Raw genomic sequence first — 68,087 nt, 5'->3', positions numbered from 1 at the left:
TAAACCCACTTTCGGGATGACTGCCCACAACGCACCTAAAACGTGTATATACACATATATATATATATATATATATATATATATATATATATATATATATATATATATATATATATATATATATATATATATATATTTCCATGGAACTTCAAGTATTTTAGTTTAAAGGTTGTTCGTATATACAAAGCTTCCTATTCTAATGTCTGGTTTTGTCTTATTATTATAACAATTATATTAAGAATATTAGCTACCGTAACTATAATTGGATTGGGAAGACTTTATCATCCCCTAGCATTCGTCCTATCTAATGTTTCCCTGTGCTGATAGTGCATTTAGCTGTTCCATATATAATTTACAATTTGTTTGTTTAATTAATTCAGTTATTTCCTAGTCAACGGATTTTATGATATAATTGATATTGCTATAGGCCGACGTGCATGTCTTAGCCGCATTTGCACAGTGGCGTAAGCATCCAGATATCTATATTCTCTTTTATCTTTGATACTATGTATTTGTTGTTGTCTATTTTTGCTTTATGACCAAGGGTCACTCCTAAGGTCTTGACCTTGTCTTTTTTTAGGTGAGGTGTGAACCCCTGGTGATTCCCACCTCTAGTTTCGATCTTTAAAATTTATGTTTTGTCGTGGTTGATCATGGAGTCTGAGGCTTTTCAAATTCGTTTTGCAGATGCTTAAAGATTTTGCATCCTTGTTAAAATTCTTGCAATAATTTGAGTGTTGGAGCATCTTTAATTCATTAGTTTAATTTGCATATTGGAGCGTTTTTAATTCATGTTTCAAGTTTCGAATGTATATAACTTCTATTTTCGAGTTGTTTCTTATTTTGTGACTCAATATCTCAATTGCTATTACGTATAATAGCATGGACACTGGGCATCCCTGCCTCACCGATGTTTGAATTTTAAATTCTTCCGTGATTGCTATTTACATATACTCTCGATTTCATTCCAGTGTACAAGATTTCGGCCCATTTCTGGCTTTTTCTCGGAAGCCAATTGCTTTAGTAAATGTTATATGTAGTTCTGTTCTAATCTGTCGAACGCTTTTTCTTGGTTGAAGAATATCATATCACCCTTTTGACCAGATTGGTTTGTATAGGCTATCAAGATCTGTATGTTTAAAATATTAGCCTGAATATCACTACCTTTTTCACCACAACTTTAATTTGCATTAATTATTTTCTTCACACAATTCTTTATTCCATTTGATAAAATCCTACTTAATATTTTATAATGACATTTAGAAGAGATATTCCTATAGTTTTAAAGCTCTTCCCGATCTCCCTTCCTCTTGTGTAAAATCGCAATTATTTCATCGCTCATAGATTGAGAAAATTTTCCCTTTCCTAAAAATATGTTAATATATGGTGATTATAAAGTCGGCGTTAATTCTTTTTGGAATTTCTGATAGAATTCCGTGATGAGCCCATCCATCCCTGGTGATTTACCTTTCTCTCAGGGGTGAAATTGTTTTCTTTATTTCCTCATTTGAGATGAAATCATCACACGTCTTTGTGTTATAATGATATCATCTCACCTTCTACCTCTTGCAGGTATTCGCTTTTTATATTGTTTTCTATTTTGTTAAGAAGTATGTACATCTTGATAGTATTGTTATGCACTTTATTATATCATCTTTTTGTGTATAAATATTATTTCCATCCCTTATACTTTGCAGATTCTACTCTCCCTTCTCCCTTTCTCGATTCTTCCCTCTTATATATTCCCGTTGTCTTTTTGTAATGTATTGTAAATTTAACCGCTCTTATTTCCCTCCATCATTTTGCTTTCTCTAAAATTTCATTTAGAAGTTTCTGTGCTATGTTTTCTCCTCATCTATTTACGTCAAGTCTAAAAGTCTTTGAAGTTCTTGTTTCTCATTTTTTTCTTCTCCTTATTTTACAATAATTTAGAGTTTTCTTTTTATTTTCCGTTTTAAGAGATCCCATTTATTTTCAATATCTTGGTTGCCATTCTCTATAAAACTTCTCAATCCTTCTGTTATAATGTCTTCATATTCTTTTTCCACTAATATTTTATTATTTAATTTCCATGGTCCCGCCTCTCCCCAACGTTTTCCGTTTATACATTATTATATATTTATTAACCACTTTATGATCTGATATGTTGCACTCATTTATTCTAAAATCTTGTATTACCCCATGCCTACTGGCTTTGTCTACACCATATTCACACGTAAATTCGTGCTTTAACATGTTTAATATTCTATATGCAAGAAATAGTTATTTTAAATCTTTCATATCAACCCTAAGTAATTTATCGTTTGGTGTTACATATGTTGTCCTATCTACATCGTCTTCCACCCTGTTATAATCCCCTCCCATTATAAACGTATTCATTGTAATGTCCGGTAAATATGTCCTTAGGTTTTCTATAAAAAATCTTTTCTTAATTCTTTGTGCAGGAATGTAAACGTTGATCAAATGCCAGTCTTTAATGTTTATATGGATTAAAGGTACATACAAAAACCCCTATATGTAGTTTATCCCATGATACACCTTTATTGTTTCGAATTATTGTTGCTATTCTACCCCTAATATCTTCTTGATTATCACTAGTGATTAAAATTGCATCCATTTTTCTTCCAATTATGCTTTTATTTCCTTTGTTATATTGTTGTGCGTTTCTTGTAACATTATTATGTGATAGTCCCAAAATTCCTCCATTAATTTCCCTAATTTTCCTCGTTAACCCCTTTTATATTAATGGTCTCTATCCGGAAGTTTGTACCTCCATTTCTACTCCAAATTTAGTTTGTCTGTCTGTTATATCTTGCTTATTTTTTAAAAAAAAAATATTTCTTATTTTATTAATTCAAATTTCAATTTTAGCACATTAGTTATAATGTTTTATATTTGGTTCTTGTTAAGATGCTTGATTTGATTCGTCAGTCTCCATGCTTGTTTTCACCGTTGTCCCCGTCACTAATTTTCTTGATTCTGTTTTATCTTTCTGTTGTATTGTCGCTTGATTCCATGTCCATTTCTGAAACGTCGACTGTTTTTCTCCGTCTATTTTCTTCCTCTCCGTCTGTTTAATCCGTTTGCGTTTGCATTTGTTTTTCGTCAGTCTCCTAACTTTTCTTTTCCTTTTGCTTTTGTCTTATAACTTAGAATGGCGACTTTTTATGGAGAGTCACTGTTGTGGGGTTTTTCTTTTTGGGAATTACTACTGATATGGCGGGTGGGGGCGGGGTGGGGTCACTCACATGCGTGGATCCTCCTGAGTTCAACATTTTTCTGTTTATTCTCTCGTTGGGCGGAAGTGGATGTCAGGCATTTGAGACAAATCTCTATGAAAACTAATTGCTCTGGGATGTCCTCTGTGGACGCCTCTCACCCTTCTTCTCCTTATGAGGAAGAGCCCCCTTCCTCCACCATCAGTTTCTGCAATAAAACATATTTATTTTGGCTACTATGTGTTTGTCGCCTTATTATAATGTGTCATCTTAGGATTTGGTGGCTGTTACATTGGGGTGGGGTGGTGCTTTTTCCTTTAAAATCATCTCACTCCAATCTTCTGCAGGGACTGGAGTCATTCTCCGCCACATCTGAGATTGCGATCTGTATATGCTGGGAACATGGATATTATGTGTCTGCTCACCATGAAGGATAGCTGGGCTAGATACTTCGATTGTAGATGTTTCTATTGTAATTATTGGTGGTGCCTGTGTACTAATTTCCTGACTGCGCTTGATGCTTTTCCCAGTATCTTGTTGTTTGTTTACTTGGGTATGTATGCACTCTGCTATCAATTAGTATATTTCTGCGTTTGTAAGCTCCATTGCCCCGTCTATTTGTACTTCTCCTTCAACTCCTTCTGCCATATTGATGTATTTATTACATATTTGATTATTGTAAGTGCCTGTTCATTCAACAGCTGTTTCAGATGAATTATCGGTTTAAAGATTAACTTGGTAAATGACTAATACTTATTGACGACAGCTGAAGATTAAAACAAGCTGCATAAGTTTAAGCATCGTTTTATGTATATTTCCACCTCTTGTATTGATATGTGTATCGGTACAGCAAAAGTATAGGTGCATCGATTATATATGTAAATCAAGCCACATCAAGTTACAAGCATAATTAAACTAGCCAGTGACCAGAGGGGACTAGTCAACGTGAGTAGATGGGATGAAATGCCTCTCCATCAGGTAGTGTTTTCCTCGATAACTGCACATAGAGCGTAGCAAAGAGAAATTATCCTGATCTTATAATATAAGGGTGACTTAGTCTATTTATATTATATTAATATTCAGTTTCTATTCACAATGATCCGTTTATATAAAATATTCGAACTCACTAATTAACTGTCATAAATATATACCATAAACAATCATATATTCATGGTATACAATTAGAAATCAATTGTCGAGGTCACTACATTGTAATAAAAATGTTATCCATTGAAGCGAATTTATATTGCTATGATAACTTACGGTAAACCTTCTTCAAATGAGCTATTTATATTTATTCTCATATATGTTGATATAAATCATTGGCAAGGCTCAACCTTAATTCAGCAAATCACCTGTCTTAAAAAAAGTGTTAACAATAAAACAAAAACGCCCATCATTTGATTCACCTGGAGCTCTGACTGGTATTGACTGTCCCTATTATGCGCGAGCATATCCTATAACTGATGTTGTTTATCTTTATCCACTAAACAAATCTGATATTAATGATCTTCAGCCGATGTGAACTGGCATTAAATTGCGTGGCTCAGCGGGACACAAAACATTTTATGAACGCCCGACGAGGAAATGGATTAACGATCACGAATAAAAAAATAAACGAATGGGCAGAAAGTTTTAGAGCGAATGGAGCTAAACTAGTAGACGTCGCCGCGTTGTGAAAGCGATTAAAGTTTCCGATACTAGTAGAAATAATAATTGTCGAGGTTTCGCAAAATTATGTCAACTATAAAACAAGAGGCAGCCCTGTAGAGAAAGTCGACCAAAAATTCCTGCGTAGACGGCAAGCGTAACAAAATTCCCACCGAGAGAAACTGCCAGATTTTACCACGGTAATATTTTAGAGGAAATTGATAGTATTAGTAAGCACTATTCTGTATCAGCCTGACTCTTTCAGAGTGATCCTGGATCCGTTGTAGATTATCAGACGGATTCACCATCGGTAATTTGATCCAATTATCGGTTTGATCAGTTCGTGCTACCGCGAGGTAAACGTTATCGCAAAGAATCCCTCCATGATAAGATGAAACTTGTATCCCTAAAATACACTATCGTAGATTCACAAATCGACATAGGGGGGCCCCGAGTTGCCGAGTGGTCCAAAGAGCTATCCGTTACGGATCACTACCATCTCACCTCTGTCTGCGTGGGTTTGAGTCTAGGACTCGGCCAATGTGGGTATGTGAGAAAGCTTGCCAGTAGCTTCTCGTGGGTCGGTGGTTCTTCCCGGCGTTTTCCAGGATTCTTCCTCCACCATTAATACTGGTCGCCACGCATAGCCTATCGTGTGCTGAAAAATGGCATTAAACCGGACAACAACAACAACAACAACAACAAATCGACATAGATAAATTGCTGAATAATTGTTTTAAAATATTGTCTATGGTTGCTCGTATCGCCCAGCAAAACAATTCATGGCGTCCAACACCAAAAGGAATTATCGATCATATATCACGTTCATGTGTTGAATTTGGATATAGTGGTCCTCGGAACACAAAATATAATCTCATTCATGTAATTTCAGTTGATTACTCTGTTAGTTGTCTTGGAGTAGATTAATGTGAGCCATATTTCTCACGATTTGGTCATCCAGTACACAAAACGATGAGAGCTGCAATAAACGGTCCTCTGCGAGAGGATTTCCATGGAAACCACAATGATCTAACTGGATTTGCCGAGACTGTATTATTGCAGCAAACATTCATCTGGTTAATATTGCTTGGTTTAGTCATTATTTTAATAAAACAAATACTTAGATAAATGACTGTTGTGCCAAAACTTAACGTGGCATACATGCCTGATGCGGGGATATTGACATCTTTGACAGTGAATATGGTGATAAGTTCATACAGGACACAAACGTAAGGCTGCCAGAGGATGACGATACATCGTTTGCAAAAGATATGACGACCACGATGTTTTTTTCAGATGACGATTCGTCGTATATGGCGGATGCATCAGTCTACATGGCGGAGAACATTAGCAGAAACATTTATAGTGCAGATGTATTGCTTTATGGGTTCTCCAACAGGGTTAGTGGGTCATTCAGTGGTTCTCTTTGACTGGCACTTGGGGCAGACAATCAATGGCTTTAGCATTGACCGATGTTGGACTGTTCAGAACGCATTTGAAGTGTTCACCTCATCTTTCTAGAATCTTCTCTTTGTCAGTGATCAGCGTGTTCCCATCTGCACTGAGCAGAGGTCATGATTCTGATCATGGTGGCACTAGACAAGTATAGGTTTATATGACTCCACGTAATGATGGGGAGAAAAATTCGATTTAGATTAAGTAGCAATTAACCAATTCTCGTGTATCGGACATTTTAATTTTACAATGGAATTAACATTAGAAACTTGGTAGTAGTATACCATGTCTGTAAATGTACTAATAACTGATATTTTTGATTGTCAGTGGCGCAGGTAATCATCTACTTTGATGTCATAACAACTATTTTGAGTTTTCAACAAACATTTGGAAGATAAGAAGGAGATTGATCATCGGAAACTGAGCGGATGAGAATATGTTACCTGATTTAAATTGAGTAAGACATATTACGTGGCCCAGGGCCTATGTTTTCTATATTTCTTAGGTTTGTAATGTCCATACAGTTTGTATTAGGTATCCGGAAGCAGCAACGGTTGGTTGATATTACCATGCAGGATTTATTAGGTTCTACGTGAGGGCAATGTGTCACATTTTGAACAAGCTGCATTAAGTGTAGCGTAGCAGCAAGGTTTGACTTGTCAGTCAGCAGTTCAGGAAAATATGAAAATATATATCTGTGAAACTATGAATTTAAAGACTATTCGTTGCATTCTTTCGTGAAACTTTGTTGTGAAGATTTTGTTCATGATTAGTTGCAAAAATAATAATATTAATAATAATAATAATGGACACACACACACACACACACACACACACACACACACTTAGGATTGTAATCAATGTATGGTTTTCGCTCGCTGTTCTGCCTAACACCGTCCTGTACTTACATACAACCGCCACCAAGCCCAAAGTCCTGGTGATAGATGTTACCCGATCGATAGTAATTGTAATGCAATAGCTTGAAGAAAGTTTTGCAAATCTTACAGTAATTATCAAATGAGCAAAATAGTTAAGAAAACAAAAACCATATGTTGGTCAAATCGACAGAGATTTAGCAGGTAAGTAGATGTGTAGGCAGCAGAAACATTAAATGCGAAATAGTTGTATTTTGAAAAAAATGAACATTTTTTTCTTTGTTCAAATATCCGATTGACATTTTAGTATCAAGTGCTGATCTTTTTCTTCTTTCATTAGCAACTGCTTTTCGAAAGGTTTTACAACCACTACATAAATGAATTATACATTTCCTTTTTCTTCACATAAGAGTAAATTCAACTTAATCTTATACAGAGTAATAAAGCACTTAAAATGTGGCTGTCATAGGACGAGTAAACATTACGAGTACGCAGCATCGTTTTGAAAAATGACCGTTTGACTTGAATCGCAAAGTGTCGATAATTTGTGTACGTCTGTTAGCCATAAATAACATCGTAAAATGTTTAACATGCTCTTACCTTAAGAGTCGGTCTCGATCGATAGTAAATTACTGCTTTACAACTGTTCAGATAATTTGGACCTCTAACAGAATAGGACATTGCTTAAAACATGATTTAATGTGTGTTTGGATTTAATGTGTGTTTTGGTCGGATGGTATATGCAACTTTGTATCAGTTTAATCTCATACGATCGAATGCAAATATTGGACAAAGTTTGCACAGTCTTGAGAGACCTTAAATTTTCTAACTCAAATATGTCGCTGGAGAAACATGGATATAAAATTCCAGTTATAAATACGCCTTTTTGATAATGTGATATATATATATATATATATATATATATATATATATATATATATATATATATATATATATATATATATATATATATATATATATATATATGTATATATATATACCTCATAGAGAGGAGTGAGAGAGATTATTTCAGCCTTCAAAAGTAGCGTGACAATATATTGTCAACATACAAAATCAAGTAACTCATATTGATAACATATCTTTTCGTCCTCCACTTTACATCTTTATTAGGTACATTTTACAAGCTGATCTTGATTCTGTTAAACATTATACATGATACCACTCACAAAATACAACATAACACAATGTTTGCAAATATTTTCAGTGTTTCTTGTTGTTCACTGATCAAGCATGTCACATTAATTGTATTTTGCTTTCTTTGTTTCTTTCTTTCTTTCTTTCTTTCTTTCTTTCTTTCTTTTCTTTTCAGTTCTCCTTCTTCGTAATTCCGTTTTGTCGGTAAGTATTACTTTCTCTACATTTTCCTTAATTCATTCATTCTCTTGTTCGTTTCTAGCTTACTTATTTATATTTTTACAAGCACTACAGAAAACACTATCACACCTCTTTGAAAGACAAATATAATCCCTATGATTGTATTAATAATGTAACATATAGTATTAATACATCACATTTAATTCTACTTTATAAATGTATTCTTTCTCTTATTATTTAATGTCTGAAACGTTTTATCAAGGACTGGCTTTCTATCCTCGTATGTGCGAGTCTATGATTACAATACTGATGGAGAAACATGCTTATATTAGCATCCGTCTATAATTCATTGTCATGGCAATACTTACAGAACAAGAAGCGTGCTTAGATTGAGTTGGCTGAATTACCTTTGTCATAGGACTAGACAAGTATTTTCTTCGTCAATCGAGACAACGAGGACCACTTGTGTTATACAATGTTTGAGGGAGAACGATAGGCCAGTGTGTGCGTATGTAGCTTAAGAGGTGTATCCTGAATGTTCTATTGCAGTGTGGACAAAACATGGCATCAAGGAAGATCGTGGGGTCCCTGGTTAGGGCTGTACTGGTCTGTTCCCGTTGTTTTGCTGTGGCTGTCATGTTGGCCTCGCAAGCTACAGCGCCTTTTCCGATAGAGGATTGCCACAAGCCCTTTTCCTGAACAGTTGGCTCCCACTTGTCAGTATTTGTCAAAATCCTTCAATAACGTCTTCAAGGTGACCTTGTAGAGTTTTCTCTGGCCTCCTTTGGGATGTTTTTCTTGTTCTAGCTGCCATATAAAATATCTTCTCGGAAGCTTTCGGTCTGACATGTTGGGTGCGTGGTCTGCTCATCGTAGCTGTTACTCCATGATGAAGGGCTGCATTCAGGGCAGGCCTGTTTCGGTAACGACACATTACCATCAATAATTGCAGAAGTTCCTAACTTGGTATCTCACAAGCAGGAGCTTTCCAAAATCACATTCTAATCAACTAGTCAGCTACCGATAAGACCCAATGATTCTCAGGGCTATGCCGGTTGAGGTTCCTTATCTCATCGCCGCTACGGTAGCTGGATTGGTCTGAATATGAAGGAACGAAAACGTACACTGACTCTTTTACTCATTTATGCATTTCCTATCATTACTCTTCTGAGAGTTATATCACTTCCGTCTTTACTTTATCTTTGACCACGCACATCCGTTGCCTAATAGTCAAGTGTGACTGCGTCAGCGTATTTATATATATAGATAGTGATGTGGTTCCATGCTGCTGGAGTGACTATGACTCAGTTTATCCTTTTTCTTTCATTGTTTTAGACCTAGCTTTTATGCCTAATCTTCTTTTTCTGCTTCTTTAAGTTTAAAATCCCTCAGTTAGTTCAATAACAGCATAGCTGGAATTTTTTAATGCTTCATCAGCAAAGCAGGCCCATGAATAACATTATAATTGATTATATTATTTTTTGCATTCCACATACAGCACTAAGAAGCCTACGTTTAAACTGGCTGACTACCAGTTATACTTGCCCTGTTAAGCAGACATGTACACATGACACAACATATGTGATTCGTGTTTTACATCCTTGGATATTGATAGTACAACACGGTGAACAATTATAAATTATCTATCTGTTTATTTAGTCTTGCATTGATTGCACAAGACTGTGAGGAATTACACATTTCGGTCAGTCTGTCACTTTAGTATTACACTAATAGTATATTAATGTGCGCGATCATAAATTCACAGTCTGTCTCTTTAGTCTTACGTAAGTATGTTGATATTTAAACACTGTGAAAAATTATAAATCCTCTATATGTCTGACTAAATGGTTAATGATATTGATTTGTTGTAAACAGCACCACTGGTATTCTGTATTTATTTATTCCAAATAATGTATTATTCCATGATGTGATACTGATGTTAAGACGGATGACACTCTTCGTTCCATGGCCGCCTTATGAAACTTCGTTCGGGTTCGAAATCACGGGACGGAGAATATTTGTCAGCGTTTGTACAAAAACATTATTATAATGCAATCGGCTGAGATTCTGAAATAGGAATCAACAGGTAAATGTTACTAATATAATTTGACCCAGGTGAACTTGCCGCCTGCCCCAACCAACCCACTAAGGGTGTTTATTTTGCACCCATGTGTTCACCTTGGTGCGTGTGCCTGATTACAAATTAACAATTATAATAATAAATAAAGATTAATAAATAATTATCGGTGAATAAGTATATGAAAAATTCAGCTGGTCGTTGTCAGCTCCTTTTGCTAATTAATTAAATATAATTTTCTGCTCCATGAGACCACATCTGGGCCTTAATTCTTGTCATGCTTCAGTGAAATAGTTGGCCCGTGTTGGTTTCAAAACCCAATTAGGCTTACACACATGGCCCGGATAAGCTTTCTGTAATTAAGAAATCAATCTTTTCTTTAACGCTCTGATATCATTAACGGTCCTTTAAAAACACATAAGTTGGATTGTATTAACCATCATGGAATTTTTTTTATATAAAATAAATCACCAAGAAATGATTATGGGGTCAATACAAGGCTCTGATCAGCATTTCTGACACAAGTATGATCCCCTCCACACCCCATTTCGTAGATTTGAGTTTCGAAATGATGCCCCCCCACCCCCCACCCCCGACAAAAGGTCTGTTTGCCCCCGTGCTGCTACACATGTAGTTAAAATTGAACAAGTGTGTATATTCAAGTTCGTGACTGGCTCATTACATGATTTGTTAATTTAGAATTTTCTCATTTTTCAAAAAATAAATTTTAAGCAAAACTGAGTGTCAACTGAAATTTAATTGTCTAAACATAAGTTTGAATGTTGATTCAGATTTGTTTGAATAAAGTAAAAGTATAAACATATTGCAAATTAAATCAACCAACCTTAGGTTTACATTTCTTTCGGCAAATGATGGGTGATGATAGTGACAATGGCGCCAGTTTTAAAGTTAGACATGTATCATATTATCTGAGCTGAGAAAGTGTTTATAAAGCTACTAGTGATTGAATTTGAACCCAGAATCACGAGCTTTTGAAAATTGTATATCACATCCAAGAAGAACGGTTTCTCAACCTGTATGGTGTGTGATGAAAGTTGGAGAGAACTTAAGTTGTTCTATAGGTGAATTTATTTTTAGTATATATGTGCTGTTGTTTGATTTTGTAACAACTCCGCCAGGCATAGCAGGATACAATTGTTTCTTCTTTCGAGAAGTAGATCCAAGCTCGAGAATATTATGACTGATACGACCTGACTGAGACAACAGACAGAGATAAGAAAAGTAGGGATGGCAAAACAGCTAGGTTTCTCTGTCGAATGGGTGAGACAAAAGAGCCATACTGCTGAGGCTACCAACGGGATGAGGCTTTATAGGGAAATAACTTGTCGACAAGTAGAAAGGACTATATAGGATAATGGTCATTTTCTGCCTCCACCCCCTTCCGAATATCTTCCCATAATGGATGTTAAAAGTATGAGGTGGCTTGATTTAGTATCTGGCATACAGTTTTGTGTTCACTTGCGTGTTGCCATGGAAACGGTGTGTTAAGAAAATATCAAAAAGATATACACATTTTTCATTCTTTCCCATATATTTGTCATTAATATTGTCTCTTCAAAAACTATTCACTAAATTTAAAATACATTATTTATTTTGATTCTTTTTCTGGAATAAAATTTGCACCAAACAAGGCTTCTACCAGTTAAAAAATGACAATAAATAATCAGGGGCCCCGATTGGCACAGTGGTCTAAAGCGCTCTCCGTTACGGATCACTGCCATCTCACCTCTGTCTGCGTGGGTTCGAGTCTCGGATTCGCCCAATGTGGGTATGTGAGAAAGCTTGCCAATAGCTTCTCGAGGGTCGATGGTTCTTTCCGGGAATTTACCGGGTTCTTCTTCCACCATTAATACTGGCCGCCATGTATAACCTGTCGTGTGCTGAAAAATGGCGTTAAACCCTACAACAACAACAAAAACGAAAACAACAATAAATAAACACGAGTAACATATGGTGTATAAATCTAAGAAGTCAATATGCAACTATGTTTACTTTCATTGTAAAAAATTAGGCAGTCTTTAATAAAATCAAAACATGTGTGTTCTTGGAACGTTGTATAGTAATAATGGCTGATATGATTTATTACGATACATAGAGGGTTCTCAAGTCTCTTATTCGCCGAAAATACCGGTGTTCGTCCTTTAAGTGGAAATTAAAAATATTAATTCCTTAATTTCGTGGCAACACACACACACACACACAGAGCCTAAGCCTTTGAACCGGCCAAAATCGGGTATCTACAACTGTATAGGTTTAAACTCGATATCATGAAAATACCAATTTACCGATTTTCTAATTTGCGTGACTTTTTCATAGAGCAGTTTTATCTCTTACTAAATATACGTGTGCAACGCAAATCGTTTCTCGTATATAAAGGTGCTCGCGCAATAAAAATGAATGAAAATGCAGAAGAAATGACTTTACCTTAACTGTTGTTTGTATATTTAATTGAGAATGCATATGGTCACAATAATTTATAATGTTATAAATTGCACCTCAAGAAGCTTCATTTAGTGGAACAGTGCAATATTCCACATACTAATCTTTAGAAAAAGAAGAGAAAATAGTACAGCCTGTATGACTCAGCTGTGCATTAATATGATAAATTCTTTAGTTCGTACTTGTACTTACAACGGCATGTTTGGTGTTACAGGAGGAAAGTATCAAACGTTGTTAAATAATTTGTGTCGGAATAATATGATGAGACTGATCAGCAAACTGTGTCTCAATTTTGTAACCTTTTGAAATTGAAATATTAAAGATTACCCTAATACTACTTTGCTAACGGATGATTGCAGTTATTGCATACCAAAGTTCCTAGCTCAGTGACAACAGCTTTGATCCAGAAAGTTGCCTTTTCGCTGACTGCACTGCTGCCAACAACTGCGGACTCGAGGTTGTTCGGATCTTACCTTTCGGTCAATGGTGAAATCCAAGACTATCCGAATGCAAACGGTACTGCCTGCCATTACTTGTCCAGGCGTCAAAAATTGGCGAACAATTATTGCATTTTCTCCAAAATGTCACAACCTGAACGAAGTGTGTCGATCTGTTTTGAAAATTGAACTATTCTTGATTACGACTGGCTTAAGTTGGAAATTAGCAGACACAAATAGGATACACTAGCAAGGTTGGAACTATCGAAGGGTGCTGATTCGTTTTATCCCTTGCGTTATATTGTTACAGGTTAGAACCCGCATCACTTGTTTCATGGACTGATACTCCTAATTTTCTTCGTAACGAACCCCTGTGACAACTGTACAGTGAAGAAAAATTGAATACATGTTTTAAATGTCTTTTTTATTTACTCGTATTAATTCGTTAATACCTTAACATGTGTTTAGTGTAGGGCATTAGAAAAATGTTTCCCTTTTTCACTTTGGCAAATTCCCTATTGCTAAGGTAAAACTGTTGATCTCCAAATGTCGATAATTGAGACGGCCACTTGTTTTTAGATTTCAATTTTTGAACAGTTCCTTCCGCAATATCTTAGGGTTTATGAGGAAAAAACATAAATATAAATATGTAATAATGAGACCTTGATAAATCTAAATAAGTTAATATGACAACTTGGAAACGCGTTCTTCAAAATATCTTGTGCATATTTAATAACACTGCCAATGATGGCCTAATTTCAAATTGTGCTTAACATTTTTTTTTTTAAACAAAATAAAATGTAATTACCAGCGCTTAAATGAAACGTAAAATTAATTATTAGTAACGATTAAATTATGTACATTACAGGTCAGATAACATAATATTAAATTGCCAGTAACACAAGTCTCAAGGTCAAAATGAACTACGTTATTTTTTAAAACCAAAATGTCCAATGAAAACCGTCGTTTCAAGCTAGATATTTTGCAGATTTGCATACATGAATGTATCCTTTCCGCTATTTGCGTGGTATACCATTGGCTGTATACGTATAATTCATAACTTTGATATATTAATATTAGCTACATGATAGAGGAAATGTATTTTAAATGAGTGAGTAAAATAAACTAAAAAGTGCTGAGAAACTTCAGGGACATAACGCATACTTTATATTGCAATACTTTTAAGTATATTATATTCAATAGTACATTTAATTAATCCAATCCTAACTAATCTCATATGTTTTAATTAATTAATTGATTAATTGATTAATTTATTGATTAATCAAGCAATTAATAAATTAATGAATTAATTATCATGATAATAATAATAATAATAATAATAATAATAACATAAATTCATTGAAAAATACATAATTTATACTGCACAACATAAAGAGTATTTAATTATAACAAGTGAGTTTAATTATTTTATTCCTAATTGACCCTACTTGTCGTGACATCAAAAGCAAATAATTCAAATTAAAGTGACAATAAAGATTGTACAAATGTATTCACTCATCTTAATTAGACATGTTAATTGTTGATATATTATGAAGTTCCCATATTGTTTCTTCATGCAAGCTTTTAATTACAGTTACCTCACCGTGTACACAATAATAATTATTGTGTATGGACTTATTAATGACTAATTTATTGTTTATACTTACTCTGTTGTTATCGTTGAATACTATCTTATGAGACCAATCAAAAACCAGTAAGCCAATTTGTCTTATTTTTAGTCTACAATTTAACATTATTAAAATTGTGCAAGTTTAAATGAATGTAAGCATTTAATTTCAAGTTCATGGTAAATGATTTGAAATTTGATTTTTGAATATAGATTACTTAAAGTCAGCATTCTTGAGATATGTCAGCATATTAATTATATAATGTCATTTAATTATTTTATTTTACTAATTCAATTTAAAGAAAGAACATGATATCACGGTACATACTGATACTGATGTAATGATGCAATAAAAAAGTAATGTTAAATGGTAAATCAATATGTGTTTCTTGTTGTATCATGCTTGGACAGTTGTAAGTTTTGCTCTTGTTTTTGTTCTTCTTCTTCCGTTTCCTTAGTACGTTCAGCAGTGCACTATGAATATTAGTTACCTCAAAAAAAAGCTTCTTATCTACACAGATTACAAAGCTACAGTGGTTGGTCCCCCAGCTAATACGAGGAATCCAGTGACAAATCTAGTTCAAGGCTGATCACCATAAATGAGCTGTTATTAAGCCTCATAAATGGCGTCTGACTTCTCTGAACTGACAACGCAAAAGGTACAACGTGTCGAAGACGAACAACCACCTGAATTGTTCAAGAAGTCTAAAGCAACGGACATCACTCTTTTGATTGATGGGAAAGAGCTGCATTTCGGAAAATATCCACTTACACAGGCATCCAGTGTGTTTTCCCAGATGATCGAGGGTAGCGCAGACCAGACAAGGCTTCAAATTGATGATGTGACCTACAAGGATATGATAATGTTTCTTGAATGTCTACATCCCTCGAAATTACAAGAGATTACAGGTAAATAATGCTATATCTTTATTATGTACTAATTGGCAGAATGATATCTTAACGGTAAGGAAATAAATAGTTCGTTTCATTTTACATATAATTCTCAACCATACTTAAGAACACTTAATCGGACTGAATCCATTTTTTATGTGTCCTCGGCTTTCCAGGTGTGATTTACTATCGTTTAAGATTGAAAGATTGAGCTTTTTGCATAATGTATAATCAATAACGAGATGCAAATTTTGTTAGATGACACACTCACACACACACATACATACATACATACATACACACATACATACATATATATATATATATATATATATATATATATATATATATATATATATATATATATATATATATATATATATATATATACATACATACACACATATATCACGTGTGGGAGAATCATCGATATAACATCCAATTCACTTTAACAAACTTTACAACTTTACTGTTTCATCTCCAAGAATCAGTTTGAATATTAATTGATATTTGTAGTAAACGTTTAAGCGATCATGACAAGTTTTCTAACTCAGGAAAATAACGAATCTCAATGAATATTGACAGAATAGATTAGACATCAAATAATGATGTCAACGTTGTAGATCGGCGTCGACTTGGAGCAAAGTCTCGTCCAGTCTTCGTGATTGTTCAAAATGTATTTGGTAATAGACTAAAGTTCCTTATATTTACAGGTTGGTGTGTTTTAATTCTAAGGAGATTCGAACCTCGGTCCGGGAATGAACGGTTCCCATCGGCTTGCCTACAACTACCGACTTCATATTGCATTTCGATCATGCACACATCACTAGAAAATGACGTTACATGGTCGGTGTTCTAGGCATCAAAGCTTATCAGACACACCAAATTGTCGATCTAATAAGTAGTTCTCATCTGAGCACAGTCATTCTAGATTCATAAGATAGAAATCAAGTGATATAAAAATAAGTATAGGGAATTGCAAATATACACCAAACAGAACAGAAAGTGCTATCCCTGGATTCAAAAAGAAAATGCTTGATATTACTAACATATGTTCATAAATAATATTACACATATCATTTTCATATAGCTTAGAAGCCATATATAAATTGAATTCTTACCCTACAGAGATTCGAACCTGGTATGCAACTCGTTTTAATAAAGATTTTTTAGTATGATATTTATATAATATGGGATTCAGGGATATGCGCTTTCCTGTTTGGTCTATTAGTATTAATTTATCATTATACTATTATATAAACGTTGCATTTCTCAATAGAATGCGAATGGGTCAGTGCATTTAATAGTGTGATATATTATGTTTACCTAGCCTTTGAGCTGTCGTACCACTCGAGTCGTTCCATTCGACACACTCATACATTTTAATTACCTTCTATCATTATGTACACTACCTGATGTGCTTGACATTTGTAAATTTTAAATGATAGTGATCTTTGCCAGCTTACAATAAACGCTGATGCGTCAAACTTGTGTGTATGTCTACTCTGGGCAGTATTCACAGATAGAGATATACGGCATAAAATAAATTTAAACTAGCATGGGAGCGGTATGTGCAACATGTTACATGACCCGAGAGAGTTGGCAACTAAGAAAGTATTAATACAATTTGTTTCAAGGTGTATTTACCTAACGAGCCAGCCAGTTTATACTTCAGTCAATGAGGCTGTATAACTCGTATTGTCTGCTGTAAAGGGCCAGTCTGTATTAAGAGTTTTATTACGCAACACATGCTATGTATTCTTACCTGGTTTACAGAAATAATTAAAATTTTACTTGTGCAGATCATGTAACAACTCTGTTTTTGTAATATGAGTTCATACTAAAATAAGCAGTACAATTAGTTTAAAAAGTGATATGATTCATGAATACAAACAACGAGACAGACAGGTAATCGAAAGGACAGGAGCAAGCATATTGCCACGAACGGAATATCATGTATAGAAAAAAAAAATGCATCTTCGCATGATATGCTATTATACGTAACGATTAAAGTGGAGCTAGTACCACTCATTGGGGAAAAAAATGCGATATATTTAAATATCAGACATGTAATAATTGAATCTTCCTCGCTGATAAACATAATCTATATAAACGGAAATCCACCTCACTCTCAAAATAGGCCATATATAAAGGAGATAAAATATCTACCCTACGATTGAAAACAGTTTATCCTATATTGTAAAACAAGACCTGCCACAATGAATAAATAACTACATACATACAAAGATGCATACATACATACATACATACATACATACATACCGTTATGTATATTTAATTTAATTGATTTGCCTCTTAGTTTTAATATTTTTTATTTCATTATATGCTATTGTAATGTAGCATTGTTTATTTGAACTCATCCAAATGTTGTTCATTTCTGCTTGACCTGATTGAACTTTTTTTTTTTTTTTATTTCATTTATGTAAACAACTAACAGTGTCGTATTCTCCATATGCGTCAGCTTATAATGATGATTATTATTAAGGTAAACAAGAAGTGGTAAATATGTTGATCAGGGTCAGGGTAAGTGTTTTTGGAGATTCCCATCCTATTGTGTTGTAAGTAAATAAGGCTCATTTGATCATTCTAGAAGGTGTGTGTGTCATTTGGATTTTTAACGTAGCTTTAACAACGTTTTATTCATATCGCTACGATGTCTGGAGTGTTGCAGTTTATAGTGATGTATAGCACTGGGGCATCATGCCGCAGACATGTATTTTGATATTCCTGTCAGTCACATTATTCTGACACGAGGTCGATCGGTCCGAACACTAACCTATTAATGCTGAGCGCCAAGCGAGGAACCTGTTACGACTATTTTTATAAGTCTTTGGCATGACTCGGCCGGGGATCGAACACACGACCTCCCTCATCCGAGGCGTACGCTCTAATCACTAGGCCACCAGAGCGGTCTCGTTTTAGAAGGTTATTTTCCTTTAGGTAATGGTCGTTTTTAGAAAATGCTATGGTGACCTGAGGTGAAGCAGAGAAATATATTATCTTGTGACTGTGAGGATTTTACCAGTCGTGCTTTAACATCGGGCACCTTAAGTTGTATTATGTTGGGCTGAATTTTATTTTCTTCAAATTATTGAATTCAAGTAATTCTTATCCCTGAAAATACAAAAGTACTCTGACACAATTTTTTGATAAAGACATTTGTTCAAATTTATACTGAATTCAAACCTGGAATAATATTTACGTGATTCAGTAAGAGACCATTGACACCTCAGTACATCGTAGGCTCTAACAGACACGTCATCGCCTTTAATTTTGGATCTTTTCCGGATTTGAACTGAGTTTTATTCAGGACTTTTTATTATTAGGACTTGTGTCTTTAGTTCTTGGATTATATTTAGGATTTAATTCGCAATACCGAAAGTTTTTTTTTCTTCTCATTTTTCACTTTCTTTTCTATGAAAAAAATTGTTTTAAAATTTCACAAAGCTTGTTGTTTTCACTCTTTTCTGTTACTTGTTTTAAGAGCATAGACTCGTAGCAATACATACATACATACATACATACATACATACATACATACATACATAAACTAATTCACATGCTGCGTTGAACATTCTCTTTTGTAATGTAGAGAAAAAAAACAAGCATGTCTTAAAAGCTTCTTATATGGTCATCTAGTTCGCCTTCAGCAATGAGAACATTTTTAAAGATATCAGGCCACTCGAATCAAAGAGGAGTTCTAAACGCATTTATGCTTTTGTTATGTTATGTTTCAAGGCTAATATTTTGGGAGAAGTTAACTCACATTTTGTACTGCAGTAAAATGCAACTAAAAGTGCATTTTCTCTAAAACACTTGATAACAATCGTTTGAAATGATTGTATATTTACACACTGAAACGTGTTTACAACTGAAAGCTAATTAGGTTAGTTGTTTTCTTTTCTTTTTACCTAGTCGTGATTCTTATAGTCATTAACTTGGACAAAACATCTATTCCTTGGTAGACAGTAATCAATAACTGTCCCACTCATGTAGGTTAACATAATGGACCTATCACGCTAACCGTGTCATATCTAAATAGCTTCTGTCTACTGATCATACAAAATGTACATGATGTTTTAATAACGTAAGCGAAAAAATTGATAAGGTACCCTGTTAGATGTTAGCTAATACTAGATGGCTGTTATCATGTGTACTTCTCAAATCGGGTAAGACGAATTGATTGTAAGTGTACAATTATTAACACGCAAGTTAGCAACTTCTCTATATTTGAATTCTTCTTCAACGATAACCTTATTAGCCTAATTAATCGCTTGCGTTGATTGAAAACCTTGAGAATACAACAAAATTAGAAAGAGACATATACATTAAGAACGTTTTGCATTACTGGTGTGAAAAAAAACTTTGTTTGTTGCATTGTGGTCCGCAAATTATATGAATATTTTCAACCTTCCCAAGAGAGAATCAAGTATGATACTCGCGCAAGTTGTATCAGCTTTTATGTTGATGATTGCCTGCCTCGTGATGGTCCTAGAATAAATCAATTTAATTTCTGATTTTATCACTTATGGATTGCAAAACTCAATAAAAAATAATGTATCTTACTTCAAGCAAATAGGTTGCAGTTCATATTGTATTACTGTTTCTACCATATCAGTTGTTTTTTGCAAATGATTTCCTAATCAGAAATAATATGAACTGCTGCAAAGATACAGAGAACAATGCTATATAAGTACTTGGAGGTGAACAAGTACTTTGAATTTCGTTCGACACTCCACAAACTGCAAGCTTTAGTATCATTATTTTCTGCGTAACCTGCCGGATATAGTAAACAATAAATCTGTGAATTATTGTTTCCTTATTCTGTCCTATTTGGTCTAACCAATACTGGTAAACACAATTATTTGTGTGTCAGGAAAATATCGAAGCCACTGTGCACGGAAACATGATATATGTCCACCATACGTATATTTTGAAATTATGTACGTCTGCAATGTTAATATCACCTTATTTCACAGTCATAACAAACGATCCAAAACGCTTAATCTGTACATTTTATTTAAGTTAGTCATTGTAGTAGCACCTGCAAGGATTGGTTATGTTGGGTATATATGTGATATAATAATGTTTTGTACAAAGGTTCTTAATATATTGCTCCAATTCCTTACCTTATTTTAACTGAACAAAACCAAAAGACTGATTCCACCACAGAGGTGAAGATACTAATAAATAATTTTGACGTAAAAAACCTTAATGTATAGTCATATGACATTAAGAAGACCATTTGTAAACAAGATCTGGTATTTTATCTAACCTTTAGCACGTTTTCGGGCCAAAATAAGGTAGACAATGTTTTTTTTCGAAAGGGAATACCAATGTCCTAACATTAAAGGCATGCAACATGTTTACAAAAGATGACAATATTCAGTTAGGCCAAAAACCCTACCCTCAATTGTGACCAAAGTTCTCTGGCACAAAACAAATAAAATATACATGACAATTGTGCGCCATGTACAAACCGGAATATTTACTCAGAAATAGTTTAACGTTTGAGTTATTTTCAAATAATCAGCATCCATACATCTCTGTTTGCACCATCTGCAGTTTTTAAATTTTGAATTGTAACATATAGACATCAAGGCTGTTTAATCAACAAACAATTAAAACAGTCATATTTCCATACTTGTCACTTATATCGTAGAAAATACTGTTTTTGGGCTGATCATAAATGTTTTTTAATATCCGAAAACAAAGTATATTCTCTGCAAACGTATTGACAAGTTTGCCATTTGTTATAAATTACAGCGGTACTATTTCTCAACTAGGCCTTCCATTGTAACTTAGCTCTCTATCTATCAATCTGTTAGACCTAATCTAAAACGGAGCACACGGTCAAGCATACCTATGTGCATAGTAGACATCACAGAAGATAAAACATAAATCTCCTATATTTACCGGTGTACTTTTCATCATGCCCCGTGCTGTAGACGACTACTTTTTGCACACATATCATATAAGATGTCCACAAGATACTCTTTTTTTACAGCTTCTTCTCTTCCTGGATGTCTTTGGTTTCAATACATATTTTTTATTGCACTTTTTTACAAATGATTAACTAATCTTATGTATTGACACTTAAGTCTTTGATCAGCATGTGTATCTACGTTCTTTACCTTGTTGATAGCTACTGTTACAATTACGTTTTTGCTTTAAATCAATCAGTATACATTATAATAAAAGCTAAGAGAGCAGTTACTATTGTAACTATCCCTCCTAAAAAACACAATCCAGTTGCATAAACAAGGTCCTAACTGAAGATTCTCCAAACTTGAAATATTGTGTGTCATTTTGTATTTCTGCATCACTCATTCATGAACTTTGATCATCCCTACGGAACCATATTTAATATTTTTCGACTCGTCACACGTTCCTACGGAGGCGTAACTGATGAAAATAATTATATAAAATTTGACGCCTCTTCACATATATTTGTGACAAAAAAATATGCAATATTTATTTCTAGATAAAGCTACGCCTTTAAAAATATTTATTGAGTAAAATTTGAGTTAGGTAAAATTCCATGTGTTATCAGGTAATATGTTGTGAAATAAGTAAAATGAACAGGAATCACAACCTTTGCATCAACCGTGTTATTGGGCCAAATGTGTACACCAGTAGGTATTTCAAAGGACAACCCGCACGCTACCACAAGTGCTGGGTTACATTTTGCACGGCATATTGCGCTGATAACGTTTTTCTTTTCTTAATTAGTGTTTCCCTCACTACCCAAGCAAATACACGAGCTAGCAACTGATATTTAATTTTACATTGTAGGTTGCAGAATTAAACGTTTTGTTGGAAAAAATCCCATGTGGTATCAGGTAGTCGATAATGAAATGATTAGCTCAGAATAGAGCGATTTCCATTGATGTTTGCAATGTCAATCTCTCATGAAGGACCAATTGTTACGATGGTACGGTCTTAAGATATGCATTAGAATGAAGTAAAACCTACTAGTACAATCGGCAAATAATTTATATCCCTAAAATACATAGTGCACATTTAAGAGGACCTTAGAGTAGTGTGAATTAGATACCAAATAATCATAAATGTTCCATTCGAGTCCACACGTACGTAATGTTCTGAATGAATTACAATAGTCTTGCTTGTCTCGATGTATCACAATGATATAACCCATAATGCCTTTAAATGAGTTCTTTATAATCCCAAAGTAAGGTTCGGGTCCTAACAAACGAAGAACACTTTGCAATTTTATTTAATAGTTTCAATACATAATTGAGCGCAAGCTATAACTGAACACAACTATAAACTCTGATTATAGATTCGCAAAGACTGATATTGAAAAAGAAATCAATAATTGCTTTCCAAATCCAAACTTAGATCCATATTGCACTTCACCTAAGACATAATATTCTTTCCGATATATTCATATGTGTGCGTTTAAATTCAGATGACAAGAGGTAGGCTATTACAAGTATTAAGAAAAAGCATAAAATCAGACATGATATTATTGATTATGGATGTTTTAACTCCAACTTCTAGCGAATGTGTCTAAATTTTATAAAACCATAATGTGCCATCGAATAAATTTAATATTGTGTATGCCATGACATGTTATTATTTTCACCAATCCTATACAGAGCTACAATGAAACTCTTTCCTCTCATCAAATACTAGATAGATAATACACAGCAAAAACATATCAAAATATTACCCGATTGAAGTGCATAATGACAACATTGAATCATTCAGGATTACTAACTTCATGACTGGGGAGATTTTGATTAGTATTTTCTAATCTTTGTTTTCTTATAAGACTATTGCATGGTATGTAGATGCTGCTGAGTTATTAAATATTGTAACAAACTTTACTATATGCACAAATCACTGAATAACACGGTAAACGGTACATATATAAGTGTTTGTAAAAAGTAGCTTCAAATAGTTGTTTTACTGCTGTTTTTCTGAAATATGTTTGTTTGATGGTTACGATAATAGTAACCTGTGCATGTGCAGGCAAACTATGCTTAAATTCTCAGACTCCAGGGAAGCCGCTTTCTGTCGCATATGATCTAGTTATCTTTCACATCCTTTTCTAAACTGATCAGAAACAATTTCCTAATATTTGATATCACATTTTCGTTTCATTTCTTCAAATTACTTTTTAGTTAAATTTACATGTTGCCTCTTTCTGTGTACAAAATGTTTATGTTCAATTTAGGACGATAATTTCAAATTATAAATAAATAGAGGCATTTCGAGTTATGTTTTAAATAGATTGCAATTATTTCGCGTGTTGAGACTCATCAATTTCTTCGGGGCTTACAAAGGCAGAAGCTTTATTATAATATTCGTCTGCGGTAGGTGAAGTTTTACAAATGAAAGAATTTACAAATCCTGTTTACGATTGTATTGCTATTAATAATCATAATATAAGACCTACATAAGATCAAATTCTTCCCGTAAATGATATTGATAGTCTCGCTAGTTCTTTTACAGAGCAAAGACTTGGTCACTTTAATGCTGGGGAAGAATATAGAACGCAAAATGATATTAAATTGTACTCGCAAAAGAAGCTCAAAAGTGGGTTTGGACTTTTCCGTAAAATATACAGAAGGTATTAAAGATATACTAATAGGGAGTACATATCTAATTAAAAGAAGATTTGTTGATGGGGTTGATTTGAAGATTGACCCAAATCGTCCCACTAAGCTCTCATCACACAATTCAGTTGAACAGAGCTGCATAGAATACAATATTTAATATAAATGCATGATATACTTATATAATGAGGATTTAAGAATCCAATATATATTATACAATATAAAGTGTATGATGCATTAAATGAACCCACAGGCACAGAAGACGACTATGGCTGCAGACGTTGGTTCCTCCTACTCTGAGTCTTTTATAACCGCCTACTTCAAGTGATACATTTTGTTTAGAAATTCAAATGGCCTTAAAAAGCGTCGACAATTTATATCATCTATATAACACGACAGTGTCAGCATTACCTAGAATTGTTGGTATTTCGTTGATAATGTGTGGTGTACAAATTATTTACACACTCGCTGATCATGCTAGGTTATATGTTGTGGCATTAGCAGATTTGTTTTAATTTTGAAAGTTTCATCATATCAACAAACCAAACTTTTAGCACGAATTATGAGGTCTGAAATCTTATATAAAAATACAACAGCTCTTATGCTTATCAGCATTTAAAAATAACTCTATTTATACAACGGTTAGTTTTTTTTTTCAATCATGCGATTTTATGTAATATTGTAAGTATATATTCTTTCATGATCTAATTTTGCGCCCATTAGTCAATGTTGTTTACTCGGATTCCTTACTCGTCTTGTAGACAACCTGTTTCAGAGGGACACTCTCATTGGTTAATGTGACAATGGAAATACAGTCATTGGAAGGATAGAGCTCTCTTGGTTCTTCTCAACATATGTTATATCCAGTGTGTCCTCCTGTTTGACTAATTCAATTTCTTGACGAACTGTCCTAGAAAGCGTATCAAATTTTGAACTACCACCCTGTACTATATTGTCATTATAGTACCGTTTAAACCAACATTCAGCGAGTGACTGGAATTCGTTAAATCTTTGCCTAATCACATGATACTATTAATTGTCTGCGCGATGCCACTAGAAAAGATCAGGAACTATCGTCTATAACAGCAGCGTCATTTTTACTTGAATGATTTTATGAATTATTGAAATTTGGGCTTAATGTCTACGTAAGAATCTTAACAATGCTGGTCAAACCTCGGTAGCTCAGTAAACATTTTATGTGTCTTTACGTCGGTGGAAACGGACAGTATCATAATTATTTGTTCTGCACCTGTACATGTAAAATACAAATTGTCTTTGATCTTGCTCTTTTATTCCATTTAGCTATCTATAAAGTCCTTTTTCATAATGTTCATGCTGGAGGCTCAGGTTTTCTGTCATGTAATTAATTTCGTCATCCGAAAATGTTCTACAACATTCAAAACTTTTCGATGCATAGCTATATTTACGTTACTAAGCAGATACCACAACATAAATGGCATGTCCGCCATAACCTTTGTGAAATGATTTACGTTCTGTGATTGCTATTACCATTCGGTACTGTTCAAACAATACTGGTTCATCAGTAGATTTTGCATCCTACTTTATGCACTTCAGGCCAATTATTGATGAAGTATTTGTTACTCTTTTTCAGTTTTTTCAAGTTATGCTCTAGTCAAATGTTATTGTTGCCGATTAGCTTTAGTTTTATATATCCCACTACCGGCTTAAGTGGTATAAGTGGTTAAAGCGTCCGCATTGAATGCAGGGGGTCGCAGATTCAAATACCAGTCAAGTTAATACAAAAGTCTTTTAAAAATGGTACTAGCAGCTGCCTCGCTTGGCGCTTGACATTAGGAGGTTAGTGTCCGGACTAGTCGACCTGGTGTTAGGATGATGTGACTGGATGGGATATGATGTCACATTTCTGCGGCATGATGTATCAGGGCAAGACATCACTATATACTGCCACACTGAAGACATCGTTGCGATATGAGTGTAACATTGTTAAAGCTACGTAATAAATCCAAATAACACACACAACACTCATTAATTAGTTCATATTCATGTGCAGTAACTTTGAATGCATTGTTATAGGGAAACGTATTTTCCCCTCCAGACAATAGCTTTTCATCTGGTAATAAACACTAATTCTGTATGCTGACTGGACTTGTTATGTTCCATTTAGTCTAGTAAATGCTAGTATGATTTACTGTAACCATATATTGTCATCTGCTATACAACGCTTTCTTGATTCCGCCATCATTTCAGCTCACTTTGAAAAATACCTGTTCAAGTGACCTCATCACCCAATGGGAAATAGCAAAAATTTTCTAAAAGCCGATCTGACTCCACAAGCCCATGATAAATAATCCCAAAGTTCTTAGCAGGTTTTATTATTAGAAACTCTACATATATCTATAGATCTTATACAGTCTATAGGGACTGTACTATGTTAAAATAAAACCTTTACCATGTTACAAAGTTAGCTAAGTAATATCTTCTTTATAGAAATCACTCAAGTTTACGGTCATTAACAAAATTACACCTTTGATAGATACAATCATGTACTAACACTTTTGTGTTGTGGCAGTATTAGTGATGGTATTATTATTATGTAATTAGTATATTTATTACCTTTATTCTTGATGTTGTTCATATTGTTATCGCTGTTGTTCATATTATTTTTCAGACACAAATCTGGAAGGAGTAGTGACTATAGCTCACAGATTTCAACATGACGGAATACTTGCAAAATGCGAGGAATTTATTACCAAACAGTTTAACGAAACGAGACGTACTAGAGATGGAATGTATGACCACTTTTTCTTCCATCTGAACATTGCAGAACAATTTAATCTGAAGAGGGCATTTGAAGTTGGACTCTCATCACAACAATTGAAAAATGCCTTCTATTTCTCTCAAAATGCAGAAGCTGGTTTCTCACGTTATCCTATTAAAGGTTACGAAGAAAACATATACTTTTGCAAACTATCATCAGAAACAAAGTGGCAAATTTTACTAAATAGACTAAAGATAGCAGAGAGTAAGATTAATCCGTGATATGCATATAACCATGATACATTTTAAAGCTAATGATAGTATTCTGGTATCGGCAAACTATAGCATTGCCTCTATGTCAAACGGACAAGACATCTAAGCATACGTCTTAAAATTAAGACTGCTGGTGTTTAATGTTTTAACTTTATTAGTTTAAATCAAAGCAGGGTCATGTTGGTTTATTTCTAAATCAATGAATTACGATAGCAAGCAACTTCTGTTTTCAAGTTTCAGAATTATATCTCAAAACAAATGGATATAATTTCAAATGCAATGATATATACATCATTATTACCTGAAAGTTGTAATTGCGAAAGACATTTGAACTGTTGATGTTATCTAATGGACTAATAATTCTGCCTCTACACCTGCCGTCTACGCGAATTTATGGTTTGCTGCATTCCAATTTACAAATGGGAACATTATTAGATATGTTTAATGTTTTTCTGGCAGAGATCCAATACATATCCATTTTACAATTACTCGTCCTTCCCCAGCGGATCGTTGGGCTAATTAATTCTCATTACGTCTTACATTGTGCTGATCATCATTTTGATTAGTAGAGGTAAGATTGTTATAATTAATTATCAATCATATGATTGGTGTAGACGTATTACTGTATTAATCGTGATTTGAGAAGCGATAAATTTTGTCGCCTCCAATGATTAGAGCAGATATATAGTTGCAACTATATAATTAATCATGCTGCTTTAGCTTAGCTAGGGATTGAGAATGTCTATTATAAAACATGCCCATATTATATTACAAAATAGGATTGAAGGTTTTGATGTATTGTTAAAATTCAGTTCCTTGTTAGTTTGTACTGTATTGTTATCAATGTGACTTCCAAAAGATGAATTTAATACGAAAAAGCAATATAAAAAAAAATCTTAAGGTATAGTTTAGGGTTACGTGTAAGCACAGAAGGCTGGATCCCAACGTATCCTCGACGTCTTAAAAAGTTAACTATTGACAAGGTAACATTTAGTGTTTCCTCATTGGTATATTCCGTTTTATTGAGGATGTGTCAAAGTTAGTTTAATGCAACATAATAACGTGTAGCCGGAAGTCATAGCTATATGAAAGTCTTGGCTCTACCTGTAAATAATTCATATACATATGAAAAGCAGAGCCATTCTAAACATATCTCGTGAATGCACGACAAGATGGTTACTGTAAACCATTTTTCTATATTGTGGTTTCCTATGATCAAATAATGCCTTAACTTGACTATAGTTTCGATACCTTTCTAGAAAAACCGATACCTCTATAAACTTTAATTTTCAAGTTAATGTAAAACGAACTAAAGAGTTCAATAGCGGTCACTGCAACCTGCTTTATATAAAGCGACTTCACAGTTATTGGGGAAGAACATATAACGCCTAAAGCTGGAATGAAGACAGAGGAGACATCGGTTTTCAGGTTTAGGTTAGCAAGAGGGACAAAGTTGTTGTACACGTTAGCTATGGAATTACGTAACATCTAAGGAAATAGGCATCTTAATGTGTCGATTTAAACACAAAAATTAAATCTCCAATTTTCATTTGATGAGGATATTTTCGAGACGACCACAATCATTCGCAATCCAAAGATTATCAAAACAGTGACGTACAAAGTATCAAGATATTCCGTAGTTTTTGTAATTATTATGCAAACATGAGTTGGCTAAATGTTCAGTTAATCTTATAGAGCTTGCAAACAAGATGAATCCACAAAAATTTGAAAAAATCGCAACCAAATAGTCCAGTTTAAAATGGCACATTAAGCTGTTTTAGATTAACAATGCATATTGGAAACTGACGCAGATCTGTAAAAATAAATTTCGGCCAATAACTAGATTCGGAAAAAAAAAACTTCTGTAGACACAATATGCCCCAGAATGATTCTTGAATACCTATAAAAGCGGAAATGAACACTTAAATTGCCTATCATTTTATACCTCGTTGTGGTGCTTATATTCGTAGAGAACAGATATCTAGGGTGAAATGCTCCTATCTCGCACATTTCAAATTTTCCCGCTCTCTCTCTCTCTCTCTCTCTCTCTCTCTCTCTCTCTCTCTCTATATATATATATATATATATATATATATATATATATATATTTATATATAGTGTGTGTGTGTGTGTGTGTGTGCATTTGCACTGAATGTGCGTTAATATCAATAATACAACCCATAAAACATGATTTTAGTTTCGAAACCACGTATCGATGATGTATATATTTCCATTAGTTTATATTCATTACATCTGACACCTGTTTGGTTTTTTATTTAAAACGTTCACTCATATATATATATATATATATTTAGCGCTGAGTTACTGTTGTAATCTTGCAAGAATCGCCACATAAATGTCATTTTATGCATTTATTGCTCATATTTGTGTCACAAAAGTGTAGTTCATACACTTTGTACATGAATTACGTTTCTGAGTACCTAATGTTTGCTGACTTTTCCAACTGCATATATTTAGCAGGAATGATATCGACACTACACGATGAAAAGTATATTAACATATGTGGTCATCTTAGCATGTTATTTAATAGGTTTGACAACATCATCAGTGACGTTTGGTTAGTGCCCAATTTCCATATTCCAATTTGGTTATATTGCAGATTTCTCTGTTTGCACATTATTTTCCTTCAAAACGTGAGCTAGTATACTTACGTTATTGCATCTTTCTTGAATATTCCATTTATTAATTAATTGATATGAATCTTCATTATTCGGCACACCTTGACTGCTTGACGTAATGCTGTATGTATGTATGTATGCTATATATATATATATGTAACTATAGTGGAAATATAGATGTTCAAGCTCTTTGGCATGCCATATTATCTGTACAAGGGGAAGCATATATAATATTAAGTTCGCAATTCGTATCCATGTATATTTGCTATATTCTTGCTCTAAGTTTGAAATCTGTTGAAAGATGTCATTGCTTATAACGTGAATTTTAAACTTGGATTTTTATTCAAGACATAATTTATAACCAATGACTCTTGCTGCCAAGGCCTACAATTAGAGAAGCATACAATACGCTTGTTCCATAGCAAAGTGCCTACACACGGATGACGTCATTCTGCATACCATCTTGCGTGAGAACATATAACCCATTAATCACTCTGCGTACTAAAAGCAATATATATAGCCCATTAACAACACTCGATATATTAGCCCTCATAAAGGCATATAACTCGAAAATCTCACTCGGTATTCCAGCGCACTTGAGTACATGCAGGCAATTACTCACACTTGGCATTTTATCCCACTCGTCTGCATATAACCCATTCACCATACATAACACTCCATCCCTCTTGAGTGCATACTGCCGATTGATCACATTGAATAATAGCTGTAGATAGTGCGTATATTATTTGGACCTATCCTTCTACCCCAGCGATAAATGCCACTTACTTTTCTTTACACATATTACATATGAAATGACATCATAAGCGAACTTAAAGATCAATGTATAGTCCCATGGTAATTACTTTCGAATGTTCGATATCTTATATCATATATGGATATAAGTGTGATCGACATATAGCATAAGTGAATAAGAACATACGTTATTGTACATTCAAAGGGTACCAGTCAAAACATAAGATATTCTCTTATCATATTCCATGACGGCAGTGATACATGTACCATTGTATCACCCCATGCAGGACTAATAGTACTGAAAAAGATACCCTCTTATCACTTTCCTCCCGATTGACGCTAGTAACAAATATATCATATCACAACCCTTTCCGACTGTATGAAAGTTGATGTTTGGATCTAATAACGACGGAAATGGTGTTGTATTGCATTGTAGGCCGATAAAACTAAACAGACGTTTAGAGAAGCATTATTAATTATTACCATCAACATCTAACCATGGGATAATCACTACAATTTACCTTCATGAATAAAAATAGAAACAAATCATGTCTCAGGAGTCACAAGAAATCCATATATACGTTCACACACATATATCTATCTATCTATCTATCTGTCTGTCTGTCTATATATATATATATAATTCTCTCTCTCTATCTATCTATCTATCTATCTATATATATATATATATATATATATATATATATATATATATATATATATATATATATATATATACACATGTATATAGATTATTTTTTATTCTGTATATGATTACACTTTAGGATACGCCGAAAATATAGTTAACGTCGTTGGTTGTAATTGAAACAGCGCTCAGTCGTGGTAAACAGATATAAAAAATTCACTTAAATAATATACTGGTTAATCAAGTAATCTGTCTCAATGTGTGCATCTGTGGGTGTGTTTGTGCAAGTGCGTGTTTTGATGTGTGTCTTAGATTTTAGCGTAGCTTTAACAATGTTTCAGTCATATAGCTACGATGTTTGCAGTGCATATATTTATAGTGTTTTCTAACTCTGGGGCATCATGTCGCATATATTTAACATCATTCCCAACCAGCCATCCTATACTGATACCAGGCAAACAAGTCCGAACGCTAACATCTTAATTATGAAGACCCTGTGAGGTATCTCGAAGTCTTTAAAATGACTCGGCAAGGGGTTGAACATGCAATGACAAGCAATCAGTGTCCACATGTAACAGCATACAGGTTGGTACAAACATATCGTGGCAGCCATTTATATATTTTCGTAATTATCATAAAAGGCAGGCAATTTTACATGCACGATTTTTCAGATACATTCTCTGAAACAGAAAAGCGGAACAATGTTTTATACTTAGGGAATGACAACTGCATATGCGTTCTAACAACATGTGTTTGAAACAAATGCATCAGCAATTTCCATAGTTATAGAGCAAATCAGCATTTGAAGTTGCCAACTGACACCACAAAAGTGGATGACACTTAGGAAAATTACTTTGTGAACACTGTATGATCACTTTTAGATCGAGATAACTGTTATTAAAATGAATAAGTATGACACTGGATAAAATACATTAAGCAGTCTATTTGGTTAAGTAATTTTTGAACTTGAATGATTAAACTTTTGGGGAAGTTAAACGTTTCCAAATATAAGAACAATTGGTGCAAATGGCTACATTTACAACTTTATTGAGGATCGGGATGATTAAAATGTTAAAGACTCGAATGGAGATTAAATTGTATCATATTTATCTAGAAAAGCGTATCTCAGTACAATAAAAATCATGATCTGCAAAAAGGTTGGAAATAAATTCACGACAGGATAATGGCAAGAAATGGTGTATGTCGTGAATTGGAAAGTATATCATTATTGTTTCTCAGTTGAGACTCAGCAGAAAGTATATAGCAGTTACAAAAGTTTGAGAACCTTCAAAGAATCTGTTTCTAGAATTTGGAATTTGGAATATGTGGGGAAACAGGAGAGTGGAAATGGTTATTTAAACATACCCCCATGAACTGATTTCTTATGATCATAAAACAAAAGCTGTAAAATAACATGTACATGTAAGAACACTTGGTTGACGCAAATATCATAATCACACTACAACCGTTTAGGTGCCGTCCTAGGTGTTAATTTAAAGAACACTCTTTGATTTAATTACAAGGCACATTCTCATGTGCGAATACAAGGCACATTCATATGTTTTAATGCAAGATTCATGCTTGATTTCGTTATAACGCACAGTCTTAGCTTTGAATAAAAGATATCAAAAAAAGAAAAAGAGTTTGCAGTCAGAAAAACGAAACATATCCAAACCCAGTTCAAATATTCATACAAGGAAAAGGCAGGAAAAGCCCCAAACTCAATAAAATCGTTCTGTTCATTTTGTACTAAATTTATATACTGAGTTAGTAGAAATGCAAGTAGCGCTGTAAAATAGTCGAATATAAATATTTCTTCCTAGATATTATTGTATAGAACGTTATATTTCCTACAATATCTAAGAGATAATGCATTATACTGTGTTGTGTTCAGTTAGCAACAACATCAAGAAGGTAAACATAATTACAAATTGGACTGACGTATCAAGACGTGTCAATGGGAACAACTATGTTTTAAATATATGCAAGGAGGTAAGGTAAGAATTTTCTACAATCACATTCTTAGACATACAAATTTGTAGAATTTTAAATTGCTAGCAAACTTAAATTTCGAAAACGTCTTTAATCGGTGTTATTTTAAACGACATGAATACTGGGCCACTGCTAGATTATTTAAAGTTACACCTTTTATGTACATACAAAAAGAGGCTTTGATTATTTCTGATCCAAGTAGTTGATCACTATATATTAACAGTATAGAATATAACATTTTTAACATCTGAAATCTATACATGAAACATTAGGAATATTGCTTTATAATCTTGCAAAATATTTACTCTGAAAGCATGGTGAAAAAAATGACTTATTTGTGGCTTATAATGCATCGCTTGCTTGATGTACACACACAATGTTCAGCCATACATTTTGATGGAAAATCATTGATGGAAAATGTTATGAATATTATTTATTTGCATATTCACTCTTAAAATGCAGTGGCTCAATTACCCGTAACTGGACAGCATTGCTAGTTGGTATAATTATGTCTTATATTATCTAGCACAACTTATGTCTTATATTATCTAGAAAAATCAACAACACTTATATCTCTGTGATCCGATCTAAACGTTCAACAAAAATGATGCAGTATTATAAATTAAATGCGAAATAATCCAAAATAACAGTAGTAAAATTTTAGAATTACGCGGATAAATTTAGAAATGGCACAATATAAACTATGTTTGGGTGAGTTTATTATAATTCAAAATAGCTTTTATTGACACAAAGTTCAATGAACATTTTAGCAATTGAAATTCTAGAATATAATCTATTCTTCTCGAGTTATTTCTGAAATACTGATCTAAATCAGACAATAGTCATTTTATATGAAATCTCTAAACATGTGTTTTTTCCACGTGATTAATAAGATAATAGCATGAGCAAACTTCCAACAAAAGCCTTGTCTAATCTTAAACACTACTGACATTTAACGCAAGGTACGCATAGACGATGATTAGATCAAAACATCGTAGCAAAAATGGATCTGTAAATATTATTTTTACATCTTAAAATCTCGAATAAAACGATATTAAATAGGTATATAGCGGCTCTACTAGTACAGGAAAAGATATATTCATAACGTAAAGATAACTTTTGCATATTTCTCAGATAAGTGTATCACAAATAAACACCTAAATAAACGTAGGAAGACATATATCATCTAGCACAAATTATGTCTTATATTATCTAGAAAAATCAACAAATACTTATATCTCTGTGATCCGATCTAAACGTTAAACAAAGATGATGAAGTATTATAAATTAAATGCTAATTAATCCAAAATAACAATAGCAAAACTTTAGAATTACGCGGATAAACTTAGAAATGACAAAATATAAACTATGTAATGATCATTGTAGTGGTGATTACTATTCCTATTTTTGCAGTTACACAAGAATTTGTAGTATAGCTACAATCAATAATATAGGCCTGATTGAAAACTTCAGCTCTATGTGTAATGCAGAAAGGTCACTTTCTTTACCACACATGTATTAATGCAGATCAGGGTCATAATGAAAAATTGCTATACAAGTAAAGTCATGAAACACTTTTTGTCCATCTTCTTCTGTATAAGACCTTGACAGACCCTTTGCATGTGTGCCTGGGCTCAACTGAGCATCTTATTTTGTTTGGTTCATCAGTCAATGACTGGTTGTAAGTCTAATAAAACCACCAATTTACATGGGAAAGCACAGATGTAAAGGAATACAACCTTCCGATATTATTGATGAGAAAGAAAACATAACCAAGACTGAAAGAAAGAAATGTGAAAGAGCCTGCCAATTTGTCTCAAAATAAATAAAAAAGCCTTTTCTTTTTTCAAAAATCACAATATATTTTAATAAAAATAAGCTTCTCTAACACAAAACCATAAAGCACACATGCAATGTTTTCAAACTGAACATGTTTACAAAGTCTGGTTGAAATTAGTGTGTCAAGATTAATATAGCACTTGCCGAGGGACACAAAATGATGCACGATAGCAAAAGCTCACTTGGTTTTACAGCCAAGTTACGTAAAACAAGAGTTCCTTCAAAAAATTATACTCCGCTGACCGAAGTGAATTTCCAGCAACCAACAAATGTTTCTTTCTGTTAACTGATAGTGTGGAAACTATCACTGATATTCTGAAGGAAAAAGACAATTTTTAAAATGGCCACCATGAGGACCATAATGGATGCAAAATTGGGGCCATTATTTTAGGTAAAGTCTTCTGGTTGAAACCCTATGTTGATATGACCATTCATTTAGGAAGAGTAGAGCTACGATGTTTTTCTAGATAGTCATTGTAGCAATCATACAGTCTGTGCAGATTGGCCTCATTGAAGACCAAAGTTAAGTCATAGGCGTGAACTTCGGTAACATGACCAGGTAAAACCAAACAAGCATTCAAGTCTTCCAAAATATAAATCTACTTAAATAAAATATAAAATCAAACAATGTGAGAGAATAAAACATAACTTAAAATTGTATGATGGCTGCTATAGTGGCCATTGTGGATGTCACCTCCACAATTTTTTTTATTAACGACCATTAAAAGCCTTTTGGTGAAAACCAAATGTCTATATAACTATCCATTCAGAAGCATTGTCATTTATTTTCATGTAGGCTGGATAATAAATCATCTGGCGCAAAACCACATGTCAATATGATTTTCCATTCATGAGATGACAGTAACAATATTTATATGATGGCTGCCATAACAGTCACATCTGATGTTAGATGATGTCAGATCAGAACAAACAAAATAAACAAGTTATTTGCTTGCTTTGACCAACTCTTGCTAAATATGACCCATTTTTACCAGTGATGAATGTAAATGTATATGCACGTAATGATGAGTGTCATGAATTTTCTTTATACAGATAAATATACATTAATGTTCACGAATATGTTGCTTTGACCAACTCTTGCTAATAATTGGTTCAGCTAATAAATATAAAATAAATTGGTGCAATGTGAGATTATTGTCCAGAGTAACACCTACGTTTCGTACTGATTGTGTGAATTTAATGTTGGTGTTGCTGATATTTATTGTTTTAGGTAAAGGATGTGAATAAGAAAGTGATGTGATGTGATGTGATTTTGATTTTTAACGTAGCTTTAACAATTTTTCAGTCATATCGCTATGATGTATGCAGTGTAGCAGTTTATAGTGATGTCTAGCACTGAGGCATCATACCGCACACATGTAGCAGGATGTCCCATCCAGTCACATTATCCTGACACCAGGCCGACCAGTCCTAACACTAACCTCTTAATGCTGAGCGCCAAGCTAGACAGCTGTTAATACCATTTTTGTAAGTCTTTTGTATGACTCGGCAATGGATCGAATCCACGACCTCCCGCATCCGAGGAGGACGCTCTAACCACTAGGCCACCGGAGCGGTCGAATGAGAAAGTATTTGTGCTGTAATCAGAATGGCCCCAGTTTTATCATCATTCATCTGCAGCTTGTTACATGTCATCTATGATTTCACATCAGAAATACACCTCTCTACACCTTGGATGGTAGCATCAACTTCAGGTGGGTGGCTAGATTTGTATATTTGGGTGCCCTAAGCGTACAATTATTGAGATAATGGATCATGATATTTGAGAGCGGCTGAGTGCATAGAATGAAGAGAACAGGTCCAAGAACATACCCCTGTGCAACACCACAACATAGATCAACTGGGCACGAGTGTATTCCATTTGCAGACACAATTTGTGTCCTGTTGACAAAGTAGGACGTAACCACAGTAAGGCTGTATCATGAATACAAAATACATGCTGAAGACGGTGAAGTAGTATATCGTGGTCATTGTGTCAATGCTGCAGAGAAATCAAGCAGGCTGAGGACTGTAATCTTTCCGCTGTCCAAAGCAGAGACAATGTCATTAAATACTTTTAGAAGAGTAGTTTCAGTACTGCGGCAAGGGCGATATGCAGATTATACATAGGTAAAAAGACTATTTGAATTCAGATGAGATACAAGCCTGGATAGAACAACCTTTTCTAAGATTTTGTTATGAATGGGAGATTAGAAACTGGGCGGTAGTTCTTTAAATCGTTATGGTAGTATGTTGATTTCTTCAGCATAGACTTTACAATGGCAGTTTTGAAAAATGATGGAAATTCCCTTGATGAGAGAGAGGTATTAATAACATCAGTTAGCGAGGGCAATACTGGATCTATGCACTCAAGCAGCAGTGAATTTGATCAAGTTCACATGACTTTGGTGCACTCTTCATCACGATTGTACGTACGAAATCCATAGAGACAGGTACAAATGCTGCTAATGGTTGCTGCTCAAATTCTGTATCCCAACTGTCTGGTGACGACGAGTCAATTTAAATTGTGGTGTCAAGCTTGTCTGTAATGGTTTGTACTTTGTCACGGAAGAAATTTGCAAACATGTCCGGAAGGTCGACTAGAGAGAACGTAATTGGAAGTGGCGTAAATTTGTTCCTTAACATTAGCTTGTTAGTAATCTCGATGAGCTCTTGCAGCTGGAACTTTCCATGATCTTAGTTGTTGTTTAGTGGGCTGATTTCGCTGCATGGACTATATTTGTGACATTAATGTTAGCGGCTTCATAGATTTTCTTTTGAATAGTGAGTCTGTTGGAAAGCCAAAGCCTTTCAGCTTTACGGCCGTCTCTTTTAGTAGTGCATAGCTGATCCCTAACACTGTTATACCATGAAAAACACATTTGAATTGATACTCTGCACTTGGTAGCTTGGGCATGTTTGTCAAGCAATGAACGCAGGCAGTTATCGAGCTGTTCTGCTGTAGGACGTAAGCAAATTGTTTGCTTGCTTGTATGTCATGCATTAGTTTGCAAGGTTGCTTGCAGAACATTCTTAATTTAAAAAGGAAATAGACCCTTAACTCAACATCTGTAAAGATGTTTATCTCTAAGTAATAGTTATCTTAATATACAAACTAAAATCGCAAACAAAACTTAGCAATGTAAAATGTTGTTTACAACAGCAAAAACACAACAAACATTTCTGGCCAAATTTGAAAACTGTCAATAGTTACTGCATCACCCAAAGTCTGCCAAACCATTTTATTTGCAGCAAGAAGTCTCATTTTCCTGCACTAGACATAACGCTTGGCCTTTATTCCAACATCCTGAGTACTCAAGATAGTTTGCATGCCTTGGTTTCATTTCCATATGATCCTGATATCATGCAAAGTATGTTTCATATATCAATGTGACAGATATTCCATGCTATAGTTTGTAAAAGTTTTCATGGAAACATCTCTAAATATGGCTGAAATTAAACGACACTTTACCTTTTTCATTAGAAATGCAAAACCATTATTAACTCCTTAAAAGTCAATATCTTGCTTCTGACAAACAACAAAGCATGGTGGGTAGGAATAATTCACTTGATCATCTTCAGAGATACATGCTTTAAGTTTTGTTTTGTTATTACCAAATGAGTATGATAAATGGTACACCAAACATCCATTCCCAAAATTATGAGCATCATTCAGTGCATTCCCCAAGAATCAGTAACAGCCTTCGTACCTACATTATGGTGGGTGGCACCTCAAAAGTCGTGACCTACTATATTATCAAATACCTCATCTTTCTCAACTCAAATGCAATCAAAGGACAATTTTGGTCATGGAAATAAATGAAGTTTTCCTTTTTTACACAGTCAACCCAATTGTCTTCATGGAGTAACTGTGCCTACTTGACTCCACTATCAAAACAGTTCTTTGTTTACAGCATGAAATGCAAGCCAACAAAACATTCTGACCAGAGTATGGGATGCAGATCTCAAGTTCAAACGGGTCAAGACGGGTAATATATATTCTTTAAGTCAATGTGACCTTGGAGTTTGAGCTCAAAGCCACGAAATCAATAAATGTATTCCTTGTCTAAAATATGGGTCATCCTCAAAATTTGGTCAAATTAGGTTATAGAGTACTTAAAGTAATTTGTTGAAACTGTATTTGGGGATCTTTGACCCAAATAAATAGGTGTCTTTAGTCTCAAATGCATGACAACCACAATCTCTGGTTCATTGTAGGTTACAAAGAACAGAAGACATTGTCAGTAAGCTATATTTCCCTTACTGGTCAGTGACCCTGACTGCAAAATGATTGCAACAGTATGAATTTTGGAAGATGATTATTGTACCATAACTAAGTCAAATCTTGTTGCAGTCAAGGTGACATGTAGCAATTAACTTTAGCGTATAGGCTTGGAGTGCAATAAGTAACTGCCTGTGAAAGAAAGGATGCTCTGCTGCTTGGGATAGGGCATGATTGATTTTTAATCATGACCTGATGGAATAATGGTTAGAGATATAGAAGAGGCGACATTAACGTGGGGTTAAGTGGCGGGAAACGCATCGTATAGACAAACCAGAGACAATTATGTGCCATTTGGATTGTGTGCGTGTGATTTGGAATTTTAATGTAGCTTTCACAATTTTACAGTCATATCACCACAATTCTGCAGCATGGATGATTATAGTGATGTCTAGCACTAGGGCATCATGCCACAGACACGTAGCATGATGTCCCACCCAGTCACATTATAGTAGGCTGACCAGTCCTAACACTAACCTCTTAATGCTAAGCGCCTAACAATACAGCTGTTAGAAACATTTATATAAGTGTTTGGCATGAATCTATTGGTGTTCAATCCCTCAAACTCCTGCATCTGAGCCGGACACTCTAATCACTAGGCCACTGGAGCAGTCCCGAGCCATTTGGAAACAAGTGTCTAAAATTAGTTTTTCCTGAAGAGTTATTAATGAAGGCGAGTATCTTTTCTCATTAAAACATTGTCCATGGGATGGGTGTCTGGAAGTGAGGGACACGAAGACATTCAGTCATAGAAAAGTTAGCGTGTCTTGGAAAGCATAAGGGGAAAAGAGCTCTATATGCAAACCGGTGGGGAAAGAGAACATCCAACCAAGGTATGGCGGAAGACCCAAATGAGGCTGGAGAGAGAGAAAAGAGGAAAAGGAATACAGCGAATCTGACCTTCCACAAACACTGAATTCGGAAGTAGACACAAACAGGTTATGCCGATATACTGAGCAGTGAGTTTTATTGTTCACTCGACTTTATGATCAAATTTGTTTTATCGGTATAACATAATGGATAACTGCATTTCTTATAAATTTTGAATTATGTTTCTAAGAGAAAGTGTATCATTCCAATGTCATGTTCAATTTCATATTGTTTATGTAATTTATTAAATTGTTGCTGTTTCGTTAAATACGGGGTGGGGTGGGGGTCTGTGTTGTTCTATTCTATATCTCTCCTCAGATCTATGTTATTCTATCCATTAATTTCATATTTGACATTTTTATTTACTCAATCTGGGAAAAAACACCACAGTCAATCATCTCCTAAATAACAATAACCAATAAAAGCGCCATGTAACTAGTGGGACATTCTCTCTGAATCAATTAATGTCTTTTTCATCTCCTATGTGGGCCATTTACAAAGCAGTGTGTATGCATGTATATAACCATCTTCAGTTTTTCGGTCCTAGTCACCATGACATTTGATACCTAAAATTAAACAGATTCCTCCCAAAGGCATGCTGATCAAATAGTTTGGTAACCACACACTGTAGGGATCCTAACTTATTCCTGAGAAAATAAAGAACAAGCAGACTGACATCTGGAAAACATGTGCACATATAATATTATTACATGGTTGTTGTATAAAAACTGTAAGAAGAAACATTATGGTTGTCATGCATTACTAGAAGGTACAGCTTACATTTATCTAGTCCAGATGTCTCAAACTGATGGCCCATGGAATTATTTCCTGCAGCCAGGAACGACATATGGAATTTGTTGTTGTTTTTATAGGGTTTAATGCCATTTTTCAACGCAAGATAGGCTATACATTTCAGATAGTAAAAATGGTGGAGGAAGAACCTGGGAAAACCCCAGAAATAACCACCAACCCACGAGAAGCTACCAGCAAGTTTTCTCACATACCCACACTGGCCGAACCTGTGACTCAAACCCACACAGACAGAGGTGAGATGGCAGTGATCCATAACAGTGAGAGCTTTAGACCAATCTGCCACTTTGGGCGCCACGGAATTTGTAAAATAATTAATAATGCAATTTCTTTTTTACAGTCAGCCAGTTTGATACAAATTGGATTGTTACATCATTTACTTCTTCTTTCCATCATTTCAACTATCTACCATGTTTTTATATGAACCACTCTTGACATGTCAAAACTTATTAAGCTTTGAATTTCAATAAATGTCGAAACTCATTAGTGTTTGAATTTAAATGGTGAAACTATCCAAGTTATATTTATTCCAAACGTCAGATATAATGTAGTTTCAAGCTCAGCTATGGCAATTATAAAATTAAAATTGTAAAAACAGATGAGTGGTTGAGGTTTTCGTGCTCACATTTGTGATTCTAACAAATGAAAGGATGATGCCAATTAATGCAGCAATATACTGATTAAAAACTACCAACACTTATTCATCATGTAAAAAATTCCAAATGCAACTAGTTTATCACTAGAAAAATATTTTGCAACTTCAAGACCATTCACGTATCAGAACATGCAAGATTGGAATTTATTTGGAATACCACTGGAATTCATTTGGAACATTACACTTTTGGAAATGTGACAGTATTTATAGGGCTATTTGGGATTTAATTCACAATACTGTTTAACTCCTTTTATTAAAAGGAAACAAATTATCTGTTGAATTTTACAAAACGTGATGATTGTTTTATCTTTAACTTAGTTGAAGACCATAGAGTTGTAACAAGACAATATTAAAAGTCTTTTAGTGAAATCCTGATGACAATATAACCATCTATGCGGGGGGGGGGGGGGGGGGGGCTAGTGACAGCAACATTTTCAAGACAGCCAATGTAGCGTCAATATTGGATCTACCAATAACAACATTTGCACTTAAAAAACAGCTAGGTATCATAAGAAGTCTGTTGGTGAAAACCCTATGTTGATGTAGACATACATTTAGGAGAAGCAGATATAACGACACTTTCAACATGGCCAGCATGGTGGTCATACTGTGAGTCAGTTTACACTGTTTTCATTCAGGACTAACTAGACATCAGAAGAACTCTTCTGTCGAATACCCATCTCAAAATGACATTCCATTGAAGAGTAGAGCAAGAATTTCCAAATGACCATTTGGGTCATCAGTTTAGTATCATTGTCATTTATGACCAACTAGACATAACAATAAGTCTTTCAGTTAAAACACTATGCTGATATTACCATTAAATTGGTCACTATGGTAGCCTGAGTGGCACCATTTTCATTAGACATCTTAAGTTTTTAGTAAAATCCACATGTTAATAAGAAATCCATTTAGCACATGAAGTGATGACAAAGATCTCAAAATGGCCACTATAATAGCCATTTTGGATTTGTGAACAGCATCATTGTCACTAAACTATTTGCTATGGAGGAGTAATGATAAAAAGCTTTTAAGATCGATTAAAGCTGTGACAGCTATAATGGAACTCAGAACAGCACCCTTTTCATTTAAGACCAACTAGACATTAGTTAATACATTATATTACCGTCCATTGAGTAGTAATGACAAGATTTTCAACTAGACGATATCTGTATGTTAAGACTTCTGGTGAAAACTCTGTTTTCATGTTGGATGTCTGAGCAGCAGCGTCTTAATTTAGGACCAACTAGACCATGAGATGAATGCGTGTATAAGAAAAGGTTCACTGCCATCCCCAATTTAGTTTTGGAGATTTGATAACAAATTAGCAGCAACAGACAAATGGTTGGATAACAAATGATGCATGATAGACAATCATATAACCTCTTATGTTATATGACAAGTAAAGCTAATAACAAGTTTTAATAGTGCCTAAAGTAGTGTAAACCATGGCAACCCATCCCTTATCACCCATTTGTAACTAAGCAAATCTAAACAAAAGTTTGGCAGTATAGAAAATTTACCACGTGATCCACTGATTTTCACTGAAGTAAATTAAATGTCCCATTCACTACTGAAAACTCTTTTCTTTCTTATTGATCTTTCTTCAGGTAATTTCCACTATCTGATTTGGAATCACCAATGTTTGATCATCAATGACAGATCTAGATGGGGCTAGCTGGGTAATTGTATGCTTGTTCTGAAGGTGCAGTGTTCATTTTTCAGAAGGATCATTCATCATTTTTTTAATTTGTTTAATTTGAAAAAATGTGTCACACGTTACGAGTTGATAATGGAAATCACTAAAATATATAATACACGATACCAGTGGACTCCATCATGGCAGGCCAATCATGTGACTATGTCAGTGCAAGTACAAACACAAAGGTCATGCACCAGAAGCATGGTCAGATCAGGTACAACCGATACATGTAGTGGCCAAGTGAGCCAGTAAATATCCTGAATTATATTAATAATCACACATATAAGAAAAGCTGTTGTTGTTGTAGGGTTTAATGCCATTTTTCAGCACACGATAGGGTATACGTGGCGGCCAGTATTAATGGTGGAGGAAGAACCCGGGAAATACCCAGAAAGAACCATCGACCCTCGAGAAGCTACTGGCAAGCTATCTCACATACCCACATTGGCCGAATCCGAGACTCGAACCTACGCAGATGTGAGATGACAGTGATCCGTAACAGAGAGCGCTTTAGACCACTCGGCCACTCGGGCCGCTATAAGTAAAGAAAAGACAGGTGATATTTGAATGATGGGGTTTTAGTAGTTGGTGATAGGTTGTTTAATTAACTGAGTACTTTTCAATGGATATCAGGAACAAAAAGTATAACAGTGGGTTCTAAAGTGTCACATGGCTATAATGATTGAGCAATAGGAAAGCTAGCAATACTTTCAACTGTTAAATATATCAAGCAAATACATTTACTGTCCTTTTCCAATGATAAGCCCTGCCTGTGATGGACATTTTGGTCATCAGATTAGCACAGCATTCATTTGAGACCAACTGGACATACAAAGGCATATGGTGAAAACCCCAATTCATTATTACTTTCTGTTTAAGTAGAGATGCGATAACAAAAGTTTTAAGATGGCTGCCATGGTGGTCATATTGGATGTCAGATCGGAACCATTTTTATTTAAGATCAGCTAGACATCTTAAGTAGTCTCTTGGTGAATACCCAATGTTGACACAACCATCAGTAATATTTTAAAAATAGCCACTGTAGTGGCCATACTGAACTTATTATCAGTACCACTGTCATATAAGCCCAAGATGTTTTTAGTTAAAGCTCCATGATGATATGCCCATCCATTCAAAAGTAGCAATGACAAGACTTTCAAGATGTCTAATGTAGTGGCCATATTGGATATAACATCAGCCCCATTTTAGTTAGGACCAAGTAGACAGTATAAAAAGTCTCTTGGTGAAAACCCCATGTTGATATGGACATACAATCAGTAGAAGCAGCAATAACAAGATTTTCATGATGGTTGTCGTTTGGGCCATGCCGGAAGTCAGACTGGCATCATTATATCAAGAACCAACTCGCCAGCAGCAGAATTCTTTTAGTGAGAACCAAATGTTGATATGACCACTCATTCAGGAAAAGTAACAGTAACAATAATTTCAAGATGGTCAGTGGCAGCAATAATGGTGGTACCATTTTCATTAGGAAACAGCTAGGCGTCATGCAAAAACAGAATGGTGATAAGACGATCCATTTAGGAATAGTGATAACAATATTTTTAAGATGGCCGCTGTGGTCGTCATATTGGATGTCAAAGCAGCAACATTTTTTAGACCCTGGGATGAATGTGATTGTAAAGTTCAGGTCAATTCTATAATAGTTTAGGAGAAGCCGCAGCAACAAACTTGTCAGTCAGTTAACCAACCCACCAATAAGCATGGTCACATTTTAGACTGGATTCTTCATAGACCTGATGATAATATTCTTCGGTCCTCAGTGGTATCCCATGACCTTGCATCAGATCACCTCAGCATTATGTGCCATCTTGAGGTATCAGTCCCTAACCCTCCACCTTTATCTGCTACTAAGAGAAACCTCCGTATGATAAACAGAACAAAACTAATTCAGGACATCCACGCTATCTTAACAAGTTGCTTACCTCCTACCGCAGAACAACTCGATAACTGCCTGCGTTCATTGCTTGACAAACATGCACCAGCTACTAGGTGCAGAGTATCAATTCAAAAATGTTCTCCATGGTATAACCGTGTTAGGGACCAGCTTCGCACTGCTAAAAGAGACCGCCATAAAGCTGAGAGGCTTTGGCTTTCCACCAGACTCACTATTCATAAGCAAATCTATGAAGCCGCTAACATTAATGTCACAAATATAGTCCATGCGGCGAAATCAGCTCACTACAATACTCAGATCATGGAAAGTTCCAGCTGCAAAGAGCTCTTCGAGATTACTAACAAGCTAATGTCAAGGAACAAATCTACACCACTTCCAACTACCTTCTCTCCAGTCGACCTTCCGGGCATGTTTGCAAATTTCTTCCGTGACAAAGTACAAACCATTAGAAATAAGCTTGACACCACAATTTCAATTGACTCGTCGTCACCATACAGTTGGGATACAGAATTTGAGCGGCAAACATTAGCAGCATTTAAACCAGTCTCTATGGATTTCGTACGTACAATCCTGATGAAGAGTGCACCAAAGTCATGTGAACTTGATCCAATTCCAACATCACTGCTGCTTGAGTGCATAGATCCAGTATTGCCTTCACAAACTGATGTTTTTAATACCTCTCTCGTTCCGGGGAATTCCCATCATTTTTTAAAACTGCCATTATAAAGCCTCTGCTGAAGAAATCAACACTAGACCATAACGATTCAAAGAACAACCGCCCGGTTTCTAATCTCCCATTCACATAAAAAATCTTAGGAAAGGTTGTTCTATGCCAGCTTTTATCTCATCTAAATTCAAAAAGTCTTTTTAGCAATGTACAGTCTGCATAACGCCCTTGCCGCAGTGATGAAACTACTCTTCTAAAAGTAGCTAATGGATAGCGCAAAGATGACAGACCTCACCCTACTTGATTTGTCTGCAGCATTTGACACAATAGACCATGATATATTAAATCATCGTCTCCAGGATGTATTTGGATTCATGATACAGCCTTACTGTGGTTCAAGTCCTACTTGGTCAACAGGACACAAATTGTATCTGCAAATGGAATAAACTCCAGCTCATTTGATCTATGTTCTGGTTTTCCAAAGGGGTCTGTTCTTGGACATGTTCTCTTCATTCTGTACACTCAGCCGCTCTCAAGTGTCATAGATCATCATCCAGTGTCTCACTAATTGTACGCTGATGATACCCAAATCTACAAATCTAGCCACCAAACTGAAGTCAATGCTACCATCCAAGGTGTAGAGAGGTGCATTTCTGATGTGAAATTATGGATGACATCTAAGAAGCTGCAGATGAATGATGATAAAACTGAGGCCATTCTGATCACAACACAAAGACTTTCTCAATCACATCCTTTACCTCAAGCAATACATATCAGCCACAACAGCATTAAATTAACACAATCAGTACGAATCCTAGTGTTACTCTGGACAGTACTCTCACATTGCACCAACATGTCATGAACATATGCAAGGCTGCATATCTTGAGCTGAGACACATCAGCTCAATTCGCAAACATCTTTCAGTTGATGCCACTAAAACACTTGTGTGTTCATTAGTACTTTCAAGATTGGACTATTGTAACTCAATTTTGTATGGTTCATCTGAATATCTGCTCCAGAAACTTCAAGAAGTTCAAAACACAGCTGCTCGGATCATACTTAGAGTACCACGATCAGAGCACACCTCCCCGCTGCTCTGTACCCTACACTGGCTATCCATTCGATCCAGAATCAAACACACAATTTGTTCTCTGTGCTACGTTTCACTGTCGGACTCTAGTCCAACATACCTATCCGACCTCACCCATGTGTATACACCAGCAAGATACTTACGCTCCTCTTCTGACAATCGTATACTCAGTATTCCCACTATGAAAACAAATTCATATGGACAGCGTTCTTTTGCATACAAGGCCCCATCAACGTGGAATGAATTGCCCACTGAACTTAGACATAAAGACACATAGATCACATTCAAGAGGGCTCTCAAATCTCATCTTACAGACCTAATAATGTTTCCTACCTTAAATATTCTCAGCATTTTTTTAATGTTCTCTAATTTCATGGTATTTGTTTTTGTAATCATATCATTATATGTGTTTTATCTTACCTGTGTTGTCTAATGTTGTAAACGCTTAGAGTTTCTAAAGATTAGGTGCTATACAAAGTCCTCATTATGATTATTATTATTTTTATTATTATTGTTATTATTATTATTATTATTATTATTAATATTACTATTATTATTATTGTTATTATTATTATTAACACACACAAAAATTAAACTACTAAAGACAGCCAACAGACGATCCAAAATCACTTCTGGTATATGACCAGTAGAGCTAAATAAAAAAATAGCATAATACACGTATCTATTAGATTAAAAACAAATTTAATAATTTTAAAAACAAATTTATTTTGAGTTAAAAGGAAACAAAATATCCTATTGAAAGTACCCTCCCCCACTACTGGCTGGTTCCTTGCTGGACTTCATAGATGGTCACAAATATTCACCACCCAAACCATACGATATTTTATGTAACGAACTGAAATTGTGGATCAACATTTTTATAACTAATGCGATCATTACCTTGTAAAGCAAAAGTTCAACTAAAAACAGTAATGATCAAAGGTTAAAATGCTGAAGATATGCATGTAAACAACATTGAAACAAGGTGGGGGCCAGTCAGGATATGCATATAGTGGGCATTTTATATAAACAAATTCATATTGTAACTGCAGATACTTGTAATTCTTCTTGGACATCCATCATATGTAATATCATCAATTTTGCATTTCAACTGGAATGCCTACTATTATGCAAGCTTAGTTGAGAAATGGGTATCTCAGGTAGATTCAATTGTATTTTTGTTATTGACGGAATAAACAAGCAACATTCACATTCAGTCAAACTGCATAATCAACCAGCCTCTTCCTTTACTTTGCAATATTCTTCCGACTGGCCACACTGCTATATCCCTGTTACGTCTACAAATCCCTGCATTACATCTGCAATAATCACAATGTACAATTCAGTAAGACAATTGCAAACCCACGATTACGTTTGAAAACATTGAGACGGTTTTTCCGGAAGCTGTTTAGGCCAATATATAAGCATGTGCATCACGCTCGAAGGTATCACTTCGGAGGTTAAACCTAGAAGTGGGCAAAATATCTAGCTAATATGTGGGGCTATGGTATTTCAGGAAACATGTTACTCAACGCTGTTTATTTTGTAAGAAAGACCCATACAACATCAATTTCAGGGTTTACACCTTACATTGTGTTATTGAGATTAAGTTAAAAAAATTCCCACTACTTACAACCAAAATTGTACTGCCAATTTTCTGACATGTGAAAGACCATATCATTCCTGGCACCACAGACACATATTTGTTGTTTACGATATACCGACAAATTATATTTAATAACCCATATGTTATTGGGTGTAGGACAAAATCCACACAAATAAATGAAGGATAGGACACAATCCCCTCTATCAGAACAAGTTTTAACTTTTTAAACCGTCCGAAATATACTAGCCTATTTTAAAATGTGATGGTGAAAAAAAGAAATCAGAAATATTAACATTTGATTTCATTAAGGAATTTCAAGATAATACAATAATATTATGGCTCAGATTTTATGTAATTCACAAAATAAGAGTCAAATACAGTACACTAAATTGTTAGTCTATATGCTCTATTTCCAACGGATATGGTATACTTTAAAAATGCAAGTGTTTAAGAACAGCTGAAGGATTTAATGCAATGGATAAAAGTGTATGTAATGATTCTTATAAAAGTGAAGTGAATAAAAAGTGTACGTACAATAAGTCCTTATATCATTAGGCATCTTAATCTCCTTATCTGTCACAGTTATGATCTAACATCTAATCGGCACAAAAAAATTTCATTTTTCTACTCAAAGGAGGCCCACACTAAGCTTCAGAATCAAATGGTACATGGCGACACAAAAAGATGTCTATTTGTATTGGTTAAAACAAAAGTTTAAAAAGGGATAAACTTGTACTAGCGGACGGAATTATGTCTAGTCTTTTATTTTTAAGAGGCAGGAGGTGGGTGTTGTCCTGGGGGTATTTTATCTGTATCCGATATTCTTTATAGGCAATCGTCGTGCATGTCCTTACCGGCGAAAACGACGTTAATCCAAATAGTCAGTCATTTGTAGGTAAACTACCCTAAGCAACGATACGAGACACACCTCACCCCTATAATGGTGTAGCAATGTGTAGTATTTCCAGCACCTAAATTGCATGTATATTAAATCAAAAGCCAATATTAAATCTAAAGTATGCACTATATCTAATAATGATGCAAGTCACTGCGAGCTATTTTGGCCCAGTTTGCAACAGGAGTTATGGACAGAATACACAAGTAACAGTCACATTCAGTCAAGTTGCATGATCAACAATCCTCTTCCATATTTCGGAATATTCTTCCTACTGGCTACACTGCTAGATCCCTGTTACGTCTACAAATCCCTGCATTACGTTTGCAGTAATTACAATGCGCTGTCCGTAAGGCAACTGTAAACCCGCGATTATTTTTGAAAATATAGAGACCGCTTTTCCGGAACCTGACTGGGCCAATATATAAAGATGCTCATTACGCTCGAAGGTGTCACTTCGGAGTTTAAACCTAGAAGTGGGCAAACGTTTTAGCTAATATATGGGGCTACGATATTTCATTATATATGCTACGTAAAGATGATGATGATCAAAAATAAACTATTTTAATGATACAAACATACACGCTATCAACAAAGATATACATAATACATATATGCATCCTTTTAAATAAAGTTGACTTGAAAATGAGTTTTAACCTTATTACTATCTCATTTATATATATCAAGTGACTAATACGGTTTTGTTTTCCAGAGAAAGAGTAGAAATTCTTGTCTTACTTTTGGGCGACAATAGCTATATCCTTTATGCGACCGCGGTCACCAAAAGGTTGCTCGTATGTCTACTATTCTATGTATATATATGGCGTAGTATATATGCCATACTATATATATGGCATATTAATTCTTTGTAAACCACACTAACACCTGAACATCTAGTATAATATAATAAATCTCGTTTTACCATTTTAAGCCGGGACTATCGTAACTGGTACACATTCCTTTTCGATTATGTGTATTTGAAAGCTTTGTTTCATGCACAAAAAGCGGAGGATGCTTTGACTGTGTAACCAATTGTTATATAAAATAGGTTAACGTACCCTGCATGCAAGAGCATTTGCCTTCCTGTAACAAAATATATATCGGTGTGGTTATGGGCAGATTTCCCGTCTGTCACATGGGCAGTTCTATGATAAATCCATCCAGTATTTTGTACTCATTTGTATGATACTTCTACTGTATTCTCAGTAGGGAATTGTAGGATACATTTAGTGCATTCTCATTAAGCAAATGGAGAACACGTATACATCATTCTCAGAAGTCATTGTACGATGAATACAGAATGTTCAATAGGTTAACCAGTTTCGACGGGATCAATTTGGATAAAGGTAATTTAATTTAAACAAATATGGGAATAAAATATACGGCGCAAGCTGCAACATAATTCAAATCAAATGAATGGTCAATACTCAATATAATGATAATAGAAAAATGATGCAATACATTAAGAAATTTATCTTCTGCACAAGTTTCTACTCTGGTAACATAGGCAAGCAATGAAAAGTAGAAATTGTTGAGAAAAAAGCCTATATAATTACAATAATTGATAAACGCATCTTCCCAATAAATGATGTATTTTCAAACTTCTGAGCGAACAAAACCAAACACGTAAGGGAAGCTATGAATTCAAAAAGGCTAACAGAGGGAGTAAAACGAGCCATGGAAACTGACATACAGACAGAGACAGATACAGTTTTTATTCGTTTCAATTGCAGTAAGTATATATGTTTCGGTTAATTAACTTGATTGTTAGATAGTACAATAGGAAAAAAGATAACAATATATACAGTCTTCCTTGGCATCCGTCCGTTTACGGGAGACGATGGCGTAGCTCCAAAGTACGCTTTTGCTTATCCATGTTTTTAGCTCTCTTTTCAGCTTGTTTTATTCTTCTCTTTTCCTCTGCGTTTTGAACTCCCTGCCTGACAGCTAGACGCCAGCTGGAACGGTTGTTTGCACAGCTCTCCCAGTCGTTGACATTAATGTTTGCTGTCTTCATATCCTTCTTGCACACATCTTTGTAGCGCAGATGTGGTCGTCCAGTTGGTAGTGCACCTTCTGCTAACTCCCCATATAACAGGTCCTTGGGAATGCGACCTGGGTCCATTCTCTTGACATGGCCGAGCCAGCGAAGGCGCCTGTCTCTGAGTATGGAGAACATGCTGTTCATGTTGGCGCGTTCTTGAACCTCTGTGTTGGGTACTTTGTCCTGCCACTAGATGTACAGAATGCGCCGCAGACATCTCAGGTGGAAGCTGTTGAGTTTCCTCTCGTGTGTTGCATAGGTGCTCCATGTTTCGCTGCTGTAGAGAAGTGAGCTGAGCACGCAGGCTTGTTAGACACGCATTTTGACTACACTGCTAGATCCCTGTTACGTCTACAAATCCCTGCATTACTTTTGCAGTAATTACAATGCGCTCTCTGTCTTCATAACCTTCTTGCAAACATTTTTGTAGCGCAGATGTATACATGCATACATGCACGCACACATATGTACAGTATGAAATATACAAACAAACGGTGTGTAGAGCGAAATTATGTATATACTCAGATCAAGAAATTGTATCGGAATCATATATTAAATTAGTAATCATAACCACAATGAAACGAGAAATATTTCTCATCAGATTTTCTTTACATGAACACATCTCATATATATGGCTTAATATCCAACATATATTTACGAAATGCTGTAGTATGGTAATCAGAGAAGATCATTGCATTCAGTATAGAACAATAGGAAGCAGGGATTCTTTTTCTCGTGCATGTAAGGAAAGATAATGAGATATCAAATGAAACCATCATTTAAAATATTTATAAACCGGTGATGCATATATAAATTGTTTAATGTTTTCTATCATTTGTACCGATAAAGTGTTAATTTTTAATAATGGTCGGTATATGGAAATTATAAAACTTCTTAAAAATTGTTATAATTAAACTATCCAGGAAAAATCAAAATATTCAAGAGAAGCAGACGAAAATGTGATGGGATCATGGAATTATTATAAACCTTATAAAACATATTAACAGTATTTTTATTTGCAGCTGAACTTTAGCATTGGTCTTATAAATTAAGTAGAAGTACAAATTGTTAATAGTGGTAATATACCATTTAAAACAATGACGATCCAGAAGCGTTAACATATATGTCCAGTATTGTAAAGATATTACATAACGAACTGGACAAATATTCGGCATGTATACGTAACAATTTCTAGTTTCATGCGTATCAGAATTATATCGAGGGTATTTGATCAAATTATTATTTTTTAATTACATTTGTGCAAAAACTAACCATTTCAAGAATCATGACATTCTTAATTGTTTCAGCAAAATATTTTACATATGAAATAAAATATAATAAATTACTTGTCTCTTGTGAGGTACATACTGCACAGGTATATATAACTACTTAACCGAACAGTGTCAAGCTGTGACGGGTTAAGTGATATAGAAAACGAGATAGATTCTGCAGTGAATAAATATAAAAAATAGTGCATATTTGTGTCTGTCGAACATGATTTGATATGGTTTATTGCTTTCATTTACTGCATATATCAATGTAAATTTTCGATGCTAAGAACTCATTTAAAAGATTGATAATCTTAGACACAAGTAAGAAGGATTGTTTTAAACCTCCCTTCTTGTTAGATGATTAACTCTTTAAATAAAACGTTTCAACTATATACATGCATACATACATACACACACACACACACACAAACACACACACACACATACACACACACACACACACACACATATATATATATATATATATATGGATGTGGGCGTACGTGAATGTGTGGTCAACAGAGGATTTTTAATAAATCTGATTGTTTCAGCTTTACTTACCAGTTTTGAATCAATAAAGATGCCTTGAGGAAAAGTATGTGCCACTGGTTAATGCAGAATTGGTCATCTAAATAAAAAGTTATCACACACCGGCTTTTATTTCATTTTTTTTTTCATGATACTGAACTGTGTTTGGCCACTGCAGTCGTTGAAACAATCCTGTAATTGGCCATCATGGTTTGACGTATCGTTTAGGAAGGGTCATTCCTGTCTTTTACATCGCGCTCTCTATCTTATGTGCTGGTTGTGAGGTATGCTCTGTGCATCAATTAAGCTTGGTGCTGAGGGCTGATGATGTCACATCGTCTCTCAGAACCCAATGACACATTTGGTACTAAATGACCACTCTGTTAGTTAACTCTTTAAATAAAACGTTTCAACTATATACATGCATACATACATACACACACACACACATACACACACACACTATATATATATATATAGGTTGTATTGAATGCACAGGAAACAGTTAGACCAATACCTTTATGTAATATCAACAAACTATTAATTTCTCTATATTTGATTGCCAAAACAAAGAAACATTTAGAGTAATGTCAGTTTAATCATATAGAAGGCTGAATGGTCTGATTTAACACAACGATACAATGTAGAATAACTTTGAATAAATTCCGTAACAAATTCAAAGAGAGCTTATTAATCCAAAGGTCAAAGAGCCAATTAGTAATTCCAATGCATATTTTGAAATAAATAATGCATCTCGATTTCCACCTGATATATTTATATATCTCTTATTTATTCGTTGTTTCACTTGGTTGATAACATAATTGAATCAGTAAATTTGCAAAGGGAAAAGCTAATCTAACTGTGAAAAAGACTGGCATTGAATTCCTAATATGTTATCATGATTGTTACAATGTATAACTATGGACACAAGTTAGCTATGTAACATTAGGATTGCAATTTACAATCACTGAGAAAAGTTAAGCACGCGTCATTAATACACTATCCATAACAACTTCTCTCATAATCGAATTAGTTATTAAAAAAAAAAAACCTTTATTTTTACACGTTTGTAAATAAAGCATAGTATGATGATAAAAATTAAAATTGAATATGAAGATGTCTTACACAAATAGGAATGTATTACTTCCACACAAGTGTGGCTGCATCTGTAATCACCTTGTCTTTTCCTTGATGTGTGTACTGTCAATGTTACATTCCTGCAGCATAATATTCAAGTACAAACAGACACTGTTTTTGATTTCTCAATTTAAGTGAATGGATTGTATGATCACATAACACAACTATATATATATATATATATATATATATATATATATATATATATATATATATATATATATATATATATATATATATATATATATATATATATATATATATATATATATATATATATATATATATATATATATATATATATGTATGTATGTATGTATGTATGTATGTATGTATGTGTGTGTGTGTGTGCTTCAAGGTTTGCAAAGCCAATAACAAAGTCAAATATTCCTTGTCAGCTATGAAATAATTGTTGCTGCTTGTTTATTTGTTTGGAAGCATAACAAAATGATGATCCACAAAAAATGTTATCTTATGTAATCAATATGCATGCTACATCTTATCACTTGTGTAAACATCAATTTAAATAGTTGGCAGAAATTTGCTTAAGAAAGAACCAGTGAAGTTTATATACGGTCTTTAAGTTGTCAAACGATACCTGCAATTTGTCAGACTGATGATAGTTAGATTTTTTTTCTCAACATATTTCGGCAATTATGGAAGAATTGAATAAATATTTCCTTAAATACTTAGCCATGCAAAACAAATACTACATCAGTTCCCTTAAGGTGTGGGGGGATAATATATATCATAGAACTTAACTTTAATTTGACCATGCCCAACAACTTTCCGATTAATGTTATACAATCAAAGGCTGTTTCATAAATTATTTGTCACATTTGCATCAGTAAGTCGATAGAAGAATTTAAGAGTGACCGTCCAAGGTAATAAAAAAGATGATGACATGATCTATTGACTCATCGCAGTTATATAGACCACACACTATTGTGAATAATTAATGGCTGTAATATCGACATAACAAATCTTCATTCCAGATAGCATGCTTTTATATTGTAAAGCGCATCTTGAGTTGCAAACACCGATTTGATTGTGTTGCTTACATCAGTGCAATTTTTCAGAAATGATGTCAAACTTTAATATTGATGATACATTTTGCAACATACATTTTGTCTCTGCAATCAAATATTCTTTACAGTTTCGATAAATCCATTATGATGACACTGTTTATGTTTATATATTCATTATATATTTGAAATTTACTACTTGGTAAAGACACAATCCTACTTTGTCGACTCAGGTTACTGTTTATACCTGTACTGCAAAATTCGTAATCAAGTGCTTATTTTTTACAAACTTGCTGTTTTAGTTCATGTTGATGTTGATCTGAAAATGTTTGTGACATATTGTTTAACATTGCTGAATTCCGAAGACTGGTTAGTATATTAGCATTGTATCGTGTATCTCCTTTCTGTGTACGATTGGTACACAAACGTTGATTGAATAATTAATTCATATCAATATCAAAATGCATCTAAACCTATGTATCTGTCAAATATGTTTCTGTTTCGACCTCCCAGGAGTGTTAACGATACATCATAATGTAATTTACTTTCATTTAAATTGTGTAATTATACCAGAGTGACCGACGCATATTTGAAGATGTGGGCAAGATAATCAAAACGATTAAAGGCTGAAATTACCTTCATGTGTTTTATATCATACCTGAATTTCATGTTTGACTGATCAGACTGAATATTAGTTCAGTCTGATTATTGGACTACTAATATTTGAATTTAGAAACATATTTCACAATATTCATTATTTAATCTTATTTGGAAAGCAGTTTATATTTTAATAACTTCAAAGGTTCACAGACCAGTTCAAAGGAAATAAAGCCCAATGATGGCTGAACTACTTTGCAAACAGTAAATAACAGAAAAAAGAAATATCAGTCTCTTCTGCAACAACGAAATATGTTCGAATCGTATGCAACAAAGTTTGATGAAATGTTTCTAAAACTCCATTGACTTTCCCATCAATGGTCAAAACATAAGGACTCCATTTTTAATACATTAAAAACTTTTTCTTGTGTCTTCAATAATTGAACTTCGCAAAAAGGATATTTCAGGATTTTATTCGCATTTGACAAACAATTTATCACCGTGATCAGATAGCAATAATGAGCAGAAATATGAACATCGATGTGACAAAAAACACTTAATTGATTAATTTGAGGATCAAAGATGATCACATGGAACGAATTGTCAAATATGTATCAGTTAGATGAATAATTTGTGACTAAGATCATTATATATATTGTGTTTAGATCTTGTAAGTGGTCTATAAGATCTACGTTTTTATCCAAGCACTATGAGTCAGTCACTATTGTAATAAAGTTCGACATATCTATAATTAGGTAATTGCCTACTAATAAATAAATACAACTCAAAAGGTAAATGCCGCGGCAGTTAAAGGCCCAGCAACTAAATGTAAACCAACGTTATGCAATATAAATGTACTTTAACAAAGCCACACTCTAATACCTAAAATAGAAACCTTACAATTTGAAGACTTCACAGAGAAAGCAATGTCCCTGATAATAAAACCAGCTGGAGCTCCTGCGTTCCTCAATGTATTACATGGAGCAGGCTTAACATATACAACACTATTTTATACGGATCTTTCTGACATAAATATTTCTATAGTCAACAAAATAGTAGCAGCCTGAAGTTTCTCTGACACAAATGTATTATTTTCAATACAAGATCATGCCGCTTTGAAAAAAGATTTTAGTTACAGCTATTTTTATAACGCTACTTTCTTTTCAACCTGTTGCGATACAACGTCCTTTATTTTCACGGCAAGTGCACGTAGTATGAGATAAGAATTTATCATCAGTGTTATAAGATACCTGATTTCTAAACGTTCGGCCGGATTGAAATCTGACTGTCATCGGAGGAGATTGGGATGACATGCATCAGCTGGACTAGAACCATTTTCAAACGTTTTCTCTTTTCGCTGATAAAGAGATGTTTTAGATATCCATCTGAATGCAGTTCCGGAGGTTGTCAATTAAGATGAGATGTTAACGCAATCTTTTACGGCGATTTTCTCCAACCCATGCAAAATGTTTTTTTTTTCCCTCTATTTGTATTGCTAATAGCGTGATTAGTAACGTTTGTGCTTTTTATAGAGAGTTATTATAATACCCATATTACATCACCTGTACTAATATATATATATATATATATATATATATATATATATATATATATATATATATATATATATATATATATATATATATATATATATTAATATTACTTGAAGAACAAATATGGTATTGTATAAGGTGAGATTACATGCGCTTGCATCCAAGTGGCGAATAACTACGAATGTATCGTCACAAAGGCAAGAAAAACCGGAATAGAATTGACGTAAAGCATTGCCACTTTAAATGTGAAATGTCCGGACACTAACGTTTCGTTGTTCATATTCAGAAATTTTAAAAGCCTCGCATAATCTAGTAATAGCCCAACTATCTTGTCCCTGAAACAATCAAATATGTTTACGAATGTTTATTTACCGAGACATTCTAACTTTTGCATATTTTCTCTCCTAAACATAGGTTTAATAATGACCGTTTATCACCAAGTAATATCGAGTTATCATATAACATGATTAATGTCTTGACAAATCATTACAATCAAAACACATGTGTTCCTTCCTCCTTTTATTGGATGCGGAATAAAACGCGCTCATTTTAATTATACATCATTTGTTGCACATATATGGATATTTCAATTCGTTTTACGATATTGTCATAAATGTATGTGTTTAACACATGCATTTCTCACTTCTATGTTTACTAGATTATTGTATTAATTAGATTTAAACTGGTATAACGGATCATAGGGAATTTGGCGTCACGAATGATTTATCATCTTCTAGGTATTATCTCTTCCTGCTTTTTTGCCTGTCAAGTGTTATGATCTCAACACCTTGAAAGAACTTAGTTTGGTAAATGCCTGTTATTAATATTTATATGTTGTGATTCAATAATTGATGTTAATCGTCTTATGATATCTGCTGCGTGCAAACTGTGGAAATATTCATCCACTGCTCTCCAAACATATCCACTATTATAGTCCTTATCTTGGAAATAGTTAACCTTTGTGCACGTCATCTTGTTTGTGGTCTCGTGACACTAATTTTCTCAATACATGCCTATATTTCAAGATAACTGAAAAGTCAATTTTATAATATTTTATTATTATAATCACCTAGCATTGTTTGCCTATTTTTGAATATTTGCTTGATATAGTTTAGAAATTATCAAAAAAAGTATTTTTAAATATGGAAATTATAATTTCCACCAGAACTGAGAGATGGAATACCATTTATATCATTCGTAAAAAACACAAATACATTAATTAATATTTTTGATTCATATTCTCCCTGGCTTGCTTATAATACAATATTTCGATATTTGTAATGTTCAGAGTTTTAACAAACCGTACCATTACAGATGCTGAGTTGGCTCAGTTGTTTGTAAAGTACTGGTCTGCTTTTTTCCATAAAATTCTTTATATAATGTTAATAATGTCTTTCATCATTAGACTGTATGATTACTCTTTTTGAAGATTTATCTATATGGGTCATGTACACCATATCAGTTTTCTTGATAGTATTGGTATGCGTACATTTAAAAATGCGACAACAACATTATCGCCATTGAGCGGAGGTTTTGATTAAATTTTAATTAGAATATGTTCAATACTTCTTGACAAAAGATTATTTTCATTAGTTATTCTTATATAAGAATTATTGATAGCATAACACCTATAATGATTTTCAATCAGTGCACGCTTGGTCGTTCCTAAAGTGAAATTGTAGTAAGGATTCCATTGAAAGAGTTAGTTATTTTTTATTTCTAATGTTCATATTGGAATTGTTTTTAAATAAAGGACCGCATTATTGTAAAGCTAAGACAAGTTCATTGTGCGATATGCTAGCCTAATGTTTGTACAGTTGGCCTCCTGCGTTCTACCGCATAGCATTCGATATATACATCTCTTTTATAGAATCGTAAAAAGATATATTTGTTTTACTCTTGGATAACTGTTCCTTACAATTTTGTTCATTTTATTTATGTATTCACCAATAAACCGTAGACAATATTTAGTTTCAAAATATATTGCTTGCCGCTTTCATAGTCAACGTGGCTGTCGCTGGAACTACGTTGTAAGCTATGCGAAATGTTAGATGTCTGTATAATTTGTATATATCAGTTTTGATAATCTGTGATAAACAAGCAGGTGGTCTAGTTACGCAGGGCGAATCAGACCTACAAACCTTCTAGAGTTTGCAGTCATCTAAGTGACTATATTAAAACTAGTGCTTATCAATTGGACAAAATGATCAGTGATTCATAATAAAAGCATTAGGCATAACCAACAGGTTAACGTCTTGACCATTATAATTGCTTCACGTTTCGCTTACATAGTGTCTTACCCAATATGTTCAACATAATTTGACGCCATCTGAGCCTAACAATAAACAAAAACAATGAAATTGAAAGTATTTTTTAATTGGCTTATTACGTGCAATTATTTAAGCCCATCAGACACTATAGGGTTTTCGTGGATCGAAAAATTTATTCATATGTTCTATTTAAAAAAACACAAAGTCAAATTGTAATTATCTTCCTTGCTCTTAAACTTAACCAAGAAATTGCAGTTTCTACTGCAATTTGTCACATGCTGGTACGCCACACATCTCGTATCTGACGTAGTGATCTGTGGTATAGCACCATGTTTCGCCGCTTCCATCGGGGTCACGACAGTAGTTTCCAGCCTGTTAAAAATGCAAGTTAAATCAAGGAGAATGAACTAGGAATATTGTTAAGTGTGAGTTGAAAATGATCAGAAGTAATACATTATGTGGACTTTCAATTCTTAAGCTTGTTAACACCTAACATATAATTACTGGTCTGATTGAAGCAAAACCAATATTAAAGATCCCATTTAAAAAAGAAAGATTTCGATCTTGGGATGTATATTTCCTTCAGAAGAGAAAATATATATGCATCTTGATAATTGATTCCACCCGCAGCTGTCATATAGTTCAGTAATTATTTATGTTAAGCTCGTATAGTTAAATTTATGTCTGTACCAATAGGCAGTATGATCATAGAAAGTATTGTATACAATCACAGTGCACGGTTCATACAAGCTGCACGTTTTTAACAGAACTGAATTACACTGGATCTAGCATATATATTTTCTAATTTAGACTCAGCATAATTGTTGTCATAGGCATGTCCTTAGCCATTAGTAATTGGTTAAGTGAACAGTAACTGTATAATAGGTTGGCTTCCAAGCCAAACATGACTCCTTTCCCCAGAGTCAGATATTTATCAACCATCATATACAGGTGATTTATAACATTTTGACTAGACGCCTGTTTCTCTTATATAAAAACCTTCTTGGTTCTTGCTGGTCTGACTATAACACTATTTGTCAGCACATGATAAAAGGTAGTCACTAAATGTGGTGAAGGAAGAAACCATCGACCGGATTTTATCACATAACCGCATTATCAAGAAAATATGTTTGAAACCGCGTGGACAGAATTAAGATGACATCATCTTATAACATAGCGTAGCCTCAAGAGTCCACAAGCTACATTGGCAGTTAGAAAATAAATACAAGACTTCAGCAAAACAGTAAATACTTTGTTTTCAACTATCGTGCAGATTTAACGATTAGCACTGTAGTATGGTTACCGACATAGGGAATCCATTAGCAGATGGGATTAATATAATTAGTGCTTACTTGTGTCATCGAACCATCAGGAAACGATGTATGACGATGATCGTGTGGATACTGCAATAAATAAATCAACAATAACTTAAAAATAAAATGTAAGCGTACGTACATACGTACGTTATATTTTAGCGAAGAACACCTCCTACAAACAATATACCATCCATATTGCTAAAGTTGCTTTTGTTTTGCCATTCTACCATGACCATCACAACAATGCGAGTGAACTGTATCGACCCAATCAAAATAAACAACCACAACAGTTGAATCGCATCATTTTGTAAACCTTGGGATATATGTTTATTTTCCAAATATTTATCTTTATTCAAGGTTTATTTTGTTGCATGATCGACTATCAATTAATATAGGAAACTCTTTAATAAAGACATGTATTGAAAACTAAATGCTGGTGATATGAACTGTCAAAGTCGTAGCATGTAGAAAAGGTTTAATGTTTTAAATGGAGACTAACATGGTACATGGAGATCATCGAAAATCCATTTAAAAACAGTACGAATTGTATTATCTTTCTATATTAAGACAGTCAATATTACTGAAATTCCTTATGAACATTTTATTTGGACGTATCGACGTGAAATAGGACATTATTTGGAATTCAGTTCAAAGTGATGTAACTGTCTTTTGAAATTTCACTTTGTGTCATAGGAAAGTGAATTTTTTGCTGAATCGGAATCACGGTGTCTTTGCTTCCTTTCTGGTATGTATTTAAATACCTACATTCCTTTGATCACCGTGTGTAAACTGATATATGTTAGATATGTAGAAAATAGGTTTCCGGTTCGATATGGAATATTGATAATTTCTGAGAAGGACTAAGCGACACTATACAAGCCTCTCTTGCGCAGAGGTTGTCATAATATCGCGCAGTTTTTAGCACTCTTAAGTAGCTTAATCCATTACGGAGGCTGTATATGTGGGTAGACATATGAATTTAATTATTTTTACTATAATGAAAACAAAGTTTGTAGAGCTTACCCTCTCCCACCAATTCATACAAGTACGCCCAGATATCGTACAATTTCGTTTACCAATGTATTTTGTACTGTCTGTGAAGCAATCTTTTTCTGCAACGAAATATTAATCTCTCAAAATACGTTTGATTGAGAGCAAATCATTTTATCAATGCGGATTAGAAGCTTTAAAACGTTTGTTTTATTATTTAACGTTTAGGAATACACCAGTGTGACCATATCAAATTTGTTTCAACTAAAGTAATTTTCTGCAATTGTTGATAATTATAGATTCGGGATCTGATTCGTGTACATAATGAACAAAACTTCTTGCTAGTTTTCTTCAAACACAGGCAACACAGAGTCAGCTACACACTATGTACTATTATTATTATGTTGAAGACAATCACCATGACGATTTCTGCATACATTTCTTACATTGCTGGCGCAGACCATAAAAATGATGTTTTGAATGTCACTATAGTTTTCAAACTGTCATCGGCCTTCAATTGCAGATCGCAATCATTATGCTATGTCTCGAATGGCCTCTATGTTCTTCACGGTAAATTTAACTATTTTAAGCTGTACTTTCACGACAAGGATATGCATATAATTGAGGTTTTGTTTCCTTAGCATTGTTTTCGTTAGTTTTACACAATGAGATGGATATTTGTACACAATTGCAGGAAATAATAATAATAATAATAATAATAATAATAATACGATCTACTAACAAAAGGAAGATAACAAGAACAATAATATGATAATGAAGAAGAAGAAATAGAAAAACATGTACAAACACAAGAATAAAAATTGCATAGTAAATCAGTACTTTTACTAGATTTAACCCACACTCAACCCATACTAGATAAATAATCATATATTAATCAAGTAATAATAATACTGCTAATAGAAACGCTAGTAGCAGTCGTACAGAAATTATTATGTTGTGCTAATGATAACAGTATGAGTTATCTGAATACTTGTCAAAGAAAACCTAGCGCCATTAGCTGTGTTTATATAATTTTTGCAATGGTTTTGTAGTTACAGTAGTGGTTCAAGTATTTTGATAATAGTAGAAATAGTAATGATGCTGATACAGGTAATCCATCCAAAATGTTTACAAAGAATGTACCTGTCAACGCAGCCTGTAAACCGCCCAGTTCGCTTTGCATTGCCTCGATGTGTTTCAGTGTTATATCAATTTTGCATTTATCGGGAGACAGTTGACTGAAACGAGAATAACATCATAACAAATTAAATACAGATTGAATTTTATATCTGCATGGTCTTCACCAACCACATATGTAAGTATCACAATTTTGATACTGAAATGCGTACAACTGGTATGAATATTCTTAATATGAATAAGAAATGCTCCTGAAAATAGTACATAAAGACGGCAGCTGGTTTTTAAAATCTTTGATACAGAGCCTTTGCCAGACATATACAATATATTTGTCTCCGATGACTTCGAATCATGTTTACCTTATCATGGTTTATGGTATCAAACGTACTTCGGCTACCTTTTTCTTAGTTCCGATCTCAATTTTTTCACATATCTTGCAGCCAATGCTCTCCGATGTAACGACACATCGCTGCAGCCGCTCGGATCATGTATGGTATCCAGACTGGCTAGTGTTATAACTACATAGCCAAAGAACAAGAACAGTGCTGTGATCCCCATGACACTGGTAAATTATTTGATTTTCTTTCGTTGTGGAACGCAACTTAGACATGCGTATCTTTCTTATATATGAACCATTTTGTAAATGATTGGATGACTGAGATCAGTACCTGCGGACCAGTATTATAGGGTTAATCGTTGTTGTCCATATGTTGACCCAATAATAATTGGGACGTACGAAGTATAAATATTTGGTCATCACATCTTCCTCTATACCTGGTGACTGGAGGGTGATGCGGTTAATAAAAGTTCATGAAGATGAAAAATAAGAAATAAAGGAAGAAGAAGCACATATGATAATGTTGTGAGTTTTTATCAGTAGTATCAACATCAATTGTAATATTATTGGTGTTGTTGCTGATGTTTTGCCGTTGATATCACAAAATAGTCATGAACCACAGAACGAATATAAATGCATGCAATTGTAAAAATGGCAAGAATAGTTGGGGCAAAATAAAAACAAACTTATTTAAATAGAGGAGACTATGTATCCAATATAAAATGTTACAATACAATGCCGATACACGGTTGAACTTGCCGAATATCACTGACAATTTTGATGCAGATTCTATGATAAATAATTAACATTTTATTTCCTAACGTTCATTCACTATACTTTTCAATGTAATACATTATCAAGTTTTTCATCTGCGTAAAATATTTGCAGCTTATTTTTGTATTCGCTATTATTGTTAGCAATAAGTAAATACTACTACTAATAAAAATACTAATAATTATTAGTAGCACTATTATTATTTTTAGTACTATTATTTATATTTTATTTTTATTCAGCACAGTAATAAGAATACTAATTTTGATACTTAGGAGTACGTGCCATAATTATGATACATGAAAGACCAATATGTTATGAAAAAACAAAACAGTTCATTGACAAAAACACCAACAAAATCAAAAAGAAATGAAACCACTTGTAATAGTTTGCATTTCCTAAGAATTTATGATTTAGTGCATGTTAAAAATGTAATTAAAATAATAATCCTTCTGATAATAATGTTTCGTTCCTTGATGAATTGAGTGATATCTAAAATTAATAAACTTAATCAGTGAAAATGTACTTGCGTTTTTTTTAACATTCAACTCCCTTTGCATACAATTATGATCGAAGAGAGGCATTAGAGAAAGTTGAGGAAAAACGACTGACCGCTCCGTTACGACAGGAGGATGTTTCATTATCAACCTAATTAACCTAACATGTTGTTTACTAAATTTGTAATATTTCAAAAACATATTGCTAGCAATTACAAAAAGTGCTGAATAATCTATTTCTATTTCAATTATAATAATTTCCTTTCCATTTCGATCGTCTTTTGATCAGTTTATTTCCCATATTCATTGTTCATTATCAGTAATTACCGGTTTTTAAGGATGCGTTAATTCATCATTGTAACCCGACAAATGCTTCTCTCTCCATTGTGAACTAATTGGTTTGGCGTGAAAATGAAGAGTATGCGAAAAGGAAAGGCCTTAAATGTTCTAAAATAAAGTTGTTTTATAAGGACTGTATTTTAATGTGCTCGAAAGTATTGAATTGAAAATAGTGTGCTCCCGTACTATCCACTACATCAACACCTTAAATTAACCATGAGTGCATGGAGACATGTCCATCATGTCAAACGAAAATCAAAATTTTTAGATTCGGTGCATACATTAAAGCCGAATCAGGTAATGAACGCTATTTTATCGTACTTTAGTACGTATGGTATAATATGTGCATTACTTCGCTGGCAAAGTTACATTTTTTAATTGAACAACCGTTGACTAGAATATCACTTTAGGTTCCCAGCGCTGACATTGTCCTGTTAGAAACGGTGTTTCTCTAGTTCATCCTCTACACGAATCAGATCTCCTACAGCGAGCAGGAACAGTTGTTTCGCTGTTTTATATATAAATTATATTTTAATTTGCTTCTCCATGTTAATAATATGCTGTGTTGTAATCGTCATATTTTGTTTTGCGATCGATGATACTAAATTTTATTGTCTTTTAACAAATCAGATGTATGCTTGTCTGCCTTTTAGATACTTACTGAGCAGCCGTTTGACCAGTGTACACGTCGATAGCCTACCTCCAACGTGATTAGTATGCCCTACTTACCTTCCTAAGTAAAAGCCATGTTGTTATTTATGTTTTTGTGTGCGCTTCGTAAAGGGGTAATTACACGCTTAGTGATTTCGTCTGAAACTGTATTTTTTTACCCTAATCACATCATTCACCATACTGGTTTTATAAGAATTAGTTCATATCATTTATAATCTGTATCACTCTCAGTGTTCGCTGTGTGTTCTGTCCACATCTGGACAGTAACAAAATGGCACTCAGTACAAGGTCAGTTATCAAAGGAGTATTATGTTAACCGGGTGTTATTTGTTCAATAAATATTGTGCATTTTATTCAAGCGTAGATTGCAACAACTTCATTTGCTTATAAAATAATATATTCTCTAAAGATCATATAAAATCTAAACACCGTGAGATGCCTGTACCACAATGGTCACTTAGCGTCAACCTCGTCAGCATGATAAAGTCAGTAACAAAAGTTCAACAAACATAAAAATAACCTGCCCATCGAATATCCATGAACATGTACCTGTGAATGATGTAGAGTTGTGAATTGTGTTTGTCATATATGTACAAGCTATATTTCGAATACCATTTAACAAGACTTGTCACGTAAGCACCATATATATTAATTACATTCAGCTATGAGCAACCACCATGCTTTGTAATGAAGCAGTCTAAGTTCGGCCTGGATGAACTAGCTAACACTCTTGAGGTCGTAAGTCTTAGAATGTGATCAGACTGGGAGATACGTTTGATTATGAGCGACATGCAACATGCAAGCACATTATTTCTTCACTCTTAACAATGCATGACACAGTTAACTGTTGTAGATGTATCTGTATAATTGTATGTATGATATATATGTTCTTTTACGTTTACAATGTTTTTATTTTATGATAATATTTAAATTTAGACATATGGACTTTGTAGTCTGAAATAAAGAATTCTTATCTTCTTATCTTATCTTATCTTATTCATGTGATAGGGCACCTTATTTTATGAGCTTTTCACGGCTTTAAATCAAATATTTTCAGCATGTTTAATCCCTTTCTGTACATTGGTTTATATGAAGAGAACCATGCATAAGTTCAGGAATGAGCGACATACATTTATATTAATGAGGTTTGATAGTATTTGAGTAGCTGAGCTTATTAACTCTCTAAGGGCAATGTTTCTGATCCTATTGCAACTTTGAATCCAGACCTCAGTCAGATTGTATTAGAGTAAACACCTAGGGCAGATAAATGATTTCCGTTTGCATATGCATCGCAGACCTTATGACGAATATAAAGGTAGATGGGTTCACGTTTCGAATATTGGCTTATATTTACAAGACCCTGATCGAGTTTAATAAATGCATAACCTGTCAAATATTTAGCCCAGAGTCTAAAACGTTTAGATCTGATCAATTTAAAAATAACTATGTTTAGTTCACCAGTATAATGAAGGTATCATATGAGTTCTATCAGAACTAGCTGTCATCTGGTTTTGTTTAGTATTTCTGCACTGTATATAGGTCATTTGTTTCATAGGTCTTGGAATATTACTTATTTCACTAATATTTCAGAATCG

General features: G+C 34.1%; 1 protein-coding gene across 1 annotated transcript; it reads left to right on the top strand.

Moving 5' to 3' along the window:
• Nucleotides 1-15,582: 15,582 nt before the first annotated feature.
• Nucleotides 15,583-31,581, top strand: LOC149783960 (uncharacterized). The gene is made up of 2 exons (XM_089932085.1): nt 15,583-16,043; nt 27,282-31,581. Exons 1-2 carry the CDS (start codon nt 15,758-15,760, stop codon nt 27,650-27,652), a joined length of 657 nt encoding a protein of 218 aa, XP_089788211.1. The 5' UTR covers nt 15,583-15,757; the 3' UTR covers nt 27,653-31,581.
• Nucleotides 31,582-68,087: the final 36,506 nt, after the last annotated feature.

The sequence above is a fragment of the Sinohyriopsis cumingii genome, chromosome 14 (assembly GCF_028554795.1).
Source record: "Sinohyriopsis cumingii isolate HCF-2022 chromosome 14, ASM2855479v2, whole genome shotgun sequence".
Taxonomy (NCBI): Eukaryota; Metazoa; Mollusca; class Bivalvia; order Unionida; family Unionidae; genus Sinohyriopsis; species Sinohyriopsis cumingii.
The sequence above is the reverse complement of the archived record's forward strand: the minus strand, read 5'-3'. Positions and strand labels throughout refer to the sequence as shown.

What these genes read in the sequence shown, in the direction of transcription:
- LOC149783960 (XM_089932085.1), top strand. Translation starts at nt 15,758, where the DNA reads ATGGCGTCTGACTTCTCTGAACTGACAACGCAAAAGGTACAACGTGTC. An exon ending in GAAATTACAAGAGATTACAG is followed by an intron (nt 16,044 to 27,281) that starts GTAAATAATGCT and finishes ATTATTTTTCAG; the next exon opens with ACACAAATCTGGAAGGAGTA.